The sequence below is a fragment of the Malania oleifera genome, chromosome 3 (genome assembly GCF_029873635.1).
Source record: "Malania oleifera isolate guangnan ecotype guangnan chromosome 3, ASM2987363v1, whole genome shotgun sequence".
Classification (NCBI taxonomy): domain Eukaryota; kingdom Viridiplantae; phylum Streptophyta; class Magnoliopsida; order Santalales; family Ximeniaceae; genus Malania; species Malania oleifera.
The window spans coordinates 48,534,356-48,606,444 of NC_080419.1; the positions used below are offsets into that span (position 1 = coordinate 48,534,356).

Below are 72,089 nucleotides of genomic sequence, written 5' to 3' on the forward strand. Positions count from 1 at the left end.
AAAAATATATGAAAAGAATAAAAATAACCACTTATATATCAGTAACAAAACCTAGATAATTTTAATGCTAAAAAATATTTATTATATGCAATTTTCATACAAATTAAGGTCACGTTTGGTTTGCAGCCTGTGTCGAGGAATAGACCAATTATAAGTAAATTACAATTAGTTATAAAAAAATGTTGTTAGTATAAAACAAATAATAAAGTAAAACATTTATGTAAATACATAAAAAGAAATAGATAGAGAATAACTACTCCCAAATTTCACTATGCAAATGTCTATTCCTTTTTATTTATGCTGGATGAAATAATAAAACATAAGGAATAGCTATACTCCTTATTCTTAAATTTCTCATTATATTTTATCTGAGGAATAACTATTCCATGAACCAAAATGTAACCTAATGGACTAAACACATCACAAAACAAATAAAATATAATCAATATTTTTAAATTGATAAATAATGTAAAATAAATATTAAAATTGATACTTCATAAACTAAAATTGTGAAGTTGAATATGATTCCTTATATGTGTTTAATGTGAATGCTAAATGAATAAAAAAAATCCTCAAATTTATATTAATTGCTTGACTATAGTTTAAGCTGTTTCACTCATTTTATTTAGATTGTTATGTTAATAAATGTGCTCATTTGGCATTTATATTTTAGAAGGTCAAACATTCAACTTTATAATTTTTATTTATAAAATATGAAATTTGAAAATTTTAATTATTTTAATTTTTTTTTGGGTACGTCCCGGGTGTTCACTACCGTCAACGACGTCCGTTTTACGGTCCGTCGCACCGGCCTGTGACTAATCCCACGCCCTGTAGTATGGCCCCACACACCACAGAGGGGTAAATTCAGGCGCCCAGCCGCAAGAATCGAACCCGGGGTGGGAAGATCCCTAACCTCGTGAAAGGCAACCCTTGGAGTCCGCCCTGCCAACTGAGCTCAGCCCTGGGGGCTAATTATTTTAATTTTTAATACTATGTTTGATAGGTTACTAAAATTTAAAATATTGTGTTTAGTCATTTAATCTATATAAAAATTATACGTAACAAATATTTTGTAGAGTTATGATAACCTATTTTTTTTTTTTTAATTTATCAACATTTTAAATATATTTTCTTATATTTTTATATTTTAAGAAATAATAACATAATTATGTTGCCATGTTAGTGTCAATCGATTAGGTCAGTTGGGTTAGTCAATTCGAAAATCAATTTGCTTACTAATCCATATTTCAAGATATAGCACTTGACTAGTTGACTTTTTCAACATAATTTGTTAAATTAATGTCATTTTATAATTCAACTTAGCACAATTGAATGAAAAGGTAAAATTGTAATTTAAGAGGATAAAATTTAAAGATTCTTTTTGTCAATAAAATTAAATGCGAATGATTTTTTTGATAATTTTTAAAATAAATGTAATAGTTTTACTAGGATGTGACTATTTTTTATTACAAAAAAATTGAGCTATTTTTATTACTTAATTTAAATAAAAAATAGTCAAAACTGTTCAATAAATATAGTTGTCTAAATTTAATAATAAAAATAATAATTTTTGAATATTAAATTAATGATCACGGGTTTTGCTATTACCGCGAAGGAAAAGCTACGGGACGCGGGAAAAGGGACAGAGCCATACGACGAAAAATAAAACGTAGAAAGCTAGGAAGGACTAGGAGAGGGCCACCAACGACTAATATAACCAGAAAAATGCCAGCCCGACCCCAGGTTGCCATCCCTCGTTGGTGATTAGTCTCTTACAGCACTCGCGGAGAGAGAGCGAGAGGACAGGGACAGAACAGAACAGACCACCACTGTCTCTTCTGCTCTGCAGACCCTTTTCTCTTTTCTGCTCTCACTTTGCGCCAGTATCACTACTCCCACCATTTCTCGTCACTGATGTCCTCGGCTCCTTGAGCTTCGATTTGGGGACTCCCAGCTCGTCCCCCTTCCCGGATTTTGGATTTTGGATTTTCTTCGCCTTACTTTTTTTTTTTTTTCTGGAATCTGGAGGCAATTTTCCGGGAAGAGTAGAGGGAAAATGTACTCTGCGATACACTCGCTTCCGCGGGACTCCACCGTCGGGCACGGTGACTTTCAGGGGTCTCTAGACGGCACGAATCTGCCGGGCGATGCTTGTTTGGTTCTCACCACGGATCCGAAGCCCCGGCTGCGGTGGACGGCGGAGCTCCATGAGAGATTTGTGGATGCTGTTACTCAGCTGGGGGGTCCTGACAGTGCGTGCTTCACTTCTTCATCTCTTCTCCTCTTGTTTTCTTCTCATCCTTCTTGTTAGTCTTGATTTGACTTGCCTCCCCGCCCCTCTCTCTCTCTCTCTCTCACACACACACACACACACACACACACACACACATACACAAACACACGCACGCAAACCCACTGATTCTCTCTCTCTCTCTCTCTCTCTCTCTCTGGGAAGAGGGGAATGGAGGGAGGGTTTTAATAAGAGCCTTGCTTTGCGAGTTATTTTTCTGGACGAGAGGAGGGTTGGAAGTCTTCCCATCACACTTTCCCTTCATTCCTATGTTTTATTCAGCACCGAAACAAGGAAGCATAACCACTGACCAACCGCCCCCCAACTTCCAAACACATTGTTGACTACTTTGGCTTCTTATTATGCATAATGTACTTCATCGTTTCTGTTGTGTTTTTGTGACGATTAGTTCGATTTGGGCCTTGATTTTGGAAGCAATTTCCTATTTATGCTGAACACTTCCTTTTCATGTGGTTCTTCTTTATCCTCTGTGGTAGAGAGATTACTTTGTTGATATTTTTCAATTTACAACGACCTGCACATCATCATCATTATGGGTCATGTTGACTGAATTTTGGTTCTTTTGATGCTGTCATCTGTATGCGCGCGCGCATGCATCTATGTTAAGCTTTTCCATCTGATTTGATTATTTTCTTTCACTTGGTCCTTTGTTAGTTTGTCTTATCTAATTACAAGTTGCTTGATTTTTTCACCAAGTAGATAGTTAGGCAAAAAGGACACACCAAGTTTTGGAACTATTTGTTCAATTGTTTTTGATGTTTTTAATTTAGCTGAAAACAAATTAGACTAACTGTGGCGATTTATCGTTATCTTGAACAGAGTAGTTGGCTACTGATGTAAAATTTTTAATTGTGGTTGAACATCTGCCAGGAGATTTAATTGGGAATTAAATTACAGATTCTAGTGTTTGAATTTTCATATATTGTGCAGGCTGTTCAAATTATTGTGTGAAAGAAATGATGATTTAAGCTTACCCCCCTGTTTATATAGTGATTTCCTTATACTTCAAGTTTAGAAATGTAATAGATCTGTTATCACCTTTGGTTTAAATCTTTAAAGCCTTGTTAGTCAAGAAATGGCAGCCGGTCATATCTAAAATAAAGGTTCTTCTTACTTGGAATTTGATCCACTTTCAGATTGGATTCATTTTCTTTTTTTCATTTTCTTTCTATGATAATGATTTAATGTACCAAGTATGCATCTGCGCCAACTCAGTGTTCCTTTACTGCAACCTCATGAGAATTTGGATAAACCTCCCATTTTATGGTGCACATAACAAAGTCATTTCTGTAGCCAATAAAGGAACATAATTCATTTGCAAGTTGATAATCATGAGGTTGATTGCCTGCTTCAGATGTTGTATGTGGTATATGTAAGTGCATTATGTGGAAATGATGATGAGATTGGATGTACAATTGCATAAAAGATTGTATTTAAATTTTAGATTAGTTCCAGTCTTGGACTAAATACATACTGAAGAACACTTTTATTTCAAATAGAAGAAGACGGTTTTATGAAATTTTAAGGATCACCATCCCATAAAAGAGATAGATGAATTTCTGCATATCAGCTAGCAAATTTTTTCGTGGAGGATATGTCGTTGTACTGTTTTTCAGCTACAGCAGTAAACACGTCTCCAGGGCAATGCTGGGTCCTTTGAGTGCTCTGTTCTATTTTTATTATTATTTTTCCCCTTTTTTTCCTTTTAGGGTGTTTGGGGTGTAGTGGATGTCATAAGTGGGGTAGGTAATAGCTAGTTTTATTGAATGGGAAGAAGTCATTTCTCTAACCAATTACTAGAATTCCAAGTAATACTGATGAAAACTGACGGCTAAGTGTGAGCCAGAAAAAGAAATCTCTATTATCGTTTGAACAGTTTTATGATTGCTAATGGAGGGTGAAAAAGACATTGTCCAAAGTAGTAGTATGGGATGGATTAAATGGATTGGTGCTTTACGAGTGTTGGCTGGTGTACATTTGTGAATTTGTGAGGATAACGGGGATTTTTCATTCACTAATTAATAATTTAGGCATAAAACGTCAAATCAAGTTCTGCAGATAATATTTGAGTTTAGTTTCATGTGAAATTTCAAAAATCTGAAAGCTTTCATTCATATCTTTCAAGAAAGAATCTTGATTAAAAACAAGATTATTAATATTAAAGTTTTGATTTAAATTCTGGGAATCTTTCAAAATCTACAAACCAAACCAAACTGCCCCTAACAAGGGTCTAGGAATCTTCCCTAGGGAGGAAAAAAAGCCTCACATTTTCTTCAAGGTGCAGCAAAATCAACTCTTACAATAATGAATCTTGACCATTGAAATGAAATGATCTTGAACATTTAAAATGAAGACCTGAAATACCCCCAATATAGGACTCAGAGTACGTAAAAAATAATCCAAAGAATGGTCTTGTGAATGCTACATCTACTGCACCCGCAAACAGTGGTTATGCCACCGTGAACAGTGCTCAAACTCATAGTTTGATTCAACTCAAGGAAAATATCCTTCACTGTCTGTCCACCAAATCAATGCTTGTGGTGACTGATTTTCCTATTGATGCAGTCCGCAAAACAAAACGCGAGTAAGAGAATATAATTAATACAATCAGGAAACAAAACCAAAGCAAGCAATCTACCAATTGCAATCATTGATTTAGTTGGTAGACAATGAAGGATATTTTCTTAAGTTGAATCAAACTTTTTGTTTGAGTGCTGTTCAGAGTACTGTAGCAACGTCATTCATGGTATTCTAGTTGAAGTACTGTTCATGGGCGTCATAGCTGTACTATTCATGGAGCCATGTTTGGGTTATTTTTGTTTCACTGTTGGTCCTACTTAGGAGTATTTGGGTATTTTTTTGAGTTATTTTCATTTTTTTTAAAATTTTATCTAGTTAGCTTTGAATGGCAAAGATAGATTTATTTTGATTGTTGAGATTAAACTTTTTTTTAGGGTTAGGACTATCAAGGGTCAGACATAATCTATCAATCTATCGATTGATTTCCTCTGCCATTTTAAGTGAAGAGTTCTGATTAAAGCTACTGCAAATCGTTTTCTACAAACCTTTGAAAGAGGTGTGACTTTCTCCATCTTTGGAGTGATTCCCTGACTTTAGCATGAGGCTAATAGTTATGTCTTCTTATTGTTGCTATTCTAATGAATTAGCTCCAAATAAGTTTTGAATCCCTAATTTTCTTGCTTGAAAGTTAACCTATTCCCAATTTCCCTCAAAAATCCTAACCCTAAATTAATTTGTTTTAACTGCCATGCATCAAATTATTATATATTATATAAATTTTGACACAGACAGCTACTATGCTTTTACTTATGTATCTATACTACTTATATTTCCCTCTGTGGGTAGACACACCTTATGGCATCATGGTTATCTAAGCCCCGTGGATGAAACATGCTTTTCTTGTCCCAGGGATGAGGGTTTGAGTCTAGGAAATGCCATTTGTCGGTTTTTCTGCTGCTTGTTGCATAAATTTTGCAAAGGTTCCTACCTAATTTATTTTGAATTTACATATCCTCTTTTGTTGGAACTTGTGTACTAAAACCAAACCTGCAACCGTGGATTTGTTTGCCTAAGTTGGAACCTGCATATGCACATGTGTGACAACAATAATTATTGCGAAACTTGTCTCATGAGCCATTGGTCATGCACTTCGCTTTTGTTGTTTTGGCATCAATTCAAATGTGTATTGTAGTGATGAGTCCAAATATTCCTCTTCAGGATTGTTGAATTTGTTTACTTTGCCAATGCTTATCCCCCTCAGACTTGACTTAGTAAATTTCTCAGTTTGATCTCACTGCGATTTGTAGTTGGCTTTCCTCGTCATATCATGAACCACATTTCTTTTGTGAAATCATTTGTTTGATCACAGCACTATTTCATTTGCTTGCAATTAAGATAATTGGATATTCTCAATGAATTAGCATCTAATTTCTTGTCTTGTCATGGCATGTATTGCAGAAGCAACACCAAAAACGATTATGAGAACAATGGGGGTGAAAGGCCTCACCCTTTATCATCTAAAATCGCATTTGCAGGTTTGACATGTACTGTTTCCCAGTTTTGTCACCATTCTTGAAATCATTTTTATGCTTCCTCCTATTATATTATGAATCTCTCTCTCTCTCTCTCTCTCTCTCTCTCTCTCTCTCTCTCTCTTTTCTGTCATTTCCCGAGACACACGGTGTCAATAATTTTGAATAAAATTTATTTTTATTGAATTATTTTCATGCATCCATGCTTTAAATAATATTTAGTAGCCTTCTCACATAACTTTTTCCTTGACCGTGCAGAAATATCGTTTGGGGAAGCAAGCATGCAAGGAGTCAATTGATAATTCTAAGGACGGTATTAACTTGGATCACTTTGTACTACATTGGAATTTGTGCATTCTGCCGTAGAAAATGTGCTTGGTTTTCATTTTTTTTTTTATCTTGATATATTTTTTTGAATGTTCTCCTTTATCTCCAATTCCAAAAAAAGGACATTATAGCATGCTACTTAAAAAACCCCTCCCAATGTAAGAAAAGGGGAACAAATTGAATACTTGCTGCCCTAGATGGTGAACCAGCGGGTTTCTCCGAAGAGGGATTGCTGCTTGTGGTATTCTATTTGATTTATATAGTAATATACTTATCGTTTTGGGAGTTATACAACTCCAAGCCTACACTATCACCCTTCCCACTTGTCATGGGCCAACATTTCGCACATTGTAAGGGCTGTGCGGTGCTAGTTATAGCACACTAGCTTAACTAGTCAGCCAAAAGCGCACCACAGTTCCATCGCATTAACAAATTTACAACTAAAACAAAGTAAGTGAAAGCAATAAACAATCACGAAAGCAACAAGAGTTTTGTGGTAATTGTAAAGCAATGCAATTTATTGCTCACTTCTCCGAAGGCAATGTATGTTTAGCGAGGGAAGCAAGTAGGCTAAAAATGTTTAACATAGCTAGTGATTTTAACAATGATTGATTAACACTCACCCTCTACTAAAGAGCTTTCTATGCTATTCTCTCTGTCACTACAAAACATTGAAGTGACTGAGGAGTCATACTCACTATTTTGACTAAGGCATTGTTCTACTTAAAAAAAAAACCTACATTACCATTTGCATGATTGTTACCCATCCCATGCACACTAGAAAAGTGGTCACAGGCAAGCATAATGCCCTGAACAAGCTTGACTCATGACATTCTCCTCCACTTTATGCAGTTTGATGCTAAAGTATTCTTCCACTTTGTCTATAGATGTTTCCATGCAATCTGCTGACATCCATTTGATTTTTTCATCTACACCCTTCCACTTCACTAAGAACTCATGCTGCTTTTTCTTTGATGATGTGAACTCTTTGTTTGCAAGGATATCTTCTACTTGTTTATCGGGTCGCAATGTCTTCAATGGTGCTTTGGTTGATTGCCTTTAGGTTGGATCTTCAATGTCGGCAATGAATGGCTTGAGGGAGCGAATTTGAAACATAGGATGCACCTTTATCCAAGTTGGAGGATCAACCTTGTAAGAAGCCTTCCCAACATTGGCTAAGATGGGGACTGTTCTTTTATATTTGCGAAGTAATCTCCTTCTCGACCTCATATTGACTTGTTCTATTATGCATGGAGCTTAACAAGCACCATGTCACACACATTTAAGTTTAATGGCCGTCTTCCTTGATCTATCTACTTCTTCATTTGGTTCAAAGCTTTCTTCAGGTAGGCTTGGGCGATCTTCGTTTTCTATTTCTATTCTTTGGTGAAGATGTATGCTCTTGGACTATTTACTCTATATAGCTCATCCACTATGTGAGGTAACAACAATTGTTAGCTTGTTACTAGCTCAAAAGGACTCTTGTTGGATGTTGAGTGCTTTTGGGCATTGAAATAGAACTGAGACATATTGAATAGCTGCACTGAATTCTCTTGGTTGATGGTGATGAAATGGCATACGTACTCCTCTAGTAAGTCCATTGAATCTCTTGGTTTGTTCGTTTGTTTGCGAGAGAGGTCAAACTATAAAATGAGGATTCTGAAAAGTTTTGTCAGGAGGTTTCCTATGAATCTTGTGTCTTAATCATTGATGATATATTGGCAACACCCTAGTACTTCACAACATGTTAGAGTAAAAACAAGTGTGCTGTCTCCTTTGCCAAACAATACTTTGGTGTGGGTAGGAAAGACATGTATGAAACCTATCTTTAACCATGAGTATAGACCTGCGTCCATGATTCAGGTAGGTTGGTGGGGAAGTTAACTAAGACACTCCACGGTGTCGTTGGTACTTTAAAACGCTTTAACAACCTTGCAGTTTTCTTTCTTGACCTTGTCATGTTGGCAAGTGAGACAGGCTTTGGTATAGCTCAAGGCACAAAATGCCGGTTACCTTGTGTCAACAACACTCCATTCTCCAACTATAATTGGCACGCTTTGCCCTCTTCCACCAACTTCATGTGGTTTTGGGCAACTAAATCTTTGACAAGGTTCTCCCTAATGCACTCTTGTTGTGGTAACCTTACTTACTGTCAAGTGTGTTACCAAGCTTGGCCTTCCTGTTGAGTGCCCAAGTGTATTTGCAACTTGATTCATCTATCTCATCTTGTGCTTGAAAGAGAAATCAAAACTTAGAATTCTTGCCAATGGGCTTGCTTGGAGGATTACTTGTGTTGGGTAAAGAAAAGAATGACAACTGAGTTATCTGTTTTCATCATGAACTTAGACTTTAGTAGGTAATGCTGCCACACAGGTAGACAATGAATCGTTGCTAGTATCTTCTTTTCTTGAGTTGTGTACTTTCGCTTTGCTTAACCAAGCTTATGAATCTCATATGCAACAATTTGCCCGGTAACAAGACTCAACCAAGGGTATAGTTTGATGCATTTGTTTGTACCTTGAAGGGCTTTATGATGTTCAGAAGTGCAAGTGCTTGATCTTGCATCTTGGCGTCCTTCAAGTTGTCCAAGGTTCCCTGACACTACTCCATCTAGTTCCACTGATGACCTTTCTTTAGAAATTTGGTTAATGAGGCAGTCCTCCTCTAGTACCCCTCCTCGAATTTGAGAGCAATTGGCAAATCTAAGAAGGGAATTTAGCTTCTCAACTGTCATTGGGATCTTCCAGTCTTGAATAGTTCTCATCTTCTCCAAATCCATTCAGATACAACCTTGTTCAACTACATGATCATAGAATTTCATGCTCCTTTGAGCGAAAGAACACTTTCTTTCTTCATATATAAGTTGTACTCCTTTAGCCAAACACCTTCAATAGGTGCTTGTGTGGACTTCTAGAAAATGATGTCATGTAGGTAATACCATGACAAACTTATTGAGTTACTCATGAGACAGCCGATTGATCACGAAAATTGATGGCACATTTGTCAACCGAAAGGACGCCACCAAGAATTCATACATCTTCTACTGTGTTATGCAAGTAGTCTTTGGCTTCTCACCATATGCTATCCTCACGTGATATTGGCTTGACCCCAAGTGAAGTTTGGTGAAATACGTGGCATGACTTAACTGATCAAACAAATCAACAATCAGTGGAGTGTGATACTTGTTGTGCATATTCCTGTTGTTGAGCACGGTGTTCCACACATATTCACATGCTTGTATCATGTTTCCCTTGAAACAACACTGGTGCTTCGAAAAGTGCTTTGGAAGGACGTATATAATCCACTTCCAATAACTTACCAAATTGCTTACTCAAGTTTTATAACTCGGGAGGCGTCATTCAATATGGCCGTTTAGCATGGTAACAACACAATCTCATGCTTTACACCTTGTTGTGGAGCTAAGTTGAGCGGTAGCTTATCCTGCATCACAACTTACCCCCCAACACCAGTACTAAGTACTTTACGGTTTGGGTTTTGGGCGGGTCTATTGATCAAGATGAATTGCTTTTTCCTCGATGCATTGACATTCTCTCTCATTTTTTTTTTCTATTCTAGTTATCGACATAGGAAGGAGTTAAGAAAATTAAAGATGCATTCAAATATCTGTGACTAATCGCTCTTCCCCTCTTTTCTTCTTTTTTATAATTTGGAATAAGTGAGGGAGGAAAAAGAAAGAATAAAAGTGGATTCAACCTAAGTAAAATTTGGGTTTTGATGTAGATCAAATTAATAATAAAGTAAAGGGATAATGAAAATGTAAGTGTGGATCTGGCTAAAGCAACATTATCAATAGGCACCCGCTTTTACCCTTCATCTTCATCCATCACCAATGAGGCAAGATATGTTAGCTCACCCCCTCTCAATCCCTTCTTGAGTTGCATGGCTAAGAGGAGCTTGTCATTGTTCCCTCTCTTTGCAATGGCTTGCACTTTGCAAGGGTGATCTCCTATTAGATAAAGGGAACCGAAAAACAGCAACAAATACTATCTTAGTATCCTTTAAGAATTCCATTTCAAGTATCACTTGGAAATCATCCATTGGAATAGCTGTGAAGTTCACATGCCCTGCTTACTGTTTAAGCTTCATAGTCACTTGCTTGGCTACTTTAAGGGTGGGCTGAGCTACAGAGTAAACATCTTTTATGCGTCCTGAAGTCTTCTCCAAGTTTAAGTTGAGTCTTTGCACTTTCACTTGTGAGACAAAGTTATCGGTAGCTTCGGTATCTGTCACAAGACTCACAACATGAGTGCTCTTCCCATTGTTTTGCAGATTCAAAAACACTAATCCTTTTGCTTGGATAACTTTTGGTTCTTTTGTTTGCCTCTCCAATGCTTTGAGGCCCATTATTGGGGTTTCTTTTCTATGTAGTCCTTGTGCTCCCTTTGCAATGGAAGCATGTAAGACATTGAGTGATGATTTGTGAGGGCAATTAGCAACTTTTTGAAGGCCTTGACTTAAGAAGCATGCCAACTTACCTTTGCCATTGGATGGGTTGATAGGCTGAGATGAAGAAGTTTCCTTTGAAGTTGATGCCTGGTTGTTTGCTCCCTTGCTTTGGGTTTGCCCCTCTTGAAAGGTTTTATTTTGTTTCCACTCGACATGCCACTCTCTTTGGAATTGGTGGAATTCTATCGAGCGTCATTAGTCAAACATTACGCGATGGCAAGTGCAATGGGCAAATCTTGAGCTCTTTGATGATGAAGTTCAGCCTTTGCCCTTATGACCAAATGTTTGAAGTCTTGGAGAAGGTTATAGCTGAGATGATGTCTTATATCAAAGAACAAGCACGCATCATTGAATCAAGCTCCATAATGCTTATTGGAGCTTTGTCCAAGGAGCGCTCGTCCACAGTAGTCTAACCCCAATTTATCTGGGAGCCTTTAAGGGGTAAGGATGAGGAGGAAAATTTGATAATAGTTGAAGATCTAAAGCATATGAGACTATGGAATTAATAATTATAAGGATCCTTACTTTGTTATGGACCTTGTGACTTTGCCTAATGATTTTGGTATGTTTAATGAGATTGAATAACTAAGGATGAGGTAGGACCAAACATTAAGTCCAACCCTTTGCTTGATCATGGGGATCAAATGGTAAGCACAGTTGAGAGTCAGCTCGTTAGGAGGAAGGAGTGCCTAGCACCCTATGTTCCATTGTGTTTCTGTATTAAATTTTGTTGAATTTATGGCATGCTAGACCACTTGCCCTTGTGGTTACCTTGCCTCATGGAATGACAAACAACACAATCTTGGATTCATCATTTGTATACATTGGGCCACCACTGAAAACTGTGTCATTTTCAGGAAAAGATTCAAGAGTTGTATGAGCATAAGATTATTAGTTTCCTCACAGATGATGGGTTAGGATAAGTGAATATGTTAATAAAGGAGTTGTCTTGGCAATTGCACAATTTATGAGTGACTGGGACAAGCCCTTAGTTGAGAGTAGAACCTATCACCATTACGTATACCCCCACCACAATCTAGAATGTCAATCCAACTCCTACCGAAGCACACCACCCTTGGAGCTTGTCATAACCAAGCCACCGGGCTTATTCCAGTGTGCAACAAACCATGCCATTCCTTCAAAGTTTTGTATCGAAGTATTAGCCCAAAAAAGTATGGAAGCATTGTTAACTTGGCAAGTGTGGGGGAATGACTAGAAGTGGTGTTATGCACTAGAAGACCTTGAGAGGAGGAGGAGGAAAGGGAAAGATAAGCTAGTGGAAGAAGAAAGGAAAAGAAAATTAGAATAGTTAGTGATGGGGAGAATTGATGAGAATCAACAAGCACCATCAAAGGATCCATTGCATGTTCCTGTTGGGCCTATCACTAGAGCAAGATCCAAAAAGATCAAAGAAGCACTTAATGGGCTGATTCAAGATATTTGGGCTTATTAAAAAACGGGGCACTCCAGGCTTGACCCAAAAAATGATGAAGGCTTAACAAACTTAATCCAAATTTTTGATGGAGCTAATCTTGCTTAATGGCTGTAATCTCCTTATTAATGGTGGGCTATACAATTGTGGGATTTGACTTTTTGGCTTTTTGTCTTTACATTTAATTTGTAATTTGTAAGACAACTTGTTTGCTTACATGGTCTTAGTAAGCTGTTGAGTTGTTGGGGCTACCTTTGACTTTTGTGTTATATTTAATTTGTAATCTTGCAAGAAGTCTTAGTAAGTTGTTGAGTCTAATTTGTAATCTTGTAAGAAGTCTTAGTAAGTTGTTGAGAGTGGTTTGAAGTGTTTAATGCTTTGTCTCCTAGGCTATGCCTATAAAAGCATTTTTATTGTAAGAACAAAGATCATAGAATAGAAATCAAGAAAAGTGAGGATTTGTTTCTTCTTTGGTTCTTTAGAGAACTTGCGAACTTATCAAGGACTCTTCCTTGTGGCGTTCAAATTTTATTCGTTCGGTTCATGATTAATCTATAATCATTGGGTCGGGGTTTGTTACTTTATACTTTCGGTTCACGTTTCATTTATAAACGTTGGGTCGGAGTTTCCTAGCAAAATCTGAATTTTAGTTTTCTTGGGCTAGCATTCCAACATTGTTTGCCGGGTCTCAACGCGTGTCGGTTGAGGTTCGCATCAAGAATACAAGGTTCATGCAACTTTTGAAAACTTAGTGAGTATAATGTAGCTGAAGGATTTTTTTGAAGAAGAATAACCATTCTTATTGAATTTCTAGAGACACGATTACAAGATAAATAGTAGAGGGAGACCACCAAATTAGGAAGGCCTCAAAATCAGCAAATCAAATCACCACAAAATCAGAAAATCAAACCACCACAAAATCAGAAAATCAAATCAGTAGATCTCTAGGCTAGAGAACAGGAAACTGAAACTACTAGAAATTGAAATAGTAATTTTAGATTTAAAAAAATAGAATTTCCTAATTTATTCCCTAGAAATCCGACACTCCCCCTCAAGTTGGAGCGTAGATATCTATCATGCCCAACTTGCTTACAAAGAGCTCAAAACTAGGTTTGAAAAGTCTTTTGGTGAAGATATCGGCTATTTGTTGAGTAGGAGGAACAAAAGGCATGCAAACAGCTCCACTATCAATCTTCTCTTTTATGAAGTGTCTGTCAATCTCTACATGCTTCGTGCGGTCATGTTGTACTGGATTTTGAGCAATACTTATGGCAGCTTTGTTGTCACAATACAACTTCATTGGCATGTTCATCGGCATCCGCAGCTCTTCAAGAGTTGTCTTCAGCCATAGCATCTCACAAACTCCGTTAGCCATAGCCCTATATTCTGCCTCGACACTGCTCCTTGCAATCACATTCTGTTTCTTGCTTCACCATGTGACCATATTTCCCCAGACATAAGTACAGTATCCTGATGTGTATCTCTTGTCAATAACTAAGCCTGCCCAATCTGCATCACTGTAAGCCTCTATGTTCTCGCACCGTGGTTTCTTACGCCCATTGAGTTTTGTAACCGTGAGATAAAGGGCTGAATTCTAGGAATAGTAATCAGCATAAACATACTTGGGAGGATTGGGTGGAATGGTTTCGGAAGTACCGGAAGAGCCGGTAGGATTTCTTTGGGCGCTAGTCATCGCCGACTTATACAACATCATCAGAAGAAAAGAGCATGAGGCTCTGATACCATGAAGGGTTTTTTAGAAGAAGAATAACCATTCTTATTGAATTTCAAGAGACATGATGACAAGATAAATAGTAGAGGAAGGCCACCAAATTAGGAAGGCAACAAAATCAGCAAATCAAATCACCACAAAATCAGCAAATCAAATCAGCAGATCTCTAAGCTAGAAAACAGGAAACTGAACTACTAGAAACTGAAATAGTAATTTCAGATTAAAAAAAAAAGAATTTCCTAATTTATATTTTAGAAATTTGACGGTAGCTAAATAGTGGAGCAGATAGCTTGCAAGGATCTCCAATTTGAACTTGATTTTATCTTTGAAAAGCCATTGCAAGGCTTTAATTAATGTGATGAATGAGGCATATGTTCCCTAGGAGAAATTTGGACAACGAAGTAAAAATTTAAGTTTCTAGAATTCCTTGAGGATGTAGTGGATGTAGAAATCCCGAAGATTATTAGAGAATTCCGAGAATAAAGGGTCAATAATACGAGAGATTGTTTAGGGATTTATTGGGCAGATTTTATGCATTTATTTTAGGCAATTCTTTCCTTGTTAATATGTGATTGTATTATATATAAAGAGTTGTGGTTGTACAAAAAGTAATTTAAGAAATACAGAAATTATTCATTCTGATTTCATGGTATCAGAGCTAGAAGAGTAAACCTAGCTATCAATGGCGGAAACCGCCGGCCAAAGTAGAGGCTCGATGACCTCTGAATCTCATGAAGGGGAGAACAAAGCCATCTCCACCATAGGCTCAATAGGACTCGACAACTCGTCCTTCCAGCTAATGGTGGAGAAGATGAATGGCAAGAACTATCGAGAATGGGCACATCGATCAAACTTGTGATTGATGGCAAGGGAAAGTTGGGATTTCTTACCAACGAGACACGAAGACCTACCCAAATAGAAGCTGTTGCCCTTCGGAAATGGAAATCGGAGAACTCCATGGTCACGACGTGGCTGGTAAACTCCATGAAGCCATCGATCGGGAGGACCAATCTCTTCCTGCCATTGGTGAAGGACGTCTGGGACGCTGTTCGTGAGACCTACTCTGACACCGAGAACTCGTCTCAGATCTTCAAGCTTAAGATGAGACTGTGGCGAATGAAACAGGGAGAATGGGACGTTACAGAGTATTATATGGAGATGACTGCTCTTTGGCAAGAGCTCGATCTGAGCTTCGAAGAAGAGTGGGAATGCCTGGGAGATAGTGTTCAATATAAAAAATGCCTAAAAAATGAACGGGTGTTTGAGTTTCTTGTTGGTTTAAATCAGACCTTTGATGATGTCCGTGGAAGAATTTTGGGTCGTCGTCCCTTACCATCAACACGCAAAGTTTTCCCGAATTGAGACGAGAAGGAAGTAGGCGTAAGGTGATGCTAAAGGAGACAAGTCTCTACTGATCATATTGGGCCAGAAATGTCTGCCTTGGTATCTCGAGGGACTATTCCAGGATCTAGTTCATGACAGCAGAAAGGACGCCCCTGGTGTGAACACTGTCAAAAAATTGGCCACACTAAGGAGACGTGTTAGGAGATACACGGGAAACCAGCTGACTGGAAGCCACGACCAGGCAACAAAAATCGTGGTTGACAAACAAGCCGAAAGACCTCAAGGGGAGAAAAGTAATAATAATTCCAATTCAAGTGGTGCATTTAACTCTGAGCAGTTGGAACAACTCTACAAAATGTTCTCTACCTTTTAGACTTCGGGTCAGTCTTCCACAAATAGTTCTTCAGGTTCTTTAGCCCAAAGAGGTAAATTTTTGCAAGCCTTGAGTATAAATTCTAGATCCAAAACTCCTTGGATTATTGATTCTGGTGCCTCTGACCACATGACTGATGCCTATCATCTTATTTCATCAAATTCACCCTGTGCTGGAAATTTGAAAGTTAAAATTGCAAATGGATCACTTTCATCTGTCGCAGGCAAAGGGAATATCTAACTCTTTGACTCCACACTGGAGTCTGTTCTTCATGTCCCTAATTTATCCTACAACTTACTATCCATTAGTCAGTTAACTAAAAATTCCAATTGTTCTGCTAAATTTTTTCCCTCTCATTGTGTTTTTCAGGACCTATCATCAGGGAAGACGATTGGCAGTGCTAAGGAATAGGAGGGACTCTACTACTTTGAGGAGGCTACTGTGAGTGAACAACGTCAAATTGCTAGCTGTGGTTCTGCATCTGTTCCTAAGGATAGTAATATTTGGTTATGGCATTTTAGAATGGGTCATCCCAATTTCCAGTATTTGAGACAGTTATTTCCTTCCATTTGTTCGAATAAAACATCAATTGATTTTCAATGTGAAATTTGTGAAATTGCAAAACATAATCATACTTCTTTCCCAAAGTCCAAATATAAACCAACCTCACTGTTTACTATGATTCACAGTGATGTATGGAGCCCATCTAACACTCTCAATCGTACCCACACAAAATGGTTTGTTACTTTCATTGATGATCACACTCGTATTTGTTGGGTATACTTGTTGAAAGACAAAACTGAAGTGCATTATGTGTTTATCAATTTTCATTTCATGATTCAAACACAATTTCACACAAAAATTCAAATTATGCGTACATATAATGGCACTGAAGATTTTAATCATATTCTGGGAAATTATTTACAAGAACATGGAATAATACATCAAAGTTCATGTGTCGACACACCCTAACAAAATGGGGTTGCCAAATAGAAAAACAAACATATCCTTGAAGTAGCTCGTGCATTGTTGTTTACTACCAATATGCCAAAAATGTTTTGGGGGGATGCCATTCTCACAGCTACATATCTCATCAACAGAATGCCTAGTCGAGTTCTCTTTTTTGCTTCACCTCTTCAAAAATTCCAAGCATTTTTTCCAAACTCGTCTCAGCTCAAATCTCTCTCTAAAAGTGTTTGGTTGTATTGCTTTTGTCCATATACATCATCGACATAAACTAGATCCACGCGCCCTCAAGTGTGTCTTTCTTGGCTATTCCCCTACCCAAAAAGGGTACAAATGTTATGATCCTGCAACAAAAAGGGTATTTGTTAGTCTCGATGTTACTTTCTTTGAAACAACTCCTTACTTCCAAAAACCCTCACTTCAGGGGGAGACTTTGGGTAGTAAAGAAGCTCATGTTTTGGATTTCAGTACCTTTATTACTACAACTCATCTTGTCCCAAACATTGAACCTGTTACTGCATTTGTCCCAAACACTGAGCTTGTCTTGAAAAATGCTTTTAACCTGCCAAATACAGAAGAAAACTTGAATTCAGGTGGAGATGCAGGAAAACAATATAACAAGGAGATACTTGTCTACTCAAGAAAGCCAAAATTAAAGGATATAGAGAATCTCATACCTGAAGCACCAAAAGAGTCGGAACCAGTGATAGATCCAAGTAACCATGAGTCTTCATCCACTTTTGATCAGGTAATGTCTTCAAATAATCTTGAGTCCTCCTTTGATAAACCTGCACAAGATGATTTCAATTTACCCATTGCAGTTTTAAAACAAACTAGGTCATGTACTTAATATCCTTGGTCAAAATACAAGTCTTATAAAAGCCTGTGTACAGAATATCGTGCTTTTACTTCTAACCTTGACAAGATAAAAATTCCAAAGAATATTTAGGAAGCCTTGAATATTCCTGAATGGAGGGAAGCTGTAACGGAGGAAATGTGGGCTTTGGAAAAGAATGGAACTTGGGACGTTATGAATTTACCGAGAGGGAAGAAGCTAGTTGGTTATAAATAGGTCTTCACAGTGAAATATAGAGTTGATGGGATAGTTGAACGGTATAAAGCCCGACTTGTTGCAAAAGGGTTTACATATACATATGGCATTGACTACACGGAGACATTTGCACCAGTGGCAAAATTGAATACAGTTCGGGTCCTCCCGTCCTTCGCAGCCAACTTGGATTGGCCACTGCAGCAACTCGACATTAAGAATGCGTTTCTAAATGGCAAGTTAGAAGAAGAAATCGACGTGACGATACCTCCATGTTTTAGCAAGAGAGGTGAAGAAAACGGGGTATGTAAACTCAAGAAGTCCCTGTATGGACTCAAGCAAACTCCTAGAGCATGGTTTGACAAGTTTGTGAAGGTGATAAAAAACCAAGGATACTAACAAGTGCAATAAGATCACACTATGTTTTTTCATCAGTCTGAAAGTGGTAAGAAAACAATTCTGATTGTGTATGTTGATGATATATGTTGAAATCCCAAGTATTCGTGGGAATATGGAGTAAATTAGGAAAGTGGGTAAATGTAGAAGATTGTATATTATTCTGTAGGGAGATTGTTTCCTTGTTTAGAATATTTGATTGTATTATGTATTGTAAGATTAGGATATACATAATTCAGAATTCAAGAAATACAGAAATTTCATTCTGTTTTCATGGTATCAGAGTTAGGGTTTCTAAACCTTAGTTAGCAATGGCAAACGGCGCCGTCAACAGCACAGCTCCGTCGTCTGATCAATTCCTCAACGTTTGCTCTCCATCCCAACCGAAAACTGCAGTTGATGGCGGCGGTGGCGACGAGCTTGACGTAGATGACATCTTCTTGACTGGCGACGCTGGCACAAATCAGCCGCACTGCCGATGTCATCGCGGGATCCCGTAGGCGGAGAAATCTGACATCCTGGCCGCATTGCTTGACGATGAGTCAAAGGCGAAGGCCACATCTCCCAGATCTACGCCATCTAAGCGCCTTAGCAACAAGATCGGCGGCTTCTCCACCCACCTCATGAAGCAGATCCAGAAGGGTCCCGTTCAGGGTATTTCTCTGAAGCTGCAAGAGGAAGAGCACGAGAGGCGCATGGACTTCGTACTCGACATCTCCACCATCAAGACTGACAAGATTAAAGTCGACAAGGAGACCACCAACATGCTCGCCGCGCTCAGCATGACGGATCTTCCCGGAGTTAGGGAGGATAAGTTGGTGGCTGCGCTGGTGCCGACTGCTCCGTTTAGCTGTTGGGCCGGCGGACCCCGTAGGAGCATCAACCATCGCACGGATCAAATCCTCCTCGAACCTCGCAGAGACGTCTCAGTTCACAAACCAACCGAATCAATGTGCTCAAAAAGACTAGGCAGTGATTTCTCCGACCAGTCAGTGTCACTTGCGTGTCTCGTTCACGGTCGTCGGCGATGACAGAGCGCGAGTAGGATGAGAATGGGAAGAAATGCATTGCGTGAAAAAGGAAATACTAGAGTAAGAATTTGACAGGAAGATTGGGATTGATAAGAACATGTTGAGGCAGACGAGACCTTGTTATTATGGAGCTTCTTCTTCAAATACTTCTCTGGATTTCTTTCTTAGCCCAAAGTGGTAATTTTTTGCAAGCTTTGAATATAACCTCTAAATCCAAAACTCCTTAGATTATTGATTTTGGCGCTTTTGACCACATGACCGATGCCTATCATCTTTTTTCATCATATTTACCATGTGCTGGAAATTTTAAAGTTAAAATTGTAGATGGGTCACTCTCGTCTGTCGCAGGCAAAGGGAATGTCGGACTCTCTGGCTCCATCACACTAGAGTTTGTTCTTCATGTTCCTAATTTATCCTGCAACTTACTATCCATTAGCCAGTTGACTAAAAACTCCAATTGCTCTGCTAAATTTCTTCCCTCTCATTGTGTTTTTCAGGACCTATCATCGGAGAAGACGATTAGCAGTGCTAAGGAGTATGAGGGACTCTACTACTTTGAAGAGGCTAATGTGAGTGAACAATGTAAAGTTGCTATTTGTGATTCCACATCTGTTTCTAGTGATAGTGAAATTTTTTATGACATTCTAGGATGGGTCATCCAAAATTTCAATATCTAAGACGTTTATTTCCTTCCATTTTTTCAAATCAAACGTCTTCTGAATTTCAGTGTGAGTTTTGTGAACTTGCAAAACATCAGCGTAATTCCTTTCCTAAATCCACATACAAACCATCCAAACCCTTTACTATGATTCACAATGATTTATGGGGGCTCTCACGTTCTCTTAATCGCACTCACACAAGATGGTTTGTTACTTTTATTGATGATCATACTCGTATTTGTTGGGTTTACTTGTTGAAAGATAAAACAGAAGTTCGTTCCATTTTCGCTAGTTTCCACTCCATGATTCAAATACAATTCCAAACTCACATTCAAATTCTGCGTACTAAAAATGGTACGGAATATTTCAATGATATCTTGTGACATTATCTTCAAGAAAATAGAATTGTTCATCAAAGTTCTTGTGTGGATACCCCTCACAAAATGGGGTTTCTGAACGTAAAAATAGGCATATTTTGAAGTAGCTCGGGCATTGATGTTCACTACAAACATGAAAAAATATTTTTTGGGCAATGCCATTTTAATAGCTACACATATCATTAATCGAATGTCTAGTCGAGTCCTTTCTTTTGCAACTCCTCTCCAAAAACTCTAGGAATGGCTTCCTAACACTTGGCTCCACTCCAATCTCTCTCTAAAAATCTTTGGATGTACTGCATTTGTTCATGTTCATGCTCACAATTAGGATAAATTGGAACCTCGTGCCATTAAGTGTGTTTTTATTGGTTACTCTCCTACTCAGAAAGGCTACAAATGTTATGATCTTATCATGAAAAAATTGTATGTTAGCCTTGATGTCACATTTTTTGAAACCACTCCTTACTTCCCAAAGCCCTCTCTTCAGGGGGAGAAATGGAGTGAAGATCGGTTCTTTGATTTCTCCGTTAATGAATCTGTGCCATACATTGAGTCTACCATTGCATCATTTCCTGAATCTTCCATTGCATCATTTCCTGGGTCTTCCGTTGCATCATTTCTTGACCTGTCATGCACAAAAGATCACTTAACCTTAGGGGGGAGATGCGGAAAAGCAAAACAACACATAAATGTGGGCCCTGGAAATTCTTGAATGGAGGGAGGCTGTCATGGAGGAAATGTGGGCCCTGGAGAAAAATGGAACTTGGGACTTTATGAATTTGCCGAGAGGGAAGAAGCCAGTTGGTTGTAAATGGGTCTTCATAGTGAAGTATAAAGTTGATGGGACAGTTGAACGATATAAAGCCAGACTCGTTGCAAAAGGATTTACACAGACTTATGGCATTGACTACATGGAGACATTTGCACCAATGGCAAACTTGAATACAGTTCGGGTCCTCTTGTCCTTGGCAGCTAACATAGATTGGCCACTACAACAACTCGACATTAAGAATGCATTTCTAAATGGCGAGTTAGAAAAAGAAGTCTACATGACGATACCAGCAGGTTTAAGTAAGAAAGGTGAAGAAAATAGAGTATGTAAACTCAAGAAGTCCTTGTATGGATTCGAGCAATCTCCCAGAGCATGGTTCGACAAATTTGCAAGAGTAATAAAGAACCAAGGATATCGACAAGGGCAATCAGATCACACTTTGTTCTTCCAACAGTCTAAAAGTGGTAAGAGAACAATTTTGATAGTGTATGTTGATGATATAATCCTAACTGGGGATGATACAGTAGAGATGGAAAGATTAAAGAAAGTCCTAGCTACTGAGTTTGAAGTTAAAGACTTAGGACAAATGCGGTATTTCTTAGGAATGGAAGTTGTTAGATCAAAAAAGGGTATTGGTGTCTCTTAGCGAAAGTATATCATTGATCTCCTAACCGAAATTGGCATGCTTGGATGCAAACCTAGTGAAACCCCGATTGAAACAGTAAAGAGGGTTGAAGACTGCGGAATACCAGTTGAAAAGGAGAGGTATCAGAGATTGGTTGGTTAGCTAATCTACCTATCACATACCAGACTCGATATTGCATTTGCGGTAAGTGTGGTAAGCCAACACATGCATTCACCAAAAAAGGCTCAACTAGATGCTGTGTACAAGATTCTCAGGTACCTTAAGGGCTCTCCGGGTAAAGGACTCTTCTTCTAGAAATGTGAAAGCAAGGAAGTAGAAATTTTTACAAATGCAGATTGATATTGCACCTTCGTATGGGAAAATTTGGTAACTTGGAGAAGCAAAAAACAGAATTTAGCGGCTCGAAGTAGTGCTAAAGCTGAATTTAGGGCAATTGCACAAGGAATATGTGAAGGACTGTGGTGACGGAAACTCTTGGAAGAGCTACAGATTTCGGTGAAATTTCCTATCAAACTCTATTGTGACAACAAAGCAGCCATCAGTATCTCTCTCAATCCAGTTCAGCATGACAAGACTAAACATGTGGAAGTGGACCGACATTTTATCAAAGAGAAGGTTGAAGAAGGAACCATCTATATGACTTCGTCCCTACCAAGGAATAAATTGTAGATATCTTTACTAAAGGGTTAGCACGACAGAACTTTGATGATTTCATTAGCAAGTTGGAGATGATTAATATCTATGATCCAACTTGAGGGGGAGTGTTGAAATCCCGAGTATCTGTGGGAATATGGAGTAAATTAGGAAAGTGGGTAAATGTAGAAGATTGTATATTATTTTGTAGGGAGATTGTTTCCTTGTTTAGAATATTTGATTGTATTATATATTGTAAGATTAGGATGTACAAAATTCATAATTCAAGAAATATAGAAATTCCATTCTGTTTTCAATATAATCCTAACTAGAGATGATACAGTGGAGATAAAAAGATTGTAGAAAGTCCTAGCTGCTGAGTTTGAAGTTAAAGACCTAGGACAAATGTGATACTTCTTAGGAATGGAAGTTGCCAGATCAAAAAAGGGTATTAGTGTCTTTCAACGAAAGTATATCCTTGATCTCCTAATCAAAGCTGGCATGCTTGGATGCAAATCTAGTGAAACCCCCATTGAAGCAGTAAAGAGAGTTGAAGATTGCGGAATATCAGTTGAAAAGGAGAGGTATCAGAGATTGGTTGGTAAACTCATCTATCTATTACATACCAGACCCGACATTGCATTTGCAGTTAGTGTGGTAAACCAACACATGCATTCACCCAAAAAGACTCACCTAGATGTTGTGTACAAGATCCTTAGGTATCTCAAGGGCTCTCTGGGCAAAGGACTCTTCTTCAAGAAGTGTGAAAGCAAGGAAGTAGAAGTTTTCATAGATGCAGATAAGGCAGGATCAACAGAAGATAGAAGCTCTACCACCGTATATTGCACCTTTGTATGGGGAAATTTGGTGACTTGGAGGAGTAAAAAACAGAATGTAGTGGCTCGAAGTAGTGTTGAGGCAGAATTCAGGGCAGCTGCACAAGGGATATGTGAAGGTCTGTGGTTAAGGAAACTCTTGGAGGAGTTGCATGTCACAGTAAAGTTCCCTATCAAACTTTACTGTGATAACAAAGCAGCCATTAACATCTCTCTCAATCCAGTCCAACATGATAGAACCAAACATGTAGAAGTGCATAGACACTTTATTAAGGAAAAGGTTGAAGAAGGAACCATTTGCATGACTTATGTTCCTACCAAAGAACAAATAGCCGACATTTTCACCAAAGGACTATCTCGACAAAGTTTTGATGATTTCACATACAAGTTGGATATGATCAACATTTATGATCCAACTTGAGGGGGAGTGTAGAAATCCCAAAGATTGTTAGAGAATTCCGAGAATAAAGGGTCAATAATACGAGAGATTGTATAGGGATTTATTGGGCAGATTTTATGCATTTATTTGAGGCAATTATTTCCTTGTTAATATGCGATTGTATTATATATAGAGAGTTGTGGTTGTACAAAAATTAATTTAAGAAATACAGAAATTATTCATTCTGATTTTAGCGGAAAATGTATGTCTTGGTAGGTTTTTTTTTTTTTTTAAATTATTTTTTTGTTTAAGAATTTGAAGTAATGTTGAGGATAATGTCAAGACCTTATTCCATCTACCAACTATGATAATAGGGCAGCATTTCCAATGTTGTATTCCATCTACACACTGTAATACTGGGCAGATTTTATTTGAGGTGGATTTATTAGGCAATAATAGATTGAAATATTCATGTGAAAGCAATCATATTTTCATGACTTCAGCACATAAGGTTGAGGATCTTAAAAATGCAACCAAGTCAATATTAAAGCATCGGAAACAGAAATTTGAATTTCTTGTTATCCTCATCAAAATAATCACATTTATTGTTTTTCATTCCTCATCAAAATAATCATGTTTATTGTTTTTCATACTTTCCCAATGCCACCAAATTGTTGATCAATTCCATTTTGTAGGTCAAAAACATATTTTTTTTTTCAAATTCTTTTGGGGAAGACATTTTTCTATTCAATACATAATTGTTGAGCTCAGTTATATCGAAGAATTTAATATACAAAAAATTGACGCTAATTTGCTATTTATTGCAAATAAAAGAAGTGATTCAATTTATACTTTAGATTTTTCCATAGGCTAGTGAAAGGAAAAATGAGGAAGAATTTGATCAGGGAATAGGTGTCGGCAGAGGGAGATTATTTCAGATCCTAGTTGGATGAATAATTTCTATTCTAATTTGTGCACTAAGGAGAATGCTTTTAGATGGATGATCGATGTTTTAGAGTGGGATCTCATTTTTGTAGATAAGATGTCTTGGTTGGAGACCTTTTGAGGAGTAAATGAGGCGTGCAATGTTTGGGGTTGAGAGGGACCAAGCACCAAGGCCAAATGATTTTAACTTGGCCTTTTTTCAAGATTTTTGGGAGGTGATTTAAGTGCTTAAGGTTTTAATGAATTTTATTGGAATGGGACTTTGAGTAATAATTTCATAACTTTGGTGCCGAAGAAGGGTAGATCTATGAAGATTGTAGATTGTAAGCCTATTAGTCTAGTTTCTAGTGTGTATAAGATTGTCACTAAAGTACTAGAGTATTAATTAATAGGTTGAGTGTGGTGCTTGAAAAGACCATTTCTAAGGCTCAAAGTACGTTTGTGGGTAGGTAGATAGTGGATGCCATTTTGATATATAATGAGGTTGTGGAGGATATTTGGAGGAGAAAGAAGAATGGGTCCATTTTTAAATAGATTTTGAGAAAACCTTGACAGACTTAGTTGGAATTTCTTGGATAAGAATTTTGTGAGGAAGGGGTTTGGAGGGAGGTAGCATCGTTGGATCTGGCGTGTTCATTTCTGTTATAGTGGATGGCGAACCTAAGTTATGGTTTAGTGCCTTGAGGGATATTAAACAAGGTGACCCACTCTCTCCCTTTTTTGTTATTTGTTTTAGTGGCTGATGATTTGAGTAGGCTGGTTCACAGGGCATAGCGGTGTGGTGAAAGGTATAGAAGTGGGGGGAGGGGGTAATGGTTGAAACAGGAGTATGCGCAACTAGTTCAAGTGAATTTGGGCTGCTGGAAGGTGATTTAATCATGCAAATAAAGTTAGTTCTTGAAGTGGACCAGCAGGTTTTGGCTTAGTTTTGATCCCAGTTTTGAAAAGTTTCTAGAGGTTGCAAATGTGCACCATCATCTATGGAATTAGAGTTGAAGAAGTGCTCTTTTCACTAGATTAAATTAGACATTAATTGGAGTTTTCTGCTCAAGTTATGGTTTGAATTTTAATGTGCAGTCTTCCAGTTTGAGGGCCTATTTGGTATCATTACTGTTTTTGGTTTTCTGTTTCTATTTCTCCATAGTGAAAAAAACATATTTTAAAAATGCATTTGTTTCCGCTGTCCATTTTTTGTTTCTGTTACCAGTTTTCTGTTCTTTGCAAAAAACCTGAAAACTATATTTTATAGTTTTCAGTTGTTTTGGCAACCTGTTGCTAGAAATTTTAATATTCAGAAATAGTTTTTTTGGACTAAATTATTCATTTAAATGATCATATGAATTTTAATATAATTAAAAGGAAATATACATAAATTTTAAAAAATAATAATAAAGCCAATTACAAAATACTTTTACTATTTTTCAATTGTCATGCCCAATAAAATATTTATCATAACGTACATTTTGAAAATAGAACAATTAATTAAAATAATTATGATAAATTTTATTTTTATTATAGTAAATTTTTTAATGTGTATTCTTTGTAATTTTATTATTTTAATCATATATTTTTAATGTTTTGATTTAAAGATGAACATGAGTGTTTTTTAATTAAGTTTTTAATTTGTATTAGTTTTATAAATGTTAACTAAATAGGTTGCTAGTTTCTAGATTTTAGTTTTTGTTTTTGGTTTTTGGTTTTTGGTTTTCGTTTCTTTAAGTTTGATAGTGGTACCAAACGGCCCCTATGTTTTCTATGTGTTTGTTTGTATTCCTTGTGTTATACAATGTGTTAAGCCCTTCTTTTGAGTCTTTATTTATCAAAGTCAATTATATTTAGCTAGAAAATGTGAAGTAGCGATTTCCTAAGATTGGAGAGTTGTTCCAAATCTATAAAAGCATATAAGGGCATGTATTACCATACAAGAGAGTGATTTTGAATGAAAATTGGGGACTTTGGCCTTGCCTTGTTTCTCATTAGTTCTTTATCTCCTTTGTGAGTGGTGAACTTTATCTTTTGATCTCTGTATCTTTGGTGAGTTATTTATACCTTTAGAGTGGAGAAAATTCCTTGCTTTTGTACTTCTTTGGCGGATTCAATTGAGTGGTGAGCAAAGCTGCTTGTTGTGTATGTGCGTGTGATCTTCTAATTCCTTATTTCTACAAAGCTGACATCAATGGTTTCTCACCTCCATTTTGCTAACAACACTATTTTCCTTTTAGACGACCAATAGTCCTTTTATGAATATTTTGGGTCTTCTCCATATCTTTGAGGGGGGTTTTTGGGCTTAGGATTAATATAGGAAAGAGTGATCTTGCCGCTATTAATGTGTGTGAGCGAGCTAGGGAGTTGTCCTATGGGGTGTAGTTGTTGGATTTGCCCTTGTCCAATATAGGGGTACCTTTTGGGGGAAATCCTAGGTTTGTGAGCTTTTGGAACCCGATTGTTGAGAGGGTGGCCATTCGTCAAGTGGTTGGATGGGGGTTTTTTCCTCTAGGGGGTAGAATTACTCTTATTCAGGGTTGCATCTCTAGTATTCTATTGTATTAATTGTCCTTTTTAAAATTTTTTTTTTAAAAGATTCCTATGTAGATTGCTAGTAGACTTGAGGAAAGTACGAGAGACTTTCTGTGGTTCAAGGTTGGGAGTAGTAGGGACCATTTGGTGAGTAGGGATGTTGTTTGTAGGTTAAAATTCGAGGGTGGATTGCGTCTTTTAAATTTGGTGTGTGATGGCTTTGGCAGTTTCCCGTAGAGGATTCTTTCCTTTGGCATATAGTCACTAAAAGCACGTTTGGGCTTGTTAAGATTTGATTAAAATGAATGACCTAACTTGAAGATAGGTCTCTGCCTCTATTTATAATACAAATTAAATACATTCTAATGACAATAATACCCTTACTAACTCTCACTAATTAACATATTAATGCAATAATAATAATATTAAAAGACATAAATAACCTCTAACACTACCCCTCAAGCTGGAGCATAACTGTCTTATGCTCCTAGCTTACAAATGAATTTAACATGAGCACCCCACAACACTTTGGTAAACAAATCAACGAGCTACATATCCAACTTCACATAAGCGGTCGTAATGAGCTTTTGCACAAGTTTGTCTCGAACAAAGTGGCAATCAACATCAATGTGCTTCGTCTGCTCATGAAAGGTTGGGTTGGATGCAGTATGAAGAGCAGCTTGATTGTCACACATCAACTTCATAGGCTGAGAATGAGAAATACCCAATTCTTCCAACATGTTCTTCAACTAGACAAGTTCACAAGTAGTGTGAGCCATAACTCTATATTTTGATTCAACACTTGACCTTGCCACCACAGTTTGGTTCTTACTCTTCCAAGATACCAAATTACCACCAACCAAGATATAGTACCTGATTGTGGATCTCTGGTCGGAAGGCAATGAAGCCCAATTAGCATTTGTATATCCATGTATATAAGTGTGACCTTGATCACGATATAAAATACCTCTCCCAGGTGCACCTTTGAGATATCTCAAGATGCGAATTACTGCATCTCACTGACTTGTCCTCGGAGAATCTAGAAATTGACTCATAACACTTGTTGTAAAAGATATATCCGGCTGAGTTACTATGAGATAATTCAACTTTCCAACAAGTCTCTAGTATCGTCCAGGATTAGATAGCAAATCACTTATATCTGTCACTAACTTGTTGTTAGGATCCATGGGTATATCAACAAGTTTTGATCCCAACAAGCAAGTTTCATCCAACAGGTCAAGAACATACTTTGTGACAAAACAGTTCTGATACGAGATCTAGATGCTTCTATACCCAAGAAGTATTTCAATAGTCCCAAATCTTTGGTTTGAAACTTTGTATGTAGAAGAAGTTTGGGACTCTGAATACATTTATCATCATTACCTATAATAACAATATCATCTACATAAACAACAAGAAGGATCCTACCTGATGAAGTATGACGATAAAACATGGAATAATCCATAGCACACCATCGAAGACCAAACTCAAGTACTACAACACTGAAACGACCAAACCATGCTCTAGGAGATTGTTTTAAACCTTATACAGCCTTCTTGAGCCGACACACCAAACTTGACTCCCTCTGAGCAACAAAACTAGGTGATTGCTCCATATAAATCTCCTCCTCAAGGTCACCATGCAAGAAGGCATTTTTCACATCTAATTGATGTAGAGGCTAGTGACAAGTAGTAGCCAAGGAGATGAATGGATGTGCTGATGTAAGTTTGGCAACCGGAGAAAAAGTATCAGAATAATCCATATCATACATCCGAGTGTATCCCTTAGCAACAAAATGGGCCTTTAGACGAGCCACAAAACCATTAGGGTTGACTTTCACAATGTAAACCTAGCGACAACCTAGAGACTTGTCAGGAGGAAGAGGTACCAAGTCCCAAGTACCTTTACCTTTTTCATGTAAAGAATTAATCTTTTCTACCATAGCACCCCTCCGCCTAGAATGGAATATGGCTTTTGAAACAAATTAGGAAGGGTACTAGATGATAGTGCAGTAACAAAATAATAATAGGAGGGTGATAAGGGGTCATAACAAACATAGATGGAAACGGGATGTTGAGTACATGTCCATTTACCTTTCCAAATAGCAATAGGAGGATTAACATCATGGGAAGTATGATCATCAGATGAGGAAACCAAAGGTGTGATAGTATAAGCTAGAAGGGACTCTCTTCCTTGGGGTTGCCGTCTTGAATACACCTGCAAAATAGGATGATCAAGACGATGAGAAGGACTCAAACTACTTGGAGACTTAGATGGTTGGTTGGGCAAGGACAGCAACGTAGAATCTGGAAGATTAGGCAAAGGAAAAGACTAATTGAGCTTAGAAGTGCTTAGTGACTAGTGTAGTAAGGTGTAAACTCAAAGAAGGTAACATCGGTAGAAACAGAGAAGCGATGCAGCATGGGACTATAACATCGATTTCCCTTTTGAGTATATGAGTAGCCTAGAAATACATTTTATAGCATGAGGATCCAATGTATCCACCCTAGGAGTTAGTTGATGAACAAAGGACACACAACCAAATGTACGAGGAGGAAGAAAAAATAAAGGTGAATTAAGAAAGAGAATGGAGTAGGGAATTTTAACACTAAGAACAGAGGATGGCATTTTGTTGATTAGTTAGCAAGCAGTAAGTACAACATCACTCCAAAAACACTTTAGGTACATGCATTTGGTAAAGTAAGTTGCAAGTGATTTCAAGAAGATGTCTATTTTTCCTCTCTGCAACCCCATTTTGTTGAGTGTGGGCACAAGATGATTAATGAACAATACCAAAATGAGTCATATAAGTAGTGAATTGTGCACTAAGAAACTCTTTAGTATTATCACTTTGAAGTATTCGATCTGGCGAACCAAATCATGTCTTTATTTCAGAACATAAGGCACAAAATACATGAAATAACTCAAGAGCGATCTTTTGTTAAATATAACCAAGTCATTCTTGAATATTCATCCACAATGGTTACAAAGTACCGGAAATCCAACTTAGACACAACCCTACTAGGACTCCAAACATCAGAATGAACTAACCTAATAGTTTAAGCTGTTAGGTTGTGGGCCAACATTGTATGTCAAGCTTTAACACTCCCCCACGCGTGCAACCTAATAGCACGTGGAGAGATAAACACATGATATATCATCCACTATAGGGAATACAATAATTTTTTAAATACCACAAGATAAACACGGACAACAATATTAGAACCTAGGATCTCTTGGTAACCGGCTCTGATACCAAGTTAAGATTTGATTAAAATGAATGACCTAACTAGAAGATAGGTCTCGCCCTCTATTTATAATATAAATGAAGTACATTATAATGACAATAATACCCGTACTAGCTCTCACTAATAACATACTAACACACTTAATAATAATACTAAAAGACATAAACAACCTCTAACAGGGCTGAATGAGAATGGTTAGGACACCAATGTGGGATCTACATGTTCTTTGGGAAGCTCATGGAAACATAAGTATGTGTTGGGAAGGGGTTCTTGTATTCGTTTTTGGAAATACCTTTGGTTGGGGAATGTTGTTTTGTCCACCTCTTTTAGCTTAGGGCAGAGTCGTGTTATTTATTCTTTTGTTGTTGAATCAAGTAGTCCTTTGCCGCCTTGAGATTTTCATTTTCGGAGATCTCTTAATGATAAGGAGATTGATGATCTTTCCTCTTTTTCAGTTTTGTTGAATAATTGTTGATTTCTTTGGGAGCGGATGGTCGTTCTCTGTTGTTGGATCCTTTGGGGTGTATTCATGTAAATCCTTTTGTGAATTCTTGACCTGCTCAAATTCTTCTTTCCCTCATTATAATACTATATGAAGGCCAAAGTGTCTCCAAAAATCAAGGCTTTTATCTGGATGGTTGTGTTTAATAGAATCAATACCAATTACTTGTTGCAGAGTAGAAGAGGCACTTTCTCCAAATCTTTGCATGCTTTGTCATAGTAGTTCAGAAACAGCATCTATGACTGCATTGTGATTTTGCCTAGAGAGTGTGGAATAAGTTATTTGGTTTATTGGGAGGGAGTTTGGTTTGTCCAGATACAATGGAGGATTTTTTAGCTGTTTCATGGTTTTGGAAGGAGAAAGGACAGGGCAGAACTGTTGAATGCACTTATTTTACAGTGCTGTGGGGGTAATGGTTGGACAGTAATGGGCGTATTTTTTTGGAGAGAAGTTGAATTTTTTGCTGGTTTAGGAGAAGATCCATTACTTGTCTCACTTTAGTGTGTTAGTTATAGGAACTTTAAAGGAGTGAGCTTCTCGGATATTCAATCAGATTAGCGTTTACTTGTTGGGTTAATTATGTGGGCTGGGAGTTTTTTGTTTGTTTGTTTGTTTTTTCTTGTTCTATTTTTTCGTATTTCCTATCTGGTTTGTTCCAGATTTTTTTTAGGGAGATGTCTTGTTCTCCTTCTAATCCATTATTAATGAATTTCTTTCTTTTTTTGTTATCAAAAGAAAAGGAGAAAATAGGTGTAAAAAAAAGGAATGTTATTAACTCTACTAATTTTCTATTGATTTCAAGAAGTAAATCCTTAGACATGAAAAAGGAATCTCACAAAAACCGCTGCCATGACTAGAACTCTTCAAGCTAAGAAAGCTGATATATAAAGAATTACAATCGATCAAGTTGATATGACTCCCAAAGTTGGGACATATACCTCTCAAGCATTTTAGTTGCTAGAGTGTGAGCTACAGAAGACATTTCCACATGATCATGAAGTCCTTCTCCCTTGTGAGATGGAAAACTGTAAAGGGAATTGATGACATTCTTTTACTCTTCTAACCATTAGACATTACTTTCAGCACAATTTTGCAACCAAACTTACTCACGCTACATAAGTATAACATTCTTGTTGCAACCTCTCACCAGCATTTGGAAATCCATTTATTCAAGATAGGTTGTGGAAGCTGCTGCCAAAAAGGACCTAACTGCCACAGAGAAGCACCAAATTTGAGTTCATTGTTGAAGATAAGGTTGTAGAGACTGCCACAAAAAAGGACCTAACCTTACTCAATAACTTGAGGTAGATTGTGGAAACTGTCAAGAGAAAGCGCCTAATTTCAGTTGATTATTAGAAATAGGTTGTGGTAGCTGCTGTAAAGGACCTAATCTCAATTGATACCTCGAGATCAGTTGTGAAAATTGCAGTAAAAAAAAAAAACACCAAATTTCATTTGGAAGTTAGAAGTAGGTTGTGGAAAAGAAACGGCCACAGAAAAAAGGACCTCACCTCATTTGATTGTTTGAGGTTGATTGTGGAAACCTCAATGGAAAAGCACTCAATCTCATTTGAAAAATAAGACATGGGATAGGACCTAAACTCATTTGATTGTTTGAAGTAGGTTAGAAACCTCCACGGAAAAGCACCTAATCTCTCTTAAAATTTAAAGATACGCCGTGGAAACCACCATGGAAATGACCTAACCTCATTCAATTGCTTGAGATAGGTTATGATAACTGCCACAGAGAAAATGCTTAATGGCCCTATTCTTATTTTATTGTTATAGACTCATAGGTAGGTTGCAGATACTGCAATGGAAAAGGACCTGATCTCATGTTGTGTCAAAATCAGGGCAGTTTTATCATTATGATTCAAACCACAAGCATGATAAGGTGGTACGATTGGTATAAAACTTGAGCAAGTATGGTGGTTCAAAAAAGAAAAAAAAAAGCCAAGGAGGATGTTAAAGTTTGATAAGCATTGTTGGCCCACCACCTAGCAACTTAAGCTTTTAGGTAAAGTGGTAATCTAACATGGTATCAAAGTTGATGACCAAGAGGTCTTGGGTTTTAGTCTTGTTGCCCACATTTAGTGTTGAAAAAATTATTATGCTTCCTGTAATTATCTCTCCATGTTCTCTCAGGTTGCATGTGTGGGGGAGCATTAAACCTTGGTATATGCCGTTGGCCCACAACCTAACAACTTAAGCTTTTAGGTAAAGTGGTAATCTAATAGAAGAGAAGAACAAAAAAATAAAATAAAATAAAATCGAGCTCTTGTTTTTTTTTAGTTCAAGTCTTTGACTTTGAACCCTTCCCCTTACGTTAGCCCTTGTATCTCAAACATCCAATAAGACTTTGTAACATTCCTATCTTTCTTAGCACCTTCACTAGAAGGCATTAACCAAAAATGGGAGCTGTGCGACTCTTATTGTCGTGGCCTTATATACCTTAATTTTGAGAGTTTAGAAACTGGAATTAAAATGAAATGAGTTCGCAAAATAGAGATGTTGGTGTCTAGATAAAAAGGAGACAAGTTTGAGGATTTGTATGAGGCTATGAGCCCAAACAAAAAATAGAACTAATGATTGAGATGGAAAGGAAAAGGTAGTTCTGGGGATTTGCATGACCCCAATATAAACATCCTTTGACAGAAAAGTAAGAAAGGCAAGTCTTGGGGATTTACATGATACCATTTTGAATTTTCTCATGCAGAAAAGTAAAAAGGGTAAGCACTGGGGATTCACATGAATTCAATTTGGACTTTTTTGGATAGAAAAGTAAAAAGACGAGCACTGGGAATTTGCATAACCCATTTTGGATTGACTTGGATAAAAAAGCAAAAAAGGTAAGTTCTAGGGATTTGCATGATCCCAATTTGGACGTGGGCAGAAGAGTAACAAAGTAAGTCTTAGGGATTCACTTGACTCCAGTTTGGATTTGGTAGAAAAGAAAGTCCTGGGTATTTGATCTCCATTTGGACTTCCTTGGATAGAAAAGTGAAAAATAAGTATCGGGATTTGCATGACCTCAATTTGAACCTCCTTGTGCTAAAAGGTAAAAGGTAACTCCTGGGGATTTGCATAATCCTAATATGTGCTTCCTCAGGCAGAAAAGTAAAGAAGGTATGTCCTAGGGATTTCTATGACCCCAATCTGGGCTTCATTGGACAAGAAAGTAAAAAGGGTAAGTGTGCATGACCCTATTGTGGACTTCCTCAGGAAAAAAAGCAAAATGTTATCTGGGCTTCATGGACAAGAAAGTAAAAAGGGTAAGTATGCATGACCCTATTGTGGACTTCCTCAGGCAAAAAAGCTAAATGTTAAGTCCTGAGAACATGCATGATCGTAATTTGGACTTCGTTGGACGAAAAGAGTTTACAACTATTAGAAAGGTTAGAGGAATATTCCCATAAGCAAGTTTTACTAGTAGGCCATAATAAGTGAACAAAAGAAAATCTCATCATTTGGAAATAGGCTATAAAGCGAAAGGAGGTCACCAATTTCATCCATATCAAGACAAGTAGAAAGTGTAAATGCAGGTTAGTCGCATTATATACAAACAAGCCAATGAGATAAAATTATGTCATTTTGGAAATTTTATTGATGTATAGTTAAGTCCCTTTTCTAGTTCGATGTCACAATGAAGATACCACAACATGGGTTCCCAAGAATAGCTTTCAAAGTTAGACATCAATATAGATTTTCTAGAGATTAGGTTTTTGAGAACCACCTAGGAGTCTTCAGTAGAGCTAATATATTTGACACCTAAACCTTGTGTATAGTCCATGCTTGTGCTTGCATTAGAGCAACTCGGGATTAACATGCCAAAGGAGTTTTTGCCCCCATTCTGGATAGAATGAGAAATTACATAGCGGCTTACTTCCCAAGATGAGTGAGATTTCATGCTTATCAATAGACTTCTATTTTTCTCTAGAATTTTAAACAAAATGATCCCATTCATGATGCGAGGTTTACAGGGCAGAAGAAATTAAAATGCTATATAATGTAACACTAAGCCCCGGGAGTGGGGTGGTGGTAGTGGTGGGGAGGATGTAAACAAACTCAGTGGGAGAATATATTGAAATGATAAAGAGTAATGGGGATGCTGATCTGCACTTCCTCTGTCCTTGATTGTATCAATCAAAAAGCCTTGTATGATTGTGTATAATTCGGGGCAATTGGGGTTTCAATTTTGTGTGGTTTGAGGCAATTGAGATTTGATGGGGCAATTGGGGTTTAGGGTTCAAAGGGAATCAGGGTGAAATTTGCGCGATGAGGGCTTTGAGGCATGGAATTTAGTTTCAATTTGTGCTGTCAAGGTGAAGTTGAGCATCAATTTAGGTTAGTGGGGCAGTATTTGATTTTGATTTGAGTTTTATATATAGTCTTGAGTTGCAAGTTTCAAATTTATGTGAAATTGAATGATTGAAGTAAAATTTATTGTGAATTTGGAATGGTAAAACTAAGAATTTTGATTTGGATGCCTCCGCTTCAGAATTATCTAATGCATGTCCTAGAGACTAGTCCAAGATCCACGCACACATGTCAAAACAAAATCAAGTGAGGTTAGAAAAGGGGTAGATTACTTAGATTTAGGGCTTGGCTTTCTAGTTTCCTTGCTCTGGATGTGTAAAATAGTTTGCATCAACAACTTAATTTTCATAGATAACATGCATCATGAAGGTTGAAATCCAATATAACTTGATAATCGAACTTTCAAATTCCAAGAATACCATAATTTCATGTTAAAATTGGGCATTTTAACATTATCCTATTTTTCAAGTACGACTGGCTTTCATTTTAATTTCATGTTTAGAGCATGGAAAGTCTCTGTTTTTCAGTCTATGCAATAGTCTTCCTACACTCCGGATTATTCGAAAATTTGAAGTATATTTTAAGCTTCGTGTCTAATTTTTAGTGTAGGGATGCAACATTTATTGACTAAATTTTATCTTTCTTCGACTGGTAGATACTTGTACTCTGCCTGTGTAGCCCTAAATATCCCTATGCACAATTTGTCCCTGGCCAGATAAAGGAGGAGGGTTGTGTTAGGTAGCTGACAGCCAAAACTTGTCAGTTATGATATACATCCTTACCAAATGTTCATTGGGGGCATCCCCTACAAGCGACATGCTGCACTTATACGATCCGAGTGTAGCAAAAAATGTACAAGGGTGGGATAGGTCGGGCCATTTTAGATGGGAGGGTGAAGAAGGTGGCATAGGAAACTAGGGTTAGGTTAGCAACTTGGGACATAGGGACACTATGGGAGAAAAGCATGGAGTTAGTTGATATAATGATTGAAAGAAAAATTAACGTAATTTGCCTCCAAGAGACTAAGTGGATAGGGGAAAAAGCTAGAAAAACCAGAAAATTAGGATTTTAACTTTGGTACACTGGTAAATAAAAACATAAAAATGGGGTGGGAACATCATGGTGGGCAAAGACCTAAAAGATAATGTAGTAGATGTTAACAAAATAGGGGATGAGATTATAATAATCAAGATAGCTTTAGGCCAATAGATATGTTATTAATGCGCATGCTTCCCAACTAGGCCTAACGAAAAAAACTTATAACACAATTTTGGGAAGATATGGACAGTATTATTGATACTAAGGTCTCAAAAAATGTTCATAGGAGCTGATTTGAATGAGCACATTGGAAAGGATAATAAAGGTTATGAGAGAATACACAAAGGCCATGAATATGGAGATAAAATTGAATCCAATGATATGATTTTTGATTTTACGATGTCATACAATCTTGTTATAATGAATACTTGCTTTAAGAAAAGTGAAGAACACTCGATAACCGTCAAGAATGGACAAAATAAAAGCCAAATAGATTTTCTCATAACTAAGAGTGAGATCATTTATCTTGTAAGGATTGTACAGTTATCCTAGGGAAAAGCTTGACTACACAACAAAGTTTTATTAATATATATTTGTACAAAGAAGTGGAAGAGAAAGGGCAACACGAATCAATGCAATAGGATTAGGTGGTGGAGCCTATAGGTAGAAGATATAGTAGAATTTGGAGATAAAATGATCAAATAGGGTGATTGGGTAATAGGGGATAAAGTAGGTGCGAACACTTTGTGTAGTAGAATGGTTAGCTCTATTAAAATGATAGCAAAAGAGGTTTTAGGTGAATCCAAAGGAAGATTTTTGGGTAGCAAAGAAAGTTGGTGGTGGGATCAAGATGTCTGAAAATCCATGAGACAAAGAATTTGGTATGAAACATTGAAAAAATTGTTGAAATACAAAAACCTTTGAAAAGTATAAAGAGGCAAGCAAAGAGGCAAAAAAGGCTATTTGTGAAGCTAAGCGTAGAGGTTATGATAATTTATATGCTAGACTATATACGAAAGAAGGGGAAAGAGACATATGAATTAGCTAGAGCTAGAGAAAGAAAGTGCAATGATTTAGGTAATGTAAAATGTATTAAGGGTGAGAATGATAATGTCTTGGTAAAAGAAGACATAAAAGAGAGGTGGTGAAGATACTTTATGAGTTGTTTAATGAAAACCAAATTGACAGCTAAAACCTAGAAGTGACAAATTAGGAAAAGATTAAAAATTTGAGATTTATTTGCAAAATTACAATCATTGAATTTAAGATGACATTAAATAAATGAAAAATGGGAAATTTATAGGACTAGAGAACATCCTAGTTGAAGTCTAGAAATGTCTAGATGAAGGAAGTATATGGTTAACTAATCTATTCAACACTAATAAAAACCAAAAAAAGTGCCTGAGGAATGGAGGAAGAGACGTAAATACCTATGTATAAAAGTAAGGGTGATATTCAAAATTGTAATAACTATATCGGAATTAAACTTATCAGTCGTACAATATGTTGTATAATTAGGTAAAATAGAAGACCTAAACTCAAGGATAGGTCTCTCTTTCTATTTATAATATATGTCAAATACAATAGGAATGACCATAATACCTTACTAACTTACACTTATTGTGAACCAAACTCTAACAATTAATAATAATGCTAAAGGACTAAATAACCATTAATACTCCCCCCTCAACTTGGAGCATATATATCATATGCTCCTAGCTTGTCACAAATGAATTTCTCTTAAGCACCTCCCAAGGCTTTAGTGAACAAATCAGCAAGTTGAAACTCGGACTTCACATGAGTGGTTGTAATGAGCTTCTGTACAAATTTCTATCAAATAAAATGGCAATCAACTTCAATGTGCTTTGTTTGCTCATGAAAGACAGGGTTGGAGGCAATATGAATAGTAGCTCGATTATCACACATCAACTCCATAGGCTGAGAATTTGGAAAACCTAGTTCTTTCAACATGTTCTTTAGCCAAACAAGTTCACATGTAGTGTGTGCCATAGCCTTGTATTCTGACTCAACATTTGACCTTGCCACCATAGTTTGTTTCTTACTTTTCCTAAACACCAAATTACCACCGACAAAGATATAATACCCTGTTGTGGTTCTTTGGTTTGAAGGTGACAACCCAATCTGCATCTCTATATCCCAGAATATGAGTGTGACCATGATCCTGATATAAGAGACCTCTCTTTGTTGCACCTTTGAGGTATCTTGAAATGCGATTTACTACATCCCAGTGACTAGTTCTCGAGAAATCAAGAAATTGTCTCACAACACTTGTTGCGTAGGATATATCTGGTTGGGTGATTGTGAGATAATTGAACTTTCCAGCAAGTCTCCTATATTGACCTGGATTAGGCAACAAGTCACCCATATCTGGAACTAACTTACTATTGAGATCCATGAGTGTATCAATAGGTTTGGATCCCAATAGCCCTGTCTCATCTAAAAGATCAAGAACATACTTTCTCTTTGACAACACAGTTCCTGTACGAGATCTCAATACTTATATACCCAAGAAGTACTTCAATGGTCCCAAGTCCTTGGTCTGAAACTTACTCTGTAGGAAAAGCTTTAGGTCTTGGATGCCTCGATTATCATCATCAGTGATCACCATGTCATCCACATACACAAGAAGCAAAATCCTGCCAGAGGGAGTATGACGATAAAAAACAGAGTGATATATTGCAAACCAATGGAGGTCAAACTCAAGTACTACAACACTAAAAAGGACAAACCATGCCCTTGGAGATTGTTTTAGTACATACAATGATTTCTTAAGTCGATATACTGAGTTTAACTCCCCTTGAGCAATAGACCCAGGTGGTTGCTCCATATATACCTCCTCATGAAGATCACCATGTAGGAAAGCATTTTTTCATATCTAATTGATGTAGAGGCCAATGACAAGTGGTGGCTAAAGAAATCAACAAACGTATTGAGGCAAGTTTAGTGGTTGGAAAGAATGTGTTTGAATAATCCAAACTATAAACCTGAGTATACTCCTTAGCAACAAGGCAAGCCTTCAAACGAGCCATAGAGCCATCAGGAATTACTTTCACAGTGTACACTCAACGACAACCAACCACAGACTTATCAGGAGGAAGAGGTACCAAATCCCAAGTATCATTATCATGTAGTGCACGCATCTCATCAACCATTATAGTCCACTCAAAATGGGATAGGGCTTCATAAATAGATTTTGGAAGAGCAATGGAAGATAGAGTACAAGAAAAACAGTATTAAGAGAGTGACAAGAAATCATAACAAACAAGAGATCAGATGTTGAGTACAAGTGCGTTTAACTTTTCGAACAGCTATAGGAGGATCAAAATCATGGGAAATAAGATCATCTGATGAGGGAACTAGAGGCACAGTAGTAGAAGCTAGAAGCACTTCCCCCTTGATTTGCCATTTGTATACATGCAAATTGGGATGATCCAAGTGATGAGAAGGACTCAAATTGGATGAAGATATAGGACAATTGGGCATAGATACTAGGTTTGGATCTAGAAAGCAAGGCAGAGACTCATCAAGGTTAACAGAACTCAAGGAATCAGAGTAGTATGGTGTAGACTCTAAGAAGGTGACATCAATAGAGACAAAAAAACAATGTAAAGTAGGACTATCTGACTACAACATCGATATCCTTTTTGAGTATAGGAATAACCCAAAAAGATATGTTTGATAGCACGGGGATCCAACTTATTCATTCCTGGAGTTAACTGATGGACAAAGGACACACAATTGAATATATGAGGAGGAAGGGAGAACAGAGGAGTATTAGGGAATATAACTGAATTTGGGATTTTACCGCCAAGGACAGAGGATGGCATTTTATTGATGAGGGAGCAAGTTGTGAGCACAACATCACTCCAAAGAACTTTAGGGACATTCATTTGATAATTGATACAATAGGGTGCGAGTGACTTCAAGAACATGTCTATTTTTCTGCTTTGCAACCCCATTTTGTTGTGGAGTGTGGGCACAAGAGGACTGATGGATCATACCAGAGCTAGTCATATAAGTACTGAATTGGGTACTGAAGTACTCCTTAGCATTATCACTACGAAGTATCCTAATTGGCATATCAAATTGAATCCTTATTTGGGAATAGAAGGCATGGTTTTGAATCACGGTAGCGGGTAGCATAACGTAACGGTAACGGGTGTAACGGGAAGCAGGAGTAGCGGATGTTACATAACGGGAAGCAGGTGTAATGGCCGTGAATTTTTTTTAAGCACGCACAACCTTGTACATATTAGCGTACTTGCATGTTTTAAGCTTTTAGCTATTCTTAGAAAGGGTTTTAGTGTATTTTGGACCTTTTAGTTCGAGTAACAAAGTTATTTGGTAAGGGCAACAAGTTTACATTTGTTTTAAACCATCATTGATAGAAAATTACGTGTGTGCACGTATTTATACTTCTCATTGTTCTTATCTGTGATAAATTTTTGTGTGTTTAATGAATTAATAAAATAAAATACATTATACACTCCATTAATCTATTAGTCACATAAGACATACGAATAATATAAATATAAAATAGCTAGAAAAGAAAGAAGGTTGAAGTTGAAAAATAAAGAACATAAATATCACATTACTAATATTATTAAAAAAAAAAAATTTCTAACAAGTTAGTATTTTGAAATTGTTAATTAATGCATCTATTGTGAGTATTTAAAGAAATAGTAAATTTTGTATCATTGTCATCCTCATTATAATCTTTTCCCCCTCTTGTCACTTGGTATATCGAGAATGATATATGAAAGAGAGAAAAAGTGAGAAGAAAAAGTAAAAAATAAAATATTTTTTTGGTGTAACAGTCCTGTAGCAGTTACGTAACAGTCGTAGCAGCCTTTACGTAACGGTTGCGGTCCGTAACGGCTGCTACAGTCGTGATTTTTCTTCCCACCGATTTCGCGGTGTGTAACGGTATCGGTAACCCAAAAAACCTTTACGTAACGGCGTTACGTAACGGTTGCGGCCTTTATTTAAAACCATGATAGAAGGCACAAAAGATATTAAACAACTCGGAACGATCTTTCATTTAATATAACCAATTCATCCTAGAGTCGTCATCAACAAATGTAACAAAGTACCAAAACCCTAACGTTGATGTAACACGACTAGGACCCCAAATGTCGGAATGGACTAGCATGAAAGGACTAACCACTTGTTTGTCGACCCAGGAAGCAAAGGGAAGATGATGATGCTTGCCCAATTGACAACACTAACATTCGAGATTAGACACAAAATTCAATGTAGGAACTAGCTATTTCAACTTGTCCAACGACAGATGACCAAGGCAACAATGGATTTGAAGTGGTGTAGCTGCGATTGTGCAGCAATGGGTGGAGAAGGCGACTTAAAGTAGTAAAGTCCATGAGCCTTGCGTCCTGTGCCAATTTTCTTTCTCATCTTCAAATCCTGAATTACCACAAAATTAGGAAAGAATGTGACGGAACAATTTAGTGACTTTGTAAGTTTACTAACTAACATGAGATTGAAAGGATATTTAGGAATGTAAAAAGGCAAAAGAAAGAGAGATGGAAGGAGTAGGATTTATTGTTCCCATCCTCCTAACAACAATAGTAGACCCATCAGCAAGGGTAACTTGAGGTAGATTTTTAGGATACTGGAGGTCATAAAAGAAGTTGGTTGCACCTATTATATGGTAAGTGGTAGCAAAATCAATAACCCAAGGACTAGTAGGAAGGATACCTGATGACATACAGATTGTAGGATTACCTTTTTGGGCAAAAGACGCAATGTGATAAGATACTTGTTGAGACAATTGATACTGTAGAAACCTTGAATACTCCTCCTTTAATATAGTCACAGTACACGGTTCACTCGAACAAGCGATTAACAAAGGAAGCATACTTTTGGGATTTGCATACTCCATCCCAACATTCACAAACTCAGACCTATGACCATAAGATTAATTGTTGGAACAATAGGAACAACCACAAACAAGTCCCAAATAAATCAGTACAAGACTGCCACAGCACCAAGAAACTCAGACACAACCCCAAGAAAGCAACTCACAGACTGGAACAATTGGAGAAGTGAACCACTGAAATTACCATGGAGAAATCATCAACTAATTTAAATAATACTGCCACAGCCTCACAAAAAACAGCTTATGAGCACTGGCACTGCTCCAAGAGAGTCAGCAATGACTGTTACTAACATCGAACAACAACTACCAAATTACCACAAGTGCATGGTCACAACAAAGATTGGATCTTTGAGCAAAACACGTCCTACAGCTTGATATTTTGATATATGGAAGGAATTCAAACATTAAATCTAAAAACACAGCAAATCCCACTGTTCAGACCCAATAAACTCAATAACCATTGATAAACTGCTTCATGAAGCATCAAACAACCATTTCTTGGGTCCCGCACATGAGCAATTAAAAAAGGTGAGATCTTTAGGCAAAAAACATCATGAAAAACTCTAATAACATGTTATTATAGGGATTGGATCACTGCTGGATCATTTCAGGTCAAAACCATGCCTGAAAGTGGCTTCACGCGTGGGTTCGTGGGGTCGGCCCTAGAAACCTTCATCCGGTGCATGAGACACTGCCTGGAGGTGGGATTTCAGTGGGCGGCAGATTGGCAGTGTCTGTGGGTGACTATGGTGTTGGTTTTGACAAATCTATAGTGGATTTGATGTTCTTGAACTGGAAGTGTCGCCCAGAAAATTCCAGCTACTGGTCTGACTTCCTGTTGCTGCTGGCTGTTTTCTAGGGTTATAATATCACCGAAAAATCTTCTATGCTGGTAGACATGCAGCGGATTTTGGGTTTTAGGCTTCAGTTTTGATGGTGGTCGTAACACTCAGGGTTTAGGTTTTAGAATCATGCTCTGATACCATGTTGAATAATTTGAAAAAATGGAAGACCTAAACTCAACGATAGGTCTCTCTCTCTATTTATAATATATCTCAAGTACAATTGGAATGATCATAATACCCTTACTAACTTATTACGAACCAAAGTATAACAATTAATAGCAATGCTAAATGACTAAATAAGAATTAACGCAATAAAACTATGCGAAAGGGTAATTGAACAAAGAATAAGGATAGAAATGAGGGTCTCACTGTTCAAAGAATCAATTTGGTTTTATGCTTAGGATATTGACGACAAAAGCTATTTATCTTTTGAGAAGATTAATGGAAAAGTTCAGCAAAAAGAAGTGAGACTTGCATATGATGTTTATTGACTTAGAGAAAGCATGTGATAGAGTACCTAGGTAAGTTCTATGGCGGGTTTTAGAAAAGAAGAGAGTATCGGTATATATACTAATGTCATTAAGGATATGTATGATTGAGTAACGACTAGTGTAAGGACTGTAGGAGAGTCTAGAGAATTTTCATTTAGAATAGGTGTACATCAAGGTTCTACTTTGAGCCCCCATTTTTTTGCTTTAGTGATTGATGAACTCACTAGGAATATCCAAAACGAGATCCCATGGTGTATGTTGTTTACAGAAGATATTGTTTTGATTGATAAAAGTATGAGAGGGGTAGAATCTAAGTTTGAATTGTGGAGAACAACTTTAGAGTCTAGAGGTTTTAAGATAATGTAGAAAAAAGATAAAATATATGAATGCAATTTCAGTCATGCGAGGAATATTGAAGTTAAGAATAAACTTGATAATCAAGAAATCAACAACACTAGTAGATTTCAATATCTTGGATCTATTATGCAAGCGAAAGGAGAAATTCAAGAGAATGTAGTACATTGAGTTAAAGCAGGTAGAGTAAAATGGAGAAGTACTTCGAGTGTTAGTGTGATCCATAGGATGACTATAAGACCAGCAATATTGTATGGATCATAGTACTAGGCAACTAAAAAACAATATTTTCAAAAAGTAAAAGTTGTTGTGATGCAAATGCTAAGGTAGATGAGTAGTAGAATGTTAAATGGTAAATTACGGTATGAACATATTTGCAATAAATTTGGTGTAGCACCGATAGAAGATAAGATAGGAGGGGCGACTTAGATGGTTCGAGCATTTGAAACGCAGGTCAAGTATTGCACTAATGAGGAGGAACAAGCTAGTTATTGTTAATAGTACTAGAAGAGGTAGGGGTCAACTTAAAATAACTTGGAATGAGTTAGGAGGGATTTAACAATTCCTACATTAGTTGAAGAACATGCCCTCAATCGTGTGAACTGGAAGAAAAGGATTCATACAGCCATCGCAACATAGTGGGACTTAAGGTTTGTTTTTATTGTGTCATTGGGTACTGTTAGGTTTCAATGGGGGCTAAGGATTAAGTATAATTGAGGGTTTGCATGAAAGGGATGAAACAAGGGTTCAATTTGAGCTTCAAGGCTGAATTGATTGGATTTGGTTGTAGAGAAAGGGGTGATGTGAGACAATCACATGTTATTGTTGAGAATTTGATTTTACTTTTATGACATTTGTGAGTTTGTGCAAGTGAAAAAGAAGATCGAGGATGGATAAATAGATTTTAGAAGATTATTATTGCTTTTTACTTGTTTTTTTTTTGTTGGTGTGTTTTGAGAGACAAAGGGGGGGGGGGAGGTAGAGAGAGAGATTTTATGGGTGTTTAAGGAAGATAAAAAATTATTTTGGTTGTTTGGTCAAAATGGACCATCAACACCTCTCAAGTAGAGTGGGCCACTTTGAGATGGATAAGGATGTGATTCACAAATTCCACTTCTTCAAGGCATAGGGAGCACCAATTCATGGTAGAGATGCCCTTTATTTAAAGGTTGTCAAGGGTGAGGATCTTCCCAATAACGGCCTTCCAAGTGAAAAGGCAACCTTGGAAGGCGCTGCATTTTTCCAAATAAGCTTCCAAGGAAAAGAGCTGGCACACTCCATTGAACAACTAAGGTAGTTATAATGGGACTTGACCGTGAAAGTTCATTCCTTGCTCAGGGACCACTTGGGATTGTTGGAGGAGCCTTGGCTTTGAATATTGTAAAGGCTGCTGTAAAAATCAATTAAGAGTGTCAATTTCCCTGTCGAAAACATTTCTGATCAGGGTAACATTTGAAAGGTTCCCATGGGTTGAGGATTCCCGGTGATGGAAAATGAGGGCATTTTTTGTCGCAGGCAAGTGTACAAATAGATGGGAATGAAGCACTGAGTCGGGAGCCACCACACTGGACATCATGCCAAAAAACACATCCTGTTTCCCACACTAGAATGAATGTGAGGAAAGTTCTCCTACCCTTTTCTAATGAATTTCCAGACACTTGTACCATAGCCATTGGTCACCTCTCTAGAGGCCCAACTGTTGTGATGAAGGCCATATTTAGAAGCAATAGCTTTCCGCCAGAAATGATTCTTCTTAGACATGAACCTCCTGAGCCATTTTCCCAATAGTGCCTTGTTAAAAGGGAGAAGGGATCTAAGACCAAGCCCTCCTTTTTGCATGGATTGTTTGACAAACCCCGACCTCACAAGATGATATTTAATTCCTCTCCTGTGTTCCCTCAAAGGAATCTTCTTTGATTGCCTTCCAATCGATTAGCCACTGCACTATGGATGGGAAACAAGGGCCTAAAATAAACTGGGAGGTTGGTTAAGGTGCTTTTGATAAGAGTGAGTCTGCCACCCTTGGGGAGATATGTTCTTTTCTAGCCAGCTAGTTTCCTTTCAAATCTGCCAATTATAGGATCTCAAACACCCTTATCTTTGAACTTTTTGGCTCCCAAAGGCAGGCCAAGATAGGAAATAGGGAAGCTTCCAGGGTTACAACCAAGAATTTCTGCAAGGAGGGGGGCCACGATCACAAGGCCCCATAGGAATAACACTCTTGCTCAAATTCACCTTCAAACCTGCGATTGCTTCAAACCCAAGAAGGATGCATTTGACGTTACGAATTTGAAAATGGTCTCGTCCTCACAAAAAAACAATAGTATCATTAGAAAAAAGGATGTGGGAGACAGCAAAGTTATCTCTGCTCCTTTCGATGTTGAGCCCTTTAAGAAGGCCACCTTCGTTTGCGTTAGATATCATGTGGCTCAAAACTTCCATAACCAAGATAAATAAGAGGGGGGAAAGGGGATCTCCTTGCCTCAAACCACACAATGATCTGAAAAACTCTGTAGGCCAGCCATTAATCAACATGGAGAAAGAAATGGTGGAAATGCAATGACTGATCCAATTGCTCCATATTTGCCCAAAATCCATCCTTTCGAGGATATAAAGCAGACAATTCCAACTCACTTGGTCAAAGGCCTTTTCCGTATCCAATTTACAAACCTCTCTTTCCTCCCTTTAAATAGGTGTCAATGGTATCATTCGCAAAGTTTTTAATTATATTTTAAATTCGTATGATCATTTTATTTAAATATTAATTATAAAGTATGCACAAAATGAATGATTAAAAATATTTTGGAAATAGGTTGCCAAAAAAACTGGAAACCATAAAATCTGATTTTCAGTTTTTTTCACAAACATCTGAAAATCGACAATAGAAACAGAAAATGGGCATCATAAACAAACACCTTTTCATAATCTGTTTTTGCATTATACACAAACAAAAACAGAAAATATACCAAATATGCCCTTAGCTTCCTGCCCTTGATCTTTTCAGACTAAATCTCCTCACTGTTCCAGCAGCACTTAGTCTCTCCAAAATACTTCCTTAGAACCTCCATGATGAAGATAAAAGGAAATGTGGCCAATGGGTTCCCTTGACAAAGACCTGCTGAGAAAAAGCCTGCTGGATATTCATTCTCCAGTAGTGAGAAACTAGGGGAGGAGATGCACCTAAAAACATTGATCAGTGCATAGTTGTTAGAGTCTTACGATTTGCGATTCAATTCATAGGATTCGTATAAATTCTGCAGCAAATTGATTCAAATCTTACTAGCAAATCTAAAAACTGCTGAATCGTTGCTGAATCTATCGATCACCTCAGGAATCTAAAGAATCAATCTGAATCTATTAATTCACACGATTCTAGATCTATCATATCCTGACAAACTGGACTAGTCTAAAAACCCAGAAACAATATTCTTTCTTTTATTGCTTTTATTTTTACATGATTACCTTCCATTCCTTGTCTACATCAGTTTTTGCCAAAAAAGAGGAGAAAATATAACTTTAGGTCTTATGTTGCTTTGGCAAAATCATGCTTTACTCTTGGAGGAGTGTAGTGTTTGGCCATTGACAAGAAGGGGCCAAACATTCACTGGCTAAGGTGGTACTTATGTTTCGTTGTGTTTTTAAGATTCAAAAGGTTTTTTGTTTAGTAGTTTGTTCAATTAATATCATTTTTTAGGTTAATTATTTTTTTTCTTTTTAATTCAAGAAATAATTTGCATGAAATATTATTTTCTTTAATTGTTGATAAAAACCAAAAGTTCAGTTTTTTATTATTTTTTTCTTGATACCGTACTGTTCCTTAAACAGCATGAAGTTCATTTTTTATTAATATTTTCTTGAGTTGTTCTCTTTTATTTGTTTAGGGAAATCATAAACATGAAATATGCTTATTTTTATTGTAAAAATTTAAATGTATTTTACTATATTGCTTGTTGCTGGTATATGAATATATGTATGTCATTAAGAATTGATTTTGGAAATTTGTGCCAAATCTGATGATTCTATTTGATTCTCAATTCTCAGTACTCGATTCCCAAAATTGGAATTTCGATTCATTATTCTAATCTTGATTTGACAACTATGGATTAATGTTCTATAACTATTGCAACTTCCTCGGTACATGCAGAATATTGACCAATGTTTAGAAGGCAAATGTTGTAAAGTACATGTGAACATTGTTTAGGCACAAATCTCTTGGGAATTTTAATTTTTATTTAAGAATACAAAAAACAATCATATGTACTTTACAAAATATGAATAGTAAGTAAAAAATAAAATTAAGGGAAACTAAAAATATAATTTCTATACTATTGGTGTACAATTGGTAAGGATTTGTATCATACTGGGACTTAAGGCTTGGTGTGGTGTTGTTATTGGCGTACAATTGGTAGATGCTGTAAACTTACAAACTTAAATCATTTAAATAAGTGTTGCCAAGAGATAACTCAAGCCACAAATATATGAAGTTCAAATTGCTTCAGTGGTCCAAACTATTGAAGGAACATTAACAAGAGAATTAAAAAAAAAAAAAAGAAGTAAAAATGACAAATTCGTGTAGCATAAATTGAGTCTGCTAGACATTGCAATCTAAAACTGAGATTCTACCAACTATGAAATAAAATGTTATAAATTATTAATATAACATAGAAAAAGCTTAATTTCATGGTTTGTTGGTATTTGGGAATACATTGTGGATCAGGTAGGGTATGGGATTGATCAAGATTAAAATTTGTCTTTAATAATCTAATTGTGTGTTTAGTCAAATTCTGACCAAGGCCTTAAAAATCATTTTAAAATAGTTTTTCTGATATTTTAATTTATAACCATTTTTAGCTAAATTAATTCTTTGAAGTTTCGATTTTAAGTGAATACCCGATACATGAAATTTGGAGAATGAAACTATCCTGAAAATTTTCTATTTGTTCTTGGAAGGGAGAGTTGACTCTTTATTCTTTAGAATTTGATTTTTAAACTAGTTTTAATTGACTTTAAATGAGAGCACTTCCTTTTCGACAAATAAAAATGCGTTATTGTGAGGCATGCACCTCATCTGGGAGCGTGCATGCTTCATCCACAAGAGCTCCTTTGGGTGGACTTGTCCCCTTTTTCATGTGTCTTGGGACATTGTCACCTGCCCTGCCAACACCTCAAGGTTTGCTTGATTTAGGATGGGAAGGCAGCCATAGGATGAATGGAGACTGCTTCTGAAGAATAGTTTTAAGGGTTTGTTGGGTCCTAAGCCCTAGTGTGGTTGATTTAGTTAATTTTTAGGAGTTTATTATGCGCGCATTTGTTTGTAAATAGGTTTTGGGATTTGTAATTCTTCAAAATTTTAATTTCCTATATGCTAGCGTGTTGCAATACTGTTTGTGAGGTTGTTTATTTGGAGTTGGAGTAACTATTGTGAGGTTGTTTATTTGGAGTTGATGAAGTAAATATGTTTCCCCCATCTCTCTCTCTCTCTCTCTCTCTCTCTCTCTCTCTCTCTCTCTATGTTCTTGCTCTCCCCTCCTCACTTTCTGGTTATCACTCTTGCCATACTAATCGCTTGAAGTGCTCCTTTGAAAACCCTGATACTAATGCTTAGCTGGGATTGCAGCATCTTGCATTGCAGAGAGTCAGGATACTGGGTCCTCTTCATCATCAACATCAAGAATAATAACCCAAGATATGAATGAGTATGTTATTTATTTATTTTTTACCTTGATCATCCAAAGCTTTTCTATATTCTGTGATCACAATAATGGTGACTTCTTCTCTTTCTGAACAGTGGCTATCAGGTTACTGAGGCCCTACGTGTACAAATGGAAGTTCAAAGGAGACTCCATGAGCAGTTAGAGGTTAGTTTCTTTGGTTTGGTGTGGCTATTGACAAGTGGCTTCAGTTTGGACTGATATTAGACCCCAACTAGTTCTGCACTGGGTGAACCAAAGCAGCTTTTACTCCAAAATGAGTGGGTACGAGCCAAAATATGGTGAAAAGCAGAAGCAGCCTCACCATGCTTGTAGGAGTGTGCTACAATTTTTTTAATCACCTCAATTTGTTACCTTGTCCTTTCTCTTGTAAAATTGCTGCTAAAAAATTATACGAGGCTTTCATTTACAGCTTATCTTAAGCGAAAAATACATTTTTAACATGCAACACAGTTTTTGGTTGTTCCTTTATTAGCTTCTTTATTTAGTTGTGGTTTTCATGAAGATCATGGCTCCTCTGAACCAGGTTCAGCGGTGTCTCCAACTGCGGATTGAAGCACAGAGCAAATACCTGCAATCAATACTCGAGAAAGCTTGCAAAGTTCTGAATGACCAGGCTGCAGCATCGGCTGGGCTTGAAGCTGCCAGGGAAGAGCTCTCAGAGCTAGTAATCAAAGTTTCCAATGACTGTCATGGAATGGTCCCACTAGAGACCTTAAAGATGCCCACCTTCTCTGAAATCGCTGCAGCTGTAGAAAACAAAAATGCTTCTAATGTACCAGCACGGATTGGTGACTGCTCCATCGAAAGCTGCTTGACTTCAACTGGAAGTTCAGTTCTTCCTATGGGTTTGAGTTCACAGGGCGCTGCAATGAAGAAGAGGCCAAGGCCCCTGTTGAATAATGGAGATTCGTTGCCTTTGGAGAGTAGCATGCGCCAAGTGGAGTGGATGATGGCTAATACTGGATGATGAGCAGGACATTCTCTATTTTGCGAATGAACCTTTCTCGTGCCTGCCATTTTTGTTCTTGTCTAGTTGATTTTATGACCTGCCTTCGTGCATTGTAAGTGTAACATCCATTGTCTGTACATTCTCAAAGTTATTCCTTTGGACTCCCAGGTAATCTTATCCAAACAGGGGTTGCCCCTTCTCTGCACAGCGTTGCCCATTTATTTAGGTTTCTCTTTGACTCCCAATTTTACTTGTCCATTGTGAGGTCAATTGGTATCCTAGCCTGCTGTGCAAAACCTCTCATTTATTTGTCACTTCAAGTCAATAACCCTTTTAAATGAGTCACAATCAATAATGATTTATATTCTAATAATACATATTACCGCATTCAAATTCATGAAATTTGAAAGGGTCAATGAAACTTGCTCAATTTCTTTTTTCCTTTTTGAAAGAGCTGAAGTTTTAGCATTGTATTGAAAAGTCATTAAGTTATTTTTTTGGTTTAAACATTTCCTTCTCAAATTATTTGACAAGGACTTTTTGTCCTTAGGCATTTAATTAGTTTGGCATTTATTGTTGCAATTTTATTCCAGCATGATGTGATGGAACTGCAAGTGCCGACACCAATGAAGGCTGTGCGACATTCTTTGAGAACCTTTCTTCAATCGAGTCCCCTAAAGCATACGCGTTCACATTTGCAAGCACAAGAACCACGTGAGTCTCAACAAAAATAGTAACCTAAGAGTGAAATTGAATATGATCACTATCTATATAAACAAGAGTCAATCATATAAAAGACATTCATAGATGAGTAAAGTGCATCACAATAACATATAGTAAAAGACATTGACAATAATGTCTACTTTTTGGAATAGTGATAGCATTTTCTTGACTGATTAAAAGTGAGGGATTGTTTCCTTTGATAAAGGGATGCCTAGTTTTTATTTATAAGAGAAAAAACAATAAAAAATGCCCCATATCACTGTTTTTTGTTTTTTTTTTTGTTTTTTTCATTTAGTGTTAATTTCATATTTTATATTATCATTATTTGAGCATTGATCTAACTATTCATCCAATCTTATTATTGGCGTATTGATGGAATGAGACTATTGTGATTGTGAGCGACCTGAACTTGATCTTGAAGATGAGTTTGTTACCATCATCTGCATAATGTTATCTTTAGAATAATATTTTTTTTTTCATTACTCATAGATCAATCTACATTATTTCACTTTAATTGTTTATTTACTTTCACTAATTTATGCTATTTCTCAACAGTCTAAAGAAGGAAGCAGTGTAGGTTAATTTGTTATGTTTGACTGTTCAATTTACTCGATCCATTACAAAGTCTTGTCAAATGGGAACAAATCCACATGCTCTTATATGAACTGAATTTTATTATAAACTGTTAGATCCACAGAACTGAATTCTACATATATAATAGAAATAGAGTACATGGATTTTGTTGGGTTTTGTCTTAAACCATATTTCCCAAATCAATCAACAACTAAATGTTAGTTATTGAATAGGTAGGAACAATATCACACAACTACAATAAGAAATGAGAAAATAGGAATTAACATCAAGATTTACGTGAAAAATCCCCAAACAAATCGAGAGAAAAACTACAGGCGAGAGTAGAATGAATCCATTATAAAAAATAATGATACAACTTTTCTCTAATTACAAGAGGAGAATAATGATACCTCTTTCTTGAATTAGGAGTACACAAATCTCACTAGAAACAACATGCTACGACAAGGACACTTTTTTAGGAGAGTACTTGATTTCTCTCTCTTAAGCTGGAGTTGGAGATGCTTGGGATGAACTGGAACTCCTAGTAGGCATCTTTATTTATACTAGAGAGTACTGCCCACCTTTGTTAAATTCTCCTTTCTGCAACACACCTTTGTAGACTTAGGCAGCCACCTTTGTAGACTTGTGCAGTCACTTTTGTAGACTTGTGCAACCACTAAATGAATAGTGCAGCTACCATATAAATAGTACAACCACCGTATGAGTAGTACAACCCCTACGTTAGACTTTGAATGCTAAAAATGACTTTACAATTCAACATTCTCCCATTTAAAGTCATTTTCAAACCTTTTTTTTTTCATCCTTTCTGGTCTTACCAGTTCCATGTCACTTACGTTTTTTTTAGGCCATAAGAGGATCTACACCATATGAATTTGTTAGCGTTGATTGGTTTTGTCATAACATCTGCTAGGTTGTCTTTGGTGTGAATCTTTTGCATGTCCACACTTCCTTTTTCCACAACTTCTCGAACGAAGTGATACTATACTCCGATGTGTTTTGTCCTAGAATGAAAAACCAGATTCCTTGCAATATGCAAGGCACTCTGACTGTCACAATATAGAGAAATTTTCTCTTGATTGTGTCCAAGTTCTTCCAATAGTCTTTTAATCCAGATTGCCTCCTTGCAGGTCTGCGTAGCTGCCATGTATTCAGCTTCAGTCGTAGATAATGCCACAACAGTTTGCAACTTTGATACCCAGCTTAGTGCTCCTCCTGCAAGAGTAAACACATAACTTGTAGTGGATTTTCTTTTGTCAAGATCACCTGCAAAATATGAATCAACATATCCCTTGACAATGAATTCTGATCCTCCGTAACATAATGCAGCATCTGAGGTCCCTTTGATGTATCTTAGGACCCTCTTCATAGCATTCCAATGCTTTTTACTAGGATTCGCTATGAACCGACTGGCCGTACCAACTGCTTGAGCAATATCTGGTCTTGTACAAATCATAGCATATATTAGGCTTCCCACTGCTAATGCATATGACATTTAAGACAATTCCATCCTCTCTGCTTCATTGCTAGGACACATACTTGAGGATAATTTATAATTGATAGGAAGTGGGGTAGAAATTGGCTTACAATCTTGCATGTTGAAGCCTCGCAAGACTTTCTTCAAATAATTCTTTTGAGAAAGCCAAATCTTCTTGTCTTTTCTGTCTCGGTTAATTTGCATCCTTGAAATCTTGTTTGCTGGTCCCTTATCTTTCATATCAAACTCCCTAACCAATTGTACCTTCAATTCTTGGACTTTTTCTTTGTTGGGGCCTACAGCCAACATATCATCCACATAAAACAATAAAATAATGAAATCATTATTACCAAACCTCTTGTAGTACGTACAATGATCTACACTGAGTCTATTGTATCTGAGGCTAATTATGAAGGAATCAAATCTCTTGTACCAATATCTTGACGCCTACTTTAAGCTGTACAGAAATTTGGTTAACCTGCAAACTAAGTTTTCTTTTCCTTTTTCTTCAAAACCTTCTAGTTGGAGCATGTAAATTTCTTCTTCAAGTTCTCCATGAAGAAAAACAATTTTCACATCTAATTGCTCTAGATATAAATCAAACACAGCACACATAGCCAATACAGTTCTAACAGGAGTAAGTCTAACAGTTGGAGAAAATATCTCATTAAAATCAATACCTTCTTTCTGAGCATACCCTTTCACTACCAGTCTTGCACGATATCGTGTCACTTGATCGTTGTCATCTCGCTTGATCTTGTAGACACATTTATTTCCTATGGCTTTACGTCCATGTGGTAATGGAACAAACTCCAATGTATTATTTCTGTACAAGGCTTCAATTTCTTCCTACATTGTTGTCATCCACAAAGAAATATAAGTGCTACTAATAGCCTTATGGAAAGTTGATGGCTTTCCATCTTCTGTTAGAAGACAATACGTAGTATTGCTTGCCATGACATAATCTGAGTGTCATGATGGTTTCCTTGTTTTGCGTACTGAACGTCAAAATTCCGTATCATTGGCCTCATTTAGTTCTTGTTTCTCATGCACTGGTGCAGTTTCAGAAGAATCTTTATTTTCTTCTGTTTGAACAGTACTAGTCGTTTCTGAAGTGCTATTGTTTTCTTTATTTTACAGTTCATTTTCTACAAATATCACATCCCTGCTGACTAAGACCTTGCGGGCAGTGGGATCCCACAGGTGATACCCTTTGACTCCGTCAGCATAACCCAAGAATATGCATTTCCTGGACTTTGGGTCCAGTTTAGTTCTTTCCTGAGCATTATACATTACATATGCTGGACATCCAAATATGTGAAGAGAAGAATACTGGGCTGACTTACCAATCCACAACTCCATCGGTGTCTTCAAACCAATTTTTGTTGACGGTGACCAATTTATCACATAATAAGCAATTATGACTGCTTCAGCTAGAATGACTTGGCTAGATCTGCAGTCTTCAACATAGCTCTGGTCCTTTCCAATATGGTTTTGTTTATCTGCTCTGCTACGATATTTTGTTGAGGTGTATGTACTATAGTGAACTGCCTTTGAATACCCTCCTGCTTGCAAAATGAAATAAAATCACCATTTTTATATTCTTCTCCATTATCTGTCCTTAAACGCTTGATTCTTTTTCCAGACTCAAGTTCCACCTACACTTTGAATTCTTTGAATACTAGAAACACATTTGACTTCCTCTTGATTGGATACACCCATAATTTCATGGAGTAGTCATCAATAAATGATACAAAATAAAGTGCTCCTCCTAGGGATGGAACTGATGATTCCTATACATAAGAATGAATCAAGTCTAGAATGTGTTTGCTTCTAGCAGTAGATCTTTCAAATTTTTATCTATGTTGCTTACTTGTAACACAGTGCTCACAAGAAGGCAGACTAACTAATTTGAGTCCAGGAAGAAGATTACGTTATGAAAGAATCTTCAGACCATGTTCAGATATGTGGCCAAGTTTGCGATGCCACATTAATGTTAATTCTTCTTGGGTTGATGCAACTGATGCGTCTCCCTATTGTATAGTATTTCCCAACAATGTGTATATATTTGCCATGATCTTTTCTGCCTTCATCAATACAAGCATGCCTTTGACAACCTTCAAGATCCCATTTTCAATAAGGGTCTTACAGCTGAGGTCATCTAACTGTCCAAGAGACAGTAAATTTTTCTTAAAGCCCTTCACATATCATACACCTTGAATAGTGCAAATTGTACCGTCATGCATCTTCAGTTTGATATTATCGACACCAACAATCTCTAAGACATGATCATTACCCATGAACACAGATCCTCCTAAAACAGGTTCATATAAGTGGAACCAGTCTCAGCGAAAGGTCATGTGCCATGTTGCTCTTGAATCCATGATCCATACATCAATGAGTTTGTTACCACCTTTAGAGATAGTTTCCGCTTCGCTGTACAGGATTTCGCCATCGCTGGAAGTACTCACAGTGCATCCTTGACAAGTGTTCTCCTCAGGGGCTTTCCTTTGCATTCTTCTTCTTATGCCAACAATCCTTCGAGATGTGCCCCCTTTTGCCACAATTGTAGAATTTAAAATTCTTCTTACTCCTTGACTTTGATCTACCATGATTGTGACTCCCACTAGATCCACGTTCTGTTGATCTTCCTCTCGTCATCAGTAGTGCCTTAACTTGTTGAGAACTAGATGATTTGTCTTCCTTGTTTTTGCACTTGGATTCCTCTTCCAAAATAGCCGCCGCAACATCATCGAAGACTAGATTATCTGACTGAATATTATTTGTAATGTTGATGATGAGTTGATCATATGAATCTGACAGACTTTGGAGTAGAAGCTCTACTCCTTTAGTTGGCTCAATCTTATGGCCTAACAATTTCAGTTGGGAGAACAACGTATTAAGATTGTTGATGTGGTCCATAACCGATGTGGACTCACTTATTTGAGAGTGTAGAATCACCTCTTTAAGAAGATCTTATTGTGAAGTGACTTTACCTCATAGAGCTTTGTTAGCGCATGCCAAATTTCTTTTGCTGACTTCTTCTCCGCAATGTTTGATAACACCGAATCTGCCAATGCTAGATGAAGATTGGCCACAACATTGTCATCCATCTTGTTCCATATTTCGTTAGTTATCCATGTTGGTTTATCTCCAGTTGCCGCTAAGCAATTGTCCTTTCTCAGGACCACCTTCATCTTCAATTTCCAAAGGGAGAAATTACCCCTATTGAACTTCTTAATTTCATACTTTGCTGCCATTGTAGTAGATAAGATCTGCTCCTCCACTAAACCGGCTCCCATTTTTTCACTATGATCAATACCGTATACATGAACAATATTGGAAATGAATGGAACTGTATACTTGAACAAATCTCGTATACGTTCATAATATTGTAAAAGTATCCAGTGACATGTGTGAATAGTAACCCCAACCAAAAGGCCGTAACCTAAGGCTCTGATACCACTGTTAGTTATTGAATGGGTAAGAATAGTATCACACAGCTAAAATAAGAAATGAGAAAATAAGAATTGACACCAAGATTTATGTGGAAACCCCCCTAAACAAATTGAGGGAAAAACCACGGACAAGAGTAGAAGGAATCCACTATGAAAAATAATGATACAACTTCTCTCTAATTACAAGAGGAGAACAGTGATACCTCTTTCTTGAATTAGGAGTACACAAATCTCACTAGAAACAACAGGTTACAACAAGGACACTTTTTTAGGAGAGTACTTGATTTCTCTCTCTTTTAAACCGGAGTTGGAGATGCTTGGGATCAATCGGAACTCCTAGTTGGCATCTCTATTTATACTAGGGAGTACTGCCCACCTTTGTTGAATTCTCCTTTCTGCAGCACACCTTTGTAGACTTAGGTAGCCACCTTTGTAGACTTGTGCAGCCATCAAATGAATAGTGCAGCCATCATATAAATAGTACAACCACCATATGAATAGTACAACCCCTATGTTGGACTTTGAATGCTAGAAATGACTTTACAGTTCAACACTAAAGAGCATATTAGTAATATAGATGGAAGTTTTTATTTGGTTAAGTAGCTTAATTTTTGAAGTTTGTGGTTATTGGTAAAAAGTTTTGTTACTTGAATAAGTTGATGAGAGTAAAAATTGATATATTGATTAAGTTTAACATACCAAACTGAATTTTACACAATATGGAGATAGTTCATAACAACAGTTGTGTTTGCTTGATCAAAAGCGTGTTTAATTAGAAAGGAGGAGGAAAAATTTTTGACAACTGAAGCTCACCAATATGTTCTTAACATGCAGAATGGTTTAACGCGTGATCTCCTAGTTTTTCCAAGATAATTATTTTCCATAGCTAGCCTATTTGTGTTGAACAAGGCCAATAGACAACAAGAGAAAGTTACTCGTTGCATGCCATTATGCAACCAAAAAATTAAACCTGAGCTGGTTAACAGCACAAACAAATCAATGACCAAAATTTTTTCAATTTTCGTAGGGATCAGTTTGAATTAAGGAATTTGCATGCGGAAAAGAAAGGACGGAAAAATAAGTAAGAAATTGATTTTTTACTATATTTTTCCTTGTATCAAACACATTAAAAATTAAAAATTGTTCTAATATGATTAAAATTTTTTTCAAAACGAAACACTAAGGATGTGTAAAATTTAAATTTTGTTCATTAACCTAGTATATTTTAAAAAAAAATTTTTTTTTCTCACTTTTGTTGATAACCAAACACAAGTTTAGATTGATTGTGCAAATGGGAACTTCGAAAGTTCCTTTAAAGGCTCAATTCAAAAGGGTTTTTTTTTTTTTTAATGAAAATATTTTAAAAAATAAAAGATACAAATATAGAGGAAAGTGGGGAAAATACGCAAATTTACCCCCATTGACTTTTGGGCTTTAAAAAAATAAAATAAAAAACAGTTGTTGGGACATTTTGTCAACAATTAGTTTCAAAAAAAATAAAAAAGGGGGAGGGGACAGCGTTGACGCGTTGTCAACGGTGATGGGAGAGGGGAGGGAGGAGAGAGAAAGAGGCTCTTAGCGGAAAAGGGAGGGGAGCATTTAATGCTTGTCGGCTAAATTAAAAGAAAAAATGGGGGGGATGGGACACGTGATTCAGCACTGATGAAGAGGGGTTTGCTGACTTTAATGCAGGGGAGGGAGGAGAGAGGAGAGAGATGCGTCTGGGGAGATGAAATGGGACAAAGCTACCATTTAAAAAAAAAAGGGTGGGGGGATGGGATGGGATGCTAAAGTGCACGTGAATAGTGCATTAAACATGCATGTGTACGTGAATAGTGTGCAAACTGACTTTTGAAAAGTTGGTTTGGTGTTATAAAATTAATTTCGCTTGCCCCTACATGCATTAACACGTGTGTATGTAAAAAGACCAAAACTGAGTTTCCAAAAGTTAGTTTGGTCACGTGGTTCCCTATATATTCGTTCATCATCCCCCCACCATCACTCACTATCACTCATCATTTCTTTTCTTTCATTTCATTCTTCTTCCTTGATCCTCCACCTCCTTCACCACTTTGTAGATAAACTTCATTTTTGAGAAGTAATAATGACGTCAAATTCGTCAGCTAACAAAGTTACGGTCTTATTATACATTGATGGTGAGATTATTCATGGATCAACCGGTATTGAGTACAACACACGACCAACGAAGGCCATTCGAGTTCGAAGGAGGATGAAGTTAGAGAATTTGAAATGAAAATAACATGAAGGATTAGATATTGATCCAAATGAGTACGTGTTCACATCAAAATATCCGCAATCGGGGGGGGGGGTGGAAATTTTTTGTACATTGACATCCCAATAAAAAAAATAATGCAGATGTTCTAATTGCGTTACACCCGCAGAGTTCTTGTTCGGACATATATGTAGTTGAGATTTTTGTTAAACGCATTCCTTGAAGCAGCAGTATGGGTGGAGTTACAACTTTGCAGGGGGAATCATTTATTCATTCTTAGTCATATAACGAATATGATACTAGTGAGATGAGTAGACTATTTGATCATCTTTCATAGGTGACTGCGACATTAGATTTGAATGATATCCCCAGTACATCATTTCAGCCAGAATTCTTGTCAATAGAGCTTCGACATGAGGAGGCTACTTTTCAAGGATTCAACGTGAGAAACAATTATTATCATGAATCACAACCATCAGTAGAGGGCATGACCAAAGTTCAACTGGAGTTGTCTCTATACCAGACTTCCAAATGACTCCATTTATTGTCATGAATGAGAGAAGGGCATACACAATCCAACCAATGCAACTTGATATGGACTGTGACCGTGAATTAGAGGAAGAAGAGGATTTACAAGAGGATGTTGAAGAGGCAAATGTAGGGGTAGATGAAGCCGATGGACATAATGATTATGGGGTTCAACATGAAGAAGTTGTGATGCCTTCTCAGAACACACCTATTGGTCATAAGAGGGTACACGACATGTTGCCGTTAGCGTACATGGTCGCTGTCGAAGCCGGTCATATCAGAACTGAAGTTGAAAGTTCCCTCAAGGGCACCCGATAGGATGGTGTCTCAAATTTTGGAAAAGGTATGATTTTTGACACGAAGGATGACCTCATTCACTCTATGTGCATCCACCATGTGCTAACACACCACAAATTTAAGGTTGTGCAATACACCCCAACAACGTGGATAGTTAGGTGCAATGTAGACGAGAGCTATGCTTGGCGGTGACTTGTAACACAATGTAGAAAGCATGAGCTTTTTGAAATTACACAATACAAAGGGCCACATACATGCATAAATGATATTCTCTCGTAAGACCACGTGCAACTGAAGTCCAACTTAGTTGCAAATGAAATCATAGAAATTATCAAAAGTGATGGGGGTGCTTTCATTGCAGTTTTGCGAGCACACCTAAGGTCAAAGTACCAATACCATGTATCGTATAGAAAGGTATGGCTCGAGAAGCAAAATACAGTTGTAAGGGTGTTTGGAGGCTGGGATATTTCATATCAAATGCTTCCAAAGTGGATGCATGCTATATGTGAAACAAATCTTGGTACAAAGGTGAAGTGGGCATGGACATAAATCCCTAATGCTAACAACGTTGCTGTTTTGACATGTGTGTTTTGGTCATTTGCAGCATCAATAGAGGGATTTCGTCATTGTCCTCCAGTTCTCTCTATGGAAGAAACACACTTGTACGACAAATATAAAGGTAAATTGCTAATTGCAACGATCCCTAATGCAAATCAACAAATATTTCCTATAGCGTTTGTAATCGTTGAGGAGGAGAGTATGTGCACATGGTTTTGGCTCCTTAAGTGCATTAGGGATGAAGTGACTAACCGTGATAATTTGTGTCTTATATTAGATAGACATACAGGTATTCTTGCTTCCGTTCATTAGAAAGTTGACTAGAAACCGCCACATGCGCACCATCGATTTTGCTTGCTTCACAATGTTAGAAACTTTAACCAGAGGGTGCACAATACCATGCTCAAGAGGATAGTTGAAATAGCTGGTAGGGAGCCCCAAGTTAGGAAATTCAATAGTATGATGGAAAGAATTCTAACAGAAGGTGGGCTAACTACAAACTCTTTTTTTTTTTAAAGAGATCCCTCCTCACATGTGGACGCAATTTCACGATGGTGTTCGAAGGTATGGAAACAAGACCATGAATCTTGTTGAATATTTTAATGCCATCTTGAAAGGAACTCGCAATCTACCGATAACGGCCATTGTCTAGATGTCATTTTATCGCGTTGTGTAGCACTTTAGTGCCCGACAGAAGGCATCTCGCCAAGCAATGGAGTCGAGGAATGGTTACACCCCATATATGTTGCTGTCATTCTTGCGGCTGTTGACGTTGCTGTCTCCGACATCCAGCTGCCCCTTCTACACCCTTGTTAACTTCTACTTTTGGTGGGATATGTTGCTGCAAAATCTAGCATCCTCTGACCCCCCATCAATGAAAAGATCGAATGAGATCAGTGATGAGCTCAGGAATTGGTGGTATTGCTGTTGTTCCCGATACATTGGGGGTGGGTCGCTCTATGTGGACTGCAGTGCCTCCAGCTGGTATGGTGTATTGTTGGATGCCCTATATTGATGTTGATACCCCCATATGGAATATGGGAAGAAGAAGCCCCTACGTTCTAGGTGGAGGTCTGTGCCAGTGTGAACTGTAGTGTCGATGCTCCCCAATCACCTTACGTCCACTAGGATGGATGGGTGGGTGTCCCCTCTTAACTCGAACACGACCCCTCCCCCCCACAGCTTCGATGAGATCCAACACGACGTCTCTTATGCGACATGTTAGCCTTAGAGGTTACGTGAGCTTAATTATCTTGTTTTGATGATAACAACTCATTAGTGGTTCTAGGTAAGCTTATCTTTGCATATCAAGCCATGGTTAGTATAAATACAAATGCAAAGAGTAAGAAGATTCTTAATAGGTTAAACATCATAAAAAAAGGGGAGATTGTTAGCCTTGGGTGCTACATAATCATAAATAATATGTTTTGATGATATTAACCTATTTGTTATTCCTAGTGCATTCCATCTTAGTTCATATTCACAAGTGCTCATCTCTCTTGTTCTTTAATTGTGTTTGATTCAATTCTTGAGAGAGAAGTGTGAGGTTTCAAGAAGCATTTTCATTGTAATCATCTTCTTCTTGTAAGGTTCTTTGTGAACCATTGTGAAGGTTCTTGGTGAACTGCTTGGTGAAGACTCTTTGTGAGCGCGATAGGGATTTGTTCCCAAGTGTAGGGTTTGGTACCCGAGTTGTAAGGCTTGCTTCGCTGGTGAAGGAGTATCCTTAGTGGATTGTGGAATCCTTGGCTTGGTGCTAAGGTGTGGACATAGGCTTGGTATCAAACAATGTTAAATACCGGTGTTAAGCTTCTCTCTCCCTACTCTTTATTATTTGTCTTGTGCATGATTTACTTTATATATTGTGATATAATTACTTGCATTCTTGCAAAGTATTTTATTTTGTAGAGAAAATTCAAATACGGGAAAAGAGTCCATTCACTCCCCTTTGGACTATATACTCCCAGGCTGGGACGTTTAACAAGTGATATCAGAGTGAGGCGCTTGCATTTTTTGGAGTAAAATCCATAGCTTAAAGATCAAATGGGGTATTTGGTGAGCACCTCTTCCCAAGGACAATCTGTGACAAGACTACCAATGTTCAGCGGTTTAAACTACCTAGCTTGGAAAAACCAAATGACCATCTTCATCCAAGCACGCAATCTCAAAAATGTGGCAGGTCATCACCCAAGGAGATTGTTAGGATCAAGCGCTACCAGTTCTTCTAAAACCAATTGGTGGTAGAAGGGGCGCAACCTTTTCCTTTAAACGGCAGCGCAGAGCCCCGCACTAAGCGTCGGGTGGACATGAGGGGCTGCACCAATTATAAGTAGGGGTGCCGACGGGCTGGCACGCCAAGCACTGTCGAGCTGGGGCCCACTGCTACGATCCCTCGCAACAGGGTTGACTGCTGACTTCCCATAAAGCCAACAGAGATTATGAGTTCAAAAATGCCAAAGGAGAACCAAAAAAAATTGAGGAGTTGTCGGACATCGAAACAAGGTTAGTTAAGCTTAGTTTCCAAACCAAAAATTTCCTTTATTTTGCTTTGAGTGACAATGAATATAATAGGATTTGTGGTTGTGATTTGAGTGATAAACTTGAAATTACATATGAAGGTACTTCCTAAGTTAAGAAGTCCAAAATATATATATATATGCTAGTTAATGAATATGAAATGTTTAAAATGGATGAGGGAGAATCTATCACATCCATGTTCACTAGGTTTACACACATTATAAATGAATTAAAAGAACTTGGAAGAACTTATTCTATGGAGGATAATGTTAAAAAAGTTCTCCGATCTTTACCCGAGTTATGGCATGCTAAATCCACCGCCATTAAGGAAGAAAAAAATTTAACCAAAATCACACTTGATGAGCTTATTGGGTCACTTATGACTTATGAACTTAAGAAAAATATGACTTTGGATCCTAAGAAGCCTAGGAAGGAAAAATGCATTGCTTTTAAATCATCTAGTATAAAATTCAAAGAAATTCTAGATGATGATGAAAATAGTATGAATGATATGGAATCACTCATAAGAGACTTTAGGAAATTTCTTGTAGAAAAACAACACTCTAGGAATGAAGAAATAAGCAAAAATGAGAAAGAAACACATCCATACTTCATGGCTAACGAACAAGAAGATGAAGTAAGTTCGGATAAGGAGAATTATACTCCTTCATATGATGAAGTAGTAAATAATTGTACAAAATTGTTTGATGAATTACTTTTGGTAAAGAAGAAGAGCGAAAGTTTTGAGAAAGAGCTTGCTTTGGTTAAATAAAGGGAATGTTCTTTGAAAGAAGAAAATGAATCCCTTAAAAGGAAAAATGAAGAGTTTGTTTTAAATTCTCAAAAAGAGCATGAAACTTTGAAAGAAAAGATAGAAAATTTGGAAGGAAAATTGTCAAAATCCAAAGGCAAGGAACGTTGTCTTTGTTCTATCTTGAAAGAAGAAAATTGCTCTTTAAAAAGGGAAAATGAGGAGCTTATGGAAAAAGCTTAAAAAGACCATGAAATTATGTAAAGGGGAGTAGGAATTTTGAAAAATCAAATGGCAAATGTTTTGAAAGAAAATGCTCACTTGAAAAAGAAAAATTAAGATTATGGCAAAGTCATAAGAGGAAAAGAAAATTCCAAAAATTCTTTGGGAGTTAAGAGAAATAATGTTTCCAAAAAGAATTTAAAATCCTCTTGTTTGCTTTTTGAGTCTGATCCCCATTTTGATGCTGACAAACCACCAGTATCTTATGTGTGCATTTAGTGTGTGAATAGATTTTCATTTTAGCACAAACATAAGATACCAGAAAATGGAAGCCAGCAGGGACATAAAGCTCACACACTCTTGGGTCGAACGATCCATTAAAATTTACTTTTCCAACCACTTGGTCGACCGACCTTATAGTTCAAATTGCCTTGGTCGACTGAACCTCATGAATGGTTAACTGAACCCATGAAGGGTTCATAATCACCTTTCTTTTGGTTGACCGTCCTGTTCAATTGGTCAATAGAGCTCAACTTGAAAAATCAAAATTTACACAAGTTGGTCGACTGGCCCTTACCCTTGGTCGACCGAACCTCTCGGGTTGCCAAATTTTTACCATGGTAAATGGAGGTTAATTTTAATTAAACATCATTAATATTTTTCCAAAATTTCTCCTATGTCCCTAATAGTCATGATTTTCAAGAAATCTATAAATACCCCTTCATAACCTCAGACTAGCAACTTTGATTAATTTCAAAATCCTCTCAAATTATTTTGTTAATCAAAGTTCCCCCAAACCATTTTTAATGCAAAAATCTTTTCTTTGGGACAAAATATTTTGAACTCTCTCATACTCTCTTTCAATCTTTCTTTTGAAGATCTTTTTCGAAGAGAGTATTTTACTTTGGGCATTTAGTTTGTATCCATAGCATATATTCTCACTCAAGCTTTTATTACAAAATCATTTGGAGAGTATATTTAGGGTTTCTCCCATAGTGTCTTTGATAAATATTCTTGTGGAGAAATTATTTATGGCATTGTGAATCTTTGGACAACTCATTGCAAAGATTCATAAGCTCACTTGTGCTTATTGACAAAATTCTTTTTAAGCTAAAAATCCTAGGTTTTCCTATATCCTTTATTGAAAAATATTTTGTTTGAGAAAATCTTATTAGGGTTTAAATCTTTATGTGTTTATCATTTACATATTTTTCAAGATTGAAAATATTATTTTGAGTGAAACACCCTTATGCCCAGAGCACATTTCATATCATAAGAGAGTGCATGTATTTGAGATTTTAATGTGTACATCCATGCTTGTATTTAAAAACCTTTTAATATGTACAAAAATGTTTCCATGTATCAGTTGGGTTCAGCCCAGAATTGAACTGGGGAGTCTGAGCCTCATAAGTGAGACCGGTTTGGTTCAACCCGGTAAATTGAACTGTGGAGTGTCCACCCCGTAAGGGAGACTAGTTGGGCTCAACTTGGTAATTGAGTTGGGGTTTACCTCGTCCCGTAAGGAGAGGCTGTAACGGCTTCTGCTCCACTCGTTTTAGTTAGCAGGGTTAGTGTAATCCTTGGGGGTTATGTCCAAGGTGGGGATGTAGGCTGGTTTGGCCAAACCTCAATAACAAATCTGCATGTCACTCTCTCTCTCTCTCTCTCTCTCTCTCTCTCTCTCTCTCTCTCTCTCTCTCTCTCTCTCTCTCTCTTTCTTTCTTTTTCTATCTCATTTAAATTTCTGCACTTAAATTTCTATATGTGTATGCTTGTTTATTCACTGTTACAATTATTTGCATGTACACATTTAAATTAAATAAAATATACTACACACGTGTATGCTTGCACTCATATTTTAATTATTTTACATATATGTTTGTATTATGAAAATGGGAAATGATATGCGGTGAATCGGCGTAAAAGTTTAATTTAGTCAAAAAATTTTTAAAACCCAATTTACCCCTCCCTCTTAGGATCACACTAATTCTAACAATTGGTATTAGAGTTAGGTTGCAATAAGCTTAATCGCTATTTGCATAAAGATTGCAATGACTTATATTTCAGTGTATCCTTGTTTTGAGGGTCAAGTCTTTGCAAATCCTCCCCTGGTTTTATTGTGTAGACTTTACAGTTTGAAATTTGAAAATGCTTTTGTGAAATCAAATGATCTGAGGATTTGGAAAGTGTTTGTCAAAGGAGATCATATCCTATGGAAAAATGATTTTGAAAAATGCACTGTTCCTATATTTGAAAATGAAATGAATGTGCATGATATAATTTTAATGCATATCATTTGAGTGTCATGCAAGTGGTTATATTCTACCTTAGTTACTAATGCTTTTGCAACGTTTATATTCTTTAGTGCTAAGGTTTTTGGGATTCATAAGAGGTATAAGGAACAGAGAGAGAGAGAGAGGAACACCACCTTGAGCTCTAATGACTAAGAAGGAGTAAAATGGAAAGGTATATATCTTTCTCCTTCTATTTTTGTTTTATGCTTTAGTATGAATATCTTAAATATAGCTTATCTTTGTCCAACACATGAAATTAAGCTTTAGGGGAATTATTCTAGCACTACATATCTTATTACCCTAAACTCATTTTGAAGCTTAAGAGTTTAATCATCTTCAATTGGCTACATAATTGAGGGGGAGCAACCTCGTTTTTCAAAAATCATCCGATAAGCAATATATTATGTTATGCTTATCTTGTTTTGTTTATTGGATGACTTGAGTAATAAATGCATATATCCATTCTCCACTTAAAGTTTAACTATATTTAATGGATAATTTATTTGAGCTGAATGTCACTGGCCATTGCTTGCAAATGTTTATATTATTCAATGGATAGTTTATTTTGATTGTCTACTGAAATGCATGCTTGTATTGAATACCTTTTCATGGCTAATGCAGTAATGTGAATTGCATGCTAGTAGTGATATAGGTTCTTGCATGTTCAATCTGAATTGTATTTGCATAATGTAGATTATTTTGAGTTGTTTGCGTAAATTTATCAGGTTTCTGATACATGGAAAAATAGGAAAATATTCAATTTACAGACGGCATGTTGTTGAAATTTTGGTCAAACTTTTCCCAAAAATGAAGCCATGTACTAGAATAAATGATGATAAAATGCATACTAGATGAACTTTATGATTATTTTTATAATGCATGCAAAATAGTTAAATAGTTAGCTAGTGCATGTTGAATTTTAAATCGTATGTGCTAAACTGAAAAACGTGCACAGTTTTAATGTTTATTTCCTAAGTTGCTAGATAAATAAATAGGTTAGTACATGTCAAATCCAAAAAGTTATAAATTAAAACATGTACACATTATGTTGTTGTAGGAGGGACTAGTTCATGGACACCGTTTGGTCCAAAATATTTTGGTTATGAACTTCATGTTGGACCTAAATGGTTAATAATCACGTCATAAATTTCAAGTCCATGTAAATGGGAAATTGCATGACTCAGGGGGAGCTCTTGTATTGCATACACTCATTTTGTATTTTGAGTTGTGTCATCCTCTTTTGAACCCCTATTGCATAACTTTTGAGCATAGCCTTGATTGGCTATCATGCATAATGAAATTCAATATGTCATGCACATGTGTTGAATGCTTATCATTTGCTGCATACTAAAATCCTTTGACAGGATGAATATATAAGAAATGGTCTTAAATGAACATCATCCTTGAGTGTAATGCAAGTATATGTGCACACAAATATATAGGGAGAGATTAAGCCCCACTTTTAGGAAAAATAAATAAGAGCTTAATGTCTATAATCTCTTGCATGCTAAGTTTTGTTATGAAGGATGAACACATGTTGAATGTGCTTAAATGAAATTCATGCTTGAACGTTAATGCACTTATGTATGCCTGAGACTATACTGGGTAGTTTAAGCTCCATCCTTGAGAAAAGGATTAAAGTCACCTGTCCCGTGGACTCACATTACTATTATTTTTACTTTTTGAGTCCGATGTTTCCTTAAGTACCTTGAACATCATATCCTGCATTTATTGAATTAATATTTGATATGGATTGTTCTTGGGGCATATGAATACCATGAATGACTTAGTGTTTGACTTTTAACGCATGTGTGTTTAGAAATGGTTTTACTGGTGAAATCAAATGGTTTAACTTATATCTAGTAAAATTTGTTTAAGAATGGAAAATAGTACTTATACTGCTTTCTTTCTAAATGACTATTTTATAATTAAAATCAATATAAGTAGTTGACAGAATTTAAGCACGAACTCAAATTGATAAGGGGAGCATCTAAAATTAATTGTCCATCTTGTTATGCTCACCAACATTGTAGGCTTAGATCTGTTCTAAATTTTTCGTGGCATGTGCTTAAATGTGATGTTCATATTGAAATTTTTTTTGAATTAAAATGTTGCTTGGCCACAGTTCTTTGTTTTGTCATATGATCCCTATTTTTAAATTTAATTTAATATCTTTGGATCTATATGGTTGCATTTTTCTGGTTATATTATGAATTATGCTCAAATGCTTAACTAGACCTGGCAGAGCGGATCGGGTCGGATAATTTGTGGCACATAAGGCGGATTACAGGTGGAGAAATCATAATCCATATTCGACTCGTTTAAGTGGCGGATTAGGTTGTTTCGAGTTGGATAATTAATGGCGGATGAACGGATAATCCGCCATTCTCAAATATAATTTTATTAATAACTTATTTGGTGTCATAATAATTTAAATTGTATACGACAACTTGCAATTAGTTTGTGTATTAACTTTTCTAGTAATTATTTTAAACTAATTAACAACTCCTGATTCATGTAAGTAAAAATATAAGCATTAAAACATAATAAATTAGTCCCAATCCAACTCAAAATTGAAACTCAAACTGTGTGACTTGTGTGAGTCTCTCTAAAATCTAAATTGAATTGCTAGTCAAGATGGATGACTGTACCTATCATTTTAAGTGCTTAGGTTCAATCCACTAGTACACAAAGTTTTATCCCGATCCTTTAGCAACTCCTAAAACTTTTTGACATCCTCATTCGGCCCTGTGTAGGTTCTTGGCTAGTAGTCTCTTCTCTAGGTGAGCCTTCAAATTCATTCTAATTGTGCCTATGCATCTGAAAGACCTCATATAGCATCTTATGCATATCACCAACAATATTTGGGACTCATTGCACTTACCTTTCATTATTTCTAGTAAAATAACTACTAAGAATGGTTTTCTAGTAAAAAAAAAATTAATTATTACAATTTAGATTAATCCCACTGAGGTTATCAAGCACTTTCTTTTTGACTCCACTGCCATGCATTTGTGCACTTCAAAAAAAAACTTGTCCTTTTATGAATTAGAAATATAGAGTAGATGATTACCGCCCGTTGAAATAAAATTAAGTCATAAGAGGCAAATCCTCTGGTTGTTTAAACATCAAGATAAGTTTGAAGATTTAATTAAATTAATCAGCCAAATAAAGATAGACCACAAGTTTGAAAGATTTATTTAAATCTTTCAAATGAAGATAGACCGTATTAGACATAAGAAGAAGAAGGACAAGAGTATTAATAATGAAAATTACCTGCAAATTGCAATGCTTTTAAGGAGGGATTAGGTAAACAAAAAGGAAATGATTAATAGGTGTTTGGTGAAGGTTTCGCTAGGCGTGTACTCTGTAATGAGTATCCAATCAAAATTCTACAACCTTCCATACATTGCAGCTTATCAACAGCACACCTATGCCCTATCCTAAGAAAAAATAAAAGTCAAAACAGAGAGATTCATTACACCCTACAAACTAAAGGAGAGGAGAGTAAGAGGAGAAAATACCTATAGAGGGCTTGAAAGCAAAGGCTTGGAGATCGAACAAACAGTTTGGAAAGAAGCACCGCTGTTGCAGATATTTTGATTTTCACTTGGAGAAAAGAGATTGGAAATTATTTTGGAGGGACGGCAAGAACTGGGAAGGTAAGAGGGCAGCGGGCAGACTAAATAAACCGCTACCGCGTGGAGGAAAATACCAGCAGTTTCATGATAGCTGGCAAGGGCCGAATGGGCGAGTGGCTAGGTGAGGCCACAAGGGAAGACTAGGCGAGGGAATTGTCGCTCGTGGTTGTGGGTGGCATTCAGCTATGGCAGTGGTAGTGGGAATCATTGTCATCGTGTGATGTGGTTGTGCAGTTGGAATTGAAAGTTTTAACTTTGAATCAATGAAACCCAAATAGGATTTGAGATTTGGGACTAGCCTGGCCTGGGAGTGGGAGGGAGGAATTGACGGACTGTGGCCGTGTGTGCTATTGGACCATTTGTGTAGCATGGGTCGTGTGTGCACTGCCGCACCGGGCTCTCCATACTTGGGCAGTAGGCTGTGGGCAGTTGGACTATTGTAGGTTAATTAGTAATGGAATTTTAAACAGTTTGATGGATATTCGTCGGATAAACCCGACCTAACTTGCTAAGAAGGCGGATATGAAAATGGAAAACCATATTTGACTCATTTAGCAAGCGGTTGATTATAAGTTGGTTAAAATGGGTCAAATATGGATCGGATTAACAAATTTTTATCCATTTTGTCAGGTCTATGCTTAACTAGGAAAGTGAGGCTTGCTTGATGCAAAAATGGGAAGAATGTTTATGAGCAAAATGATGACTGAAAAGAAAATTTTAGGGGAAAATATTATGGGGTAGTATCTGAGCGTATGCTTTAACGCAAAATTAAATGTATAATTTTATTTGTTATGTCTTCTTCCATGAATATGCTTGAGCTATTATTTTTACTTTTACATTATGCATATTCTTAGGGGGAGCCTTTTCAAGCTGTACCCATTTTTCTCTTGGGTGTTTGTCATCATAAAAAAGGGGGAGATTGTTGGCTTTTTGAATCTGATCCCTGTTTTGATGATGACAAACCACCAGTATCTTATATGTTGGAATTGGTGTATTCCCAAGAGGGGTAGTAAATTGGGTATTTAAAACTTTTCTTCTAGGTCAATTCAAATTCCACAAACAATATTACACAAGCCTAGGGTCTTTCTATATAATCATAAACTCAATCAAATATTCAAATAATCAAACACTTGTACTGCATATAATAAATCAAACATAAAACATACATGTGTTGAAATTGAAAGTGCGAAAAAATAAAAATTGCACTAGATATGTTATCGGGGTTCAGCCAATACTGCCTACATCCATGCCTCAAGCTCACAAACAAAAGGATTCCACTAGTTGCTCACTTGCAGGTAGAGTGACACTGTTTACAATAGCTTATAGGCTGATGCACCTAGTTCTCTTAATCGGGTCTAAACCAATCCAGAACTATTCATAGGGCTAATCTCCCTCTTCTAATCACACGTCGAGAATACAACGATAATAAACAATTTTGTGTACAAAGAAATGCTTCTAATACAAGCAGATGTGCATAACAACTACAGCCCAAAATAAGCACTCACAAATGACAAAGATTTATGCTCAAGTGAAACCTTGTAAATCTATGTGTCAACTCTCAATAACATGTGTATGTATATATGTGAGAGTGAGGCCCTTAATTCAAGATAGTATTTTCAAAGGGACTATAAAACCCTAAGCAAATATCCAACAAAAATATTTTATCAAAAATCAAGCACAATGGATATTAGGGTTCAAGCTTGCAAAGGTTTTATCAAAAGAATAAAATGCAATCTTTTGAATCTTGCAATATAGATGCAAAAATTCACAAGCAAAGATTAGCTTTTCCCAAACAAGATTTATCAAAATAAAACAATATGCGAAAATCACAAGGCTAACTCTCATGAATGATTTTCTAAATAATATGGCTGTGTGAGAGTATAAGTTTAATAAAATGATATGAGTTTAACCCACAAATATGAAGATCAAGCACACTTCATAGTTGCAATTGATTTGCAAAGTGAAAAGTACATGAAAGAATGATGCTTTCTACTAAAAAGATTTTTGCAAGAAAGAAGCAAAGATAGAGTGTATAATATGCTTGAAAAATGAAGTGTAAGCAAATGAGAGTATAAAAAGTTTAGAGAGAATTTTGCTTGATCAAAATGCTAATCTCATGCTAATTATGACAAATGAGGGGGTATATATATATAGTTGGGCAAAAATATAACCCTTGGG

At 36.8% G+C, this 72,089-nt stretch overlaps 1 protein-coding gene and 1 long non-coding RNA gene across 2 annotated transcripts; one reads left to right on the forward strand and one right to left on the reverse strand.

The window, feature by feature from the left end:
- Nucleotides 1-1,693: 1,693 nt before the first annotated feature.
- LOC131150666 (protein PHR1-LIKE 2) lies at nucleotides 1,694-50,826 on the forward strand. Its single transcript, XM_058101521.1, has 6 exons — nucleotides 1,694-2,255; nucleotides 6,293-6,369; nucleotides 6,625-6,679; nucleotides 49,576-49,654; nucleotides 49,747-49,816; nucleotides 50,196-50,826. The coding sequence occupies exons 1-6, from the start codon at nucleotides 2,060-2,062 to the stop codon at nucleotides 50,637-50,639; spliced, it is 921 nt and encodes a 306-aa protein (XP_057957504.1). The 5' UTR covers nucleotides 1,694-2,059; the 3' UTR covers nucleotides 50,640-50,826.
- An 18,580-nt stretch (nucleotides 50,827-69,406) lies between these two features.
- LOC131151865 (uncharacterized) lies at nucleotides 69,407-69,961 on the reverse strand. Its single transcript, XR_009135781.1, has 2 exons — nucleotides 69,795-69,961; nucleotides 69,407-69,713 (listed from the first exon to the last, which is right to left on the reverse strand). It is a non-coding gene; the product is annotated as an uncharacterized LOC131151865 (long non-coding RNA).
- Nucleotides 69,962-72,089: the final 2,128 nt, after the last annotated feature.

Excerpts from the sequence above, each read along its gene's own strand:
- LOC131150666 (XM_058101521.1), top strand. The coding sequence starts at position 2,060 with ATGTACTCTGCGATACACTCGCTTCCGCGGGACTCCACCGTCGGGCAC. Across the intron at positions 2,256-6,292 it reads TCAGCTGGGGGGTCCTGACA|AAGCAACACCAAAAACGATT; the intron begins GTGCGTGCTTCA and ends CATGTATTGCAG. Across the intron at positions 6,680-49,575 it reads AATTGATAATTCTAAGGACG|CATCTTGCATTGCAGAGAGT; the intron begins GTATTAACTTGG and ends CTGGGATTGCAG.